The 72089-nt window shown below is 44.0% G+C and overlaps 2 protein-coding genes across 4 annotated transcripts; one reads left to right on the top strand and one right to left on the bottom strand.

The window, feature by feature from the left end:
- Positions 1-40425: 40425 nt before the first annotated feature.
- On the bottom strand, positions 40426-45729 carry LOC123099868 (uncharacterized). Of its 2 annotated transcripts, none has more exons than XM_044521915.1 (8): positions 43810-45729; positions 42932-42993; positions 42692-42778; positions 41831-42397; positions 41619-41691; positions 41412-41502; positions 41047-41264; positions 40426-40961 (listed from the first exon to the last, which is right to left on the bottom strand). In XM_044521915.1, exons 4-8 carry the CDS (start codon positions 41854-41856, stop codon positions 40839-40841), a joined length of 531 nt encoding a protein of 176 aa, XP_044377850.1. In that variant the 5' UTR covers positions 41857-42397; positions 42692-42778; positions 42932-42993; positions 43810-45729; the 3' UTR covers positions 40426-40838. The 2 variants fall into 2 exon arrangements, with proteins under 2 accessions (XP_044377850.1, XP_044377851.1); XM_044521916.1 differs by having other exon boundaries at positions 41047-41258; positions 43810-45728.
- Positions 45730-46477: 748 nt separating this feature from the next.
- Positions 46478-62377, top strand: LOC542897 (E3 ubiquitin-protein ligase RHF2A). Of its 2 annotated transcripts, none has more exons than XM_044519065.1 (9): positions 46478-46753; positions 47842-48008; positions 48094-48140; positions 49301-49363; positions 49609-49717; positions 49819-50204; positions 50276-50386; positions 50468-50835; positions 61989-62377. In XM_044519065.1, the coding sequence occupies exons 2-8, from the start codon at positions 47868-47870 to the stop codon at positions 50778-50780; spliced, it is 1170 nt and encodes a 389-aa protein (XP_044375000.1). In that variant the 5' UTR covers positions 46478-46753; positions 47842-47867; the 3' UTR covers positions 50781-50835; positions 61989-62377. The 2 variants fall into 2 exon arrangements, with proteins under 2 accessions (XP_044375000.1, XP_044375001.1); XM_044519066.1 differs by having other exon boundaries at positions 46497-46753; positions 47849-48008.
- The last annotated feature ends 9712 nt before the right edge of the window (positions 62378-72089 follow it).

Genomic DNA, 72089 nt, shown 5'->3' with positions numbered 1-72089 from the left:
GGTGTGGGCCCCCTGACGTGGATTTTTCTTCCAGTATTTTTAATATTTTCCAAAAAGATGTTCCGTGGAGTTTCAGGTCATTCCGAGAACTTTTGTTTCTGCACATAAATAACACCATGGAAAGTCTGCTGAAAACAGCGTCAGTCCAGGTTAGTTCCATTCGAATCATGCAAGTTAGAGTCCAAAACAAGGGCAAAAGTGTTTGGAAAAGTAGATACGACGGAGACGTATCAACTCCCCCAAGCTTAAACACGTAATATAATTTTTCCTTACCAAAATCCACTCACCACAAGCGCTTCACTCCCTGGCAACGGTGCCAGAAAAGAGTCTTGATGACCCACAACTATAGGGGGTCAATCATAGTCCTTTCGATAAGTTAGAGTGTCGAACCCAATGAGAAGTAGAAGGAAATGACAAGCAATTTTTAGCAAGGTAATTTCTGCAGGCACTGAAATTATCGGTAAAAGGTAGTTTGATAGCAAGATAATTTGTAACGAGCAAGTAATAGTAACGACAGCAAAAGTGCAGCAAGGTATCCCAATCCTTTTTTTAGCAAAGGACAGGCCGAAATGGTCTCTTATAATAAGCAAAGCGTTCTTGAGGACGCACGGGAATTTCATCTAGTCACTTTCATCATGTTTGTTTGATTCGCTTTGCTACTTTGATAATTTGAAATGTGGGTGGACCGGTGCATGGGTGTTGTTCTTACTTGAACAAAGCTCCCACTTATGATTAACCCCTCTCGCAAGCATCCGCAATTATGAAAAGAAGAATTAAGATAAAATCTAACCATAGCATTAAACATATGGATCCAAATCAGCCCCTTACGGAATAGCGCATAAACCAGGGTTTAACCTTCTATCACTCTAATCATGTAATAACTACTCCATAATGCATTCCCTTAGGACAAAACATCGTAAGTATCATGTAGTCGACATTCACATAACATCACGAAGGGAATCACAACATACATATCATCAAAGTATCGAACAATACCAAATTCACATGATTACTTATGACAAGACTTCTCCGATGTCCTCAAGAACAAAAGTAATTACTCACAAAACATATTCATGCTCAAGATCAGAGGGGTATTAAATAGCATAATAGATCTGAACATATAATCTTTCATCAAATAAACCAACTAGCATCAACTACAAGATGTAATCAATACTACTAGCCACCCACATGTAACAATCTGAGGTTTTGATACAAAGATTGAATACAAGAGATGAACTAGTGTTTTGAGATGAGATGGTGATGTTGAGATGTTGATGAAGATTGACCCTCCCATGAAGAGAGGGTTGTTGGTGATGACGATGGCTTCGATTTCCCCCTCCCGGAGGAAAATATCCCAGGCAGAATCGCTTCGCCAGAGAGTAAAAGTGCTCCTGCCCAAGTTCCGCCTCCATATGGCGGCGCTAAGTCCCGAAAGTCCTCTATTATTTTTTTTCTTGGGAAAATGGGCTTATATACCAGAAGATGGGCACCGAAGGCTAGCCAGATTGAATGAAAACACTATAAATGACAGTAGAAAAAACATGATGCAAAATGGACGTATCAAAATGCTTTGTACTTCAAAGTGAATGTTTATCATAAATATAATATATATGATATTTTTTTTAAAAACACCGCTGATGTGCCTGACACCATGGACCCATGCCCACCCGTGAAACGAAAACACTCGCACCGACGACCGTCTCGAACCACCTACCCTGCAACACCCACCAATGCGCAACATGAGCTGGCGAATAAGCGGTCAAGGCGTACTTAAAATGCGACCCGCTTGTCTCATTATCGAGACCTCCCGATCCCCCTTCCCACCACGGTTTTACTAGTACTCCACTATTTTGGAAAAGCACCTTGGCGCGTGGTGCCTGGTTGAACGTGTTGTCTCATCATTTAAACAAAGCACAATATTTTTGCTACATGAGATCATTTGTCAAAGTCATGGCATAAGGCAAGGCAACCACATTTACCAAATGCAAACAAAGCATGAGGAATTTTATAAGTAGAACCATTCGTCTAGAAGTTCATAGGAAATGAAAATATATACTTGTGCCAAAAACAAGCAAGGTCGATCAATCCACATCAAGTTCGATACAGATAGCGTACTTTTCATATAGCAAAAGCAAGCCACAGCGGCAATGTGAGACAAAGAACCTACATAATTCCACAGAAACATATTTTTGGATAGATCCACCTGATTGTCTTGATGTTCGATCTTTCATACGCCACAGCACATGAACCTGCCATGAGCAGTTTGTTCGGTCACTTGAAATAGATAACACTTTCCCCATTGACAACAGAGTTATGAACGTTGAACTAAACTTTTAAAAGTTCGGATTATCAACGATGGCTACATATGCGTAGTGTCGAAATCGAAGACACACAAGAGATTTCTTTCAATATTTGACTAACCTCCTTGTTATTGTCGCTCTTGCGTCCACACCTTTCATCAGATGGACTTTCCCCATGGCGCATCTGTCACCCTCCCAACATTACACAATCCCGGTAGATATTAGAGTAGACGATGTTCAATTAAAAGGATAAATTGGTTAGCAGTTCATGCAGTCCTATAACCCGTCATATAATTTACCTAAATAGTGATACTTTTGTGCTCAGTGAACAATGCAGATGACATGAACAATACATGTATTGGTTAATAACTAAAGGTGTGCTACCAACACACTTGAAAGCAGAAGACATGAACAATACTTAACATGCCTTGAAATAAATCCATTTAAGAAAAGTATGACTAAAATTCAATGGTGGGTAGCTTGTATGGAGAAGAAAAGAACGCAGGTCACATGATTTGAAGTAAGAGAACTAAAGATTTAGCAGAAAAGTATGACTAAAAATCAATGAACTGAACAAAGCAGGTCACAAGATCATATACAAAGCATAAATTAAAAGAGAAGTAAGAAAGCCTTAGCACAAGAGATGCTAGTATGGTACAGATCTGTGGCCTCAAAACAACCCATAAGATGATACTAAAAATGTTAGGATCCTCTTTTGCTTTTCTAGTTTTATCCTTACTTGAGGTGATGGTTGTACCTGTACTTGAGGATGACTGTCATTATTTAAACGAATATGTTTAAAGTCACTATCTGGTTTAGACTAAGCAGGAGAACATGGTATGAAGTTAATACTCATGATAAGGTATCATGTATGAACTTTAATGTTCTAAAGCCGAGAATATAATGTATCGTGCATGAACTTTAATGCTGGTGATATATAGAGAAAATGAACATGTGCAAGGTTACTGAATAACCTATCAAGAATTGATATTTGCACGGAAGTATGGATTGAGAAATATGAAACCTAAGCAAGAATGGTTTAACTACAAATATTTTCCATCCAAATTTGAATATATGGCAAGTCAAGAAGATATGATGGCAAGTCTTACCATCGTATCCTTTTTTGTGAGCAACAAATACTGAAAAAGGAAATGCACTTAATCCAAATCCACATGATTGATTGCCTTTGTATGATGGTAGAGCCTTAAATTCGTAAACTTAAAATACGAAAGGATGAAACAATTAGAACCAAGAATTGGCCAGCTTGTACAATGACATTTCAAAACCAAATCCTAACACAAAATCAATTAGTGCATAAAAGGGAGATAGCTTCCAAAAATCATACAAGGCAATTTGACGGTTCAGTAGAAAAGAAACACTACGAACTAAAAAGCAAGGAGCAAGCAATCGGTGCAGAAAAATACAATAACAATTAGTGCGGGGTACAAAGCAACCGGCGCAGAAAAGCAACACTACAAACTAAATAGTAAACACCAAACAACAAGCAATATGTAGCTGAAAGAAGTTCGAAATAAAAGCATTATTTACATCATTCTGGGGCTACATATGGTACCGCTTCAGGAACACATCTCATACTACCATGATACTTCTAATGATAATATTATTTCATCCACACACTACTGCAGGATGTCGCTAACGCGACACTACGATCAGAGACCCTTTGAGAAACTGTGTGGGATGCAATAATCACAAACGGTGGTGTCTGAAAACCGTCAGAAATGTATAAAACGTTTGCGATGACAGATGCATCAAACACGGTTCAGGTTTTAGTTGTGTGTGCGATGAAGGGCATACAGTTCAGTTCAATTAACTATTTGCGATGAGGAGGAACAAAAGAAACGGGCAGCCAGATGAAGGCGTGTGCGATACACAGCATACGGTTCACTCGGATGAACTGTTTGTGATTAGGCAACACAAAATAAACGGGCAGCCAGATGAAGGTGTGTGCCATATACAGCATACGGTTCACTCGGATGAACTGTTTGTGATTAGGCAACACAAAAGAAACGGTTAGCCAGATCAAGGTGTGTGCAATATACGCATGCGGTTCACTCGGCCCTTGTCGTCAGTGTGTGACCTCTGTGGCAACCGTTCGCTCCCCAGGCGCCTCTTCGTGTACCGTGGCAACCGTCCACCACCTCTTCGCCTTTCCCTCTTGATTTGGAACTGCTGTCGCACGCTCTTCCTCCCTCCATTTTCCTTCACCCTTCCTTCTGCCATTCTTCGATCATCTTCTCCATGGAGGGAACAAGCCGGAAACGACCCCGTTATTCTTGCCCCGATCTGAAAGATGACGTGGTGGAGGAACTCATTGATCGGTGCGACGTCATCGCCTCGGCTAGCATGGCAGGTTCGTTCAAGACCATTCTCGACTCAACTAATAACATCATTACAAGGAGCCCAAGGGTCCAGGAGCGGTTTGATCTCCCCTATCTTCTTCGTCGTGACCCTGCTGACTGGCGCGGGGACGAGGGAAGCCTCGCCTTGTGCAAGTTGATGCCGCTTGATAATGATACATATGATGTTAAGATGCCATCACTTGAGGGCAAGGCTTGGGAAAGTGCAAATGGAGATTGGGTTGTTTATATTGGGTACAACTGCGAGTGGGAACTTGTGAATGTGTACACTCGTCACCGGGTTCCACTTCCAAAAATCTCAGACGACTACCCAGAGGTTGAGTACACTGGTATTCTATGTGAGTTCAAATACGATCATGGTGATTGTCGTCTACAAAAGATAGCAATTTGTCGAGTTCCCAACCGCTCTTGGGATTACACGAACTATGAAATTGTTGCTATCTTCGACAAGCTTGTTGCCTTCCTTACTTCCACGCCTCGATGGATATTGCTCAAAAATCAATTTATGTACACGGATGAGTACTGTGATGCAATTCAATATGAGGGTCTTGTGTTTGCTACCACCACTCGTGGCACTATTTTTGCATGGAATCATCATGCTTTCGGTACGTTTGTCTTCCATCGTAATTATAATTGTTTCATCCACATGCATGTGGGTTAGCTAGTTTACCTTTACTAATTAATTAACCTTCTTGTGTTTCCAAGGTCCTGTGAACATTCCACTGATAACCCATAAGTATAGGGGATCGCAACAGTTTTCGAGGGTGGAGTATTCAACCCAAATTTATTGATTCAACACAAGGGGAGCCAAAGAATATTCTCAAGTATTCGCAGTTGAGTTGTCAATTCAACCACACCTAGATAACTTAGTATCTGCAGCAAAGTGTTTAGTAGCAAAGTAGTATGGAAGTAACGGTAACGGTAGCAAAAGTAATATTTTTGGGTTTTGTAGTGATTGTAACAGTAGCAACGGAAAAATAAATAAGCAGAGAACAATAAGTGAAAAGCTCGTAGGCATTGGATCGGTGATGGAGAATTATGCCGGATGCGGTTCATCATGTAACAATCATAACATAGGGTGACACAGAACTAGCTCCAATTCATCAATGTAATGTAGGCATGTATTCCGAATATAGTCATACGTGCTTATGGAAAAGAACTTGCATGACCTCTTTTGTCCTACCCTCCCGTGGCAGCGGGGTCCTAATGGAAACTAAGGGATATTAAGGCCTCCTTTTAATAGAGTACCGGACCAAAGCATTAACACATAGTGAATACATGAACTCCTCAAACTACGGTCATCACCGGGAGTGGTCCCGATTATTGTCACTTCGGGGTTGCCGGATCATAACACATAGTAGGTGACTATAGACTTGCAAGATAGGATCAAGAACTCACATATATTCATGAAAACATAATAGGTTCAGATCTGAAATCATGGCACTCGGGCCCTAGAGACAAGCATTAAGCATAGCAAAGTCATAGCAACATCAATCTCAGAACATATTGGATACTAGGGATCAAACCCTAACAAAACTAACTCGATTACATGATAGATCTCATCCAACCCATCACCGTCCAGCAAGCCTACGATGGAATTACTCACGCACGGCGGTGAGCATCATGAAATTGGTGATGGAGGATGGTTGATGATGACGACGGCGACGAATCCCCCTCTCCGGAGCCCCGAACGGACTCCAGATCAGCCCTCCCGAGAGGTTTTAGGGCTTGGCGGCGGCTCCGTATCGTAAAACGCGATGAATCCTTCTCTCTGATTTTTTTCTCCCCGAAAGTGAATATATGGAGTTGGAGTTGAGGTCGGTGCAGCGTCAGGGGGCCCACGGGGTAGGGGGCGCGCCCAGGGGGCAGGCGCGCCCCCCACCCTCGTGGACAGGGTGTGGGCCCCCTGACGTGGATTTTTCTTCCAGTATTTTTAATATTTTCCAAAAAGATGTTCCGTGGAGTTTCAGGTCATTCCGAGAACTTTTGTTTCTGCACATAAATAACACCATGGAAAGTCTGCTGAAAACAGCGTCAGTCCAGGTTAGTTCCATTCGAATCATGCAAGTTAGAGTCCAAAACAAGGGCAAAAGTGTTTGGAAAAGTAGATACGACGGAGACGTATCAACTCCCCCAAGCTTAAACACGTAATATAATTTTTCCTTACCAAAATCCACTCACCACAAGCGCTTCACTCCCTGGCAACGGTGCCAGAAAAGAGTCTTGATGACCCACAACTATAGGGGGTCAATCATAGTCCTTTCGATAAGTTAGAATGTCGAACCCAATGAGAAGTAGAAGGAAATGACAAGCAATTTTTAGCAAGGTAATTTCTGCAGGCACTGAAATTATCGGTAAAAGGTAGTTTGATAGCAAGATAATTTGTAACGAGCAAGTAATAGTAACGACAGCAAAAGTGCAGCAAGGTATCCCAATCCTTTTTTTAGCAAAGGACAGGTCGAAATGGTCTCTTACAATAAGCAAAGCGTTCTTGAGGACGCACGGGAATTTCATCTAGTCACTTTCATCATGTTTGTTTGATTCGCTTTGCTACTTTGATAATTTGAAATGTGGGTGGACCGGTGCGTGGGTGTTGTTCTTACTTGAACAAAGCTCCCACTTATGATTAACCCCTCTCACAAGCATCCGCAATTATGAAAAGCAGAATTAAGATAAAATCTAACCATAGCATTAAACATATGGATCCAAATCAGCCCCTTACGGAATAGCGCATAGACCAGGGTTTAACCTTCTGTCACTCTAATCATGTAATAACTACTCCATAATGCATTCCCTTAGGACAAAACATCGTAAGTATCATGTAGTCGACATTCACATAACATCACTAAGGGAATCACAACATACATACATCAAAGTATCGAACAATACCAAATTCACATGATTACTTATGACAAGACTTCTCCGATGTCCTCAAGAACAAAAGTAATTACTCACAAAACATATTCATGCTCAAGATCAGAGGGGTATTAAATAGCATAATAGATCTGAACATATAATCTTTCATCAAATAAACCAACTAGCATCAACTACAAGATGTAATCAATACTACTAGCCACCCACATGTAACAATCTGAGGTTTTGATACAAAGATTGAATACAAGAGATGAACTAGTGTTTTGAGATGAGATGGTGATGTTGAGATGTTGATGAAGATTGACCCTCCCATGATGAGAGGGTTGTTGGTGATGACGATGGCTTCGATTTCCCCCTCCCGGAGGAAAATATCCCAGGCGGAATCGCTTCGCCAGAGAGTAAAAGTGCTCCTGCCCAAGTTCCGCCTCCATATGGCGGCGCTAAGTCCCGAAAGTCCTCTATTATTATTTTTCTTGGGCAAATGGGCTTATATACCAGAAGATGGGCACCGAAGGCTAGCCAGATTGAATGAAAACACTATAAATGACAGTAGAAAAATTATGATGCAAAATGGACGTATCAAAATGCTTTGTACTTCAAAGTGAATGTTTATCATAAATATAATATATATGATATTTTTTTAAAAAACACCGCTAACGTGACTGACACCATGGACCCATGCCCACCCGTGAAACGAAAACACTCGCACCGACGACCGTCTCAAACCACCTACCCTGCAACGCCCACTGATGCGCAACGTGAGCTGGCGAATAAGCGGTCAAGGCGTACTTAAAATGCGACCCGCTTGTCTCATTATCGAGACCTCCCGATCCCCCTTCCCACCACGGTTTTACTAGTACTCCACTAGATCGGAAACGCGCCTTGGCGCGTGGTGCCTGGTTGAATGTGTTGTCTCATCATTTAAACAAAGCACAATATTGTTGCTACATAAGATCATTTTTCAAAGGCATGGCATAAGGCAAGGCAACCACATTTACCAAATGCAAACAAAGCATGAGGAATTTTATAAGTAGAACCATTCGTCTAGAAGTTCATAGGAAATGAAAATATATACTTGTGCCAAAAACAAGCAAGGTCGATCAATCCACATCAAGTTCGATACAGATAGCGTACTTTTCATATAGCAAAAGCAAGCCACAGCGGCAGACAAAGAACCTACATAATTCCACAGAAACATATTTTTGGATTGATCCAGCTGATTGTCTTGACGTTCGACCTTTCATACGCCACATCACATGAACCTGCCATGAGCAGTTTGTTCGGTCACTTGAAATAGATAACACTTTCCCCATTGACAACAGAGTTATGAACGTTGAACTAAACTTTTAAAGTTTGGATTATCAACGATGGCTACATATGCGTAGTGTCGAAATCCAAGACACACAAGAGATTTCTTTCAATATTTGACTAACCTCCTAGTTATTGTCGCTCTTCCGTCCACACCTTTCATCAGACGGACTTTCCCCATGGCGCATTTGTCACCCTCCCAACATTACACAATCCCGGTAGATATTAGAGTAGACGATGTTCTATTAAAAGGATAAATTGGTTAGCCGTTCATGCAGTCCTATAACCCATCATATAATTTACCTAAATAGTGATACTTTTGTGCTCAGTGAAAAATGCAGATGACATGAACAATACATGTATTGGTTAATAACTAAAGGTGTGCTACCAACACACTTGAAAGGCAGAAGACATGAACAATACTTAACATGCCTTGAAATAAATCCATTTAAGAAAAGTATGACTAAAATTCAATGGCGGGTAGCTTGTATGGAGAAGAAAAGAACGCAGGTCACATGATTTGAAGTAAGAGAACTAAAGATTTAGCAGAAAAGTGTGACTAAAAATCAATGAACTGAACAAAGCAGGTCACAAGATCATATACAAAGCATAAATTAAAAGAGAAGTAAGAAAGCCTTAGCAGAAGAGATGCTAGTATGGTACAGATTTGTGGCCTCAAAACAACCCATAAGATGATACTAAAAATGTTAGGATCCTCTTTTGCTTTTCTAGTTTTATCCTTACTTGAGGTGATGGTTGTACCTGTACTTGAGGATGACTGTCATTATTTAAACGAATATGTTTAAAGTCACTATCTGGTTTAGACTAAGCAGGAGAACATGGTATGAAGTTAATACTCATGATAAGGTATCATGTATGAACTTTAATGTTCTAAAGCCGAGAATATAATGTATCGTGCATGAACTTTAATGCTGGTGATATATAGAGAAAATGAACATGTGCAAGGTTACTGAATAACCTATCAAGAATTGATATTTGCACGGAAGTATGGATTGAGAAATATGAACCTAAGCAAGAATGGTTTAACTACAAATATTGTCCATCCAAATTTGAATATATGGCAAGTCAAGAAGATATGATGGCAAGTCTTACCATCGTATCCTTTTTTGTGAGCACTCATTAATTCAAATACTGAAAAAGGAAATGCACTTAATCCAAATCCACATGATTGATTGCCTTTGTATGATGGTAGAGCATTAAATTCGTAAACTTAAAATACGAAAGGATGAAACAATTAGAACCAAGAATTGGCCAGCTTGTACAATGACATTTTCAAAACCAAATCCTAACACAAAATCAATTAGTTCATAAAAGGGAGATAGCTTCCAAAAATCATACAAGGCAATTTGACGGTTCAGTAGAAAAGAAACACTACGAACTAAAAAGCAAGGAGCAAGCAATCGGTGCAGAAAAATACAATAACAATTAGTGCGGGGTACAAAGAAACCGGCGCAGAAAAGCAACACTACAAACTAAATAGTAAACACCAAATAACAAGCAATATGTAGCTGAAAGAAGTTCGAAATAAAAGCATTATTTGCATCATTCTGGGCTACATATGGTACCGCTTCAGGAACACATCTCATACTACCATGATACTTCTGATGATAATATTATTTCATCCACACACTACTGCAGGATGTCGCTAACGCGACACTACGATCAGAGACCCTTTGAGAAACTGTGTGGGATGCAATAATCACAAACGGTGGTGTCTGAAAACCGTCAGAAATGTATAAAACGTTTGCGATGACAGATGCATCAAACACGGTTCAGGTTTTAGTTGCGTGTGCGATGAAGGGCATACAGTTCAGTTCAATTAACTATTTGCGATGAGGAGGAACAAAAGAAACCGGCAGCCAGATGAAGGCGTGTGCGATACACAGCATACGGTTCACTCGGATGAACTGTTTGTGATTAGGCAACACAAAAGAAAGCAGCCAGATGAAGGTGTGTGCCATATACAGCATACGGTTCACTCGGATGAACTGTTTGTGATTAGGCAACACAAAAGAAACGGTCAGCCAGATCAAGGTGTGTGCAATATACGCATGCGGTTCACTCGGCCCTTGTCGTCAGTGTGTGACCTCTGTGGCAACCGTTCGCTCCCCAGGCGCCTCTTCGTGTACCGTGGCAACCGTCCACCACCTCTTCGCCTTTCCCTCTCGATTTGGAACTGCTGTCGCACGCTCTTCCTCCCTCCATTTGCCATCACCCTTCCTTCTGCCATTGTTCGATCATCTTCTCCATGGAGGGAACAAGCCGGAAACGACCCCGTTATTCTTGCCCCGATCTGAAAGATGACGTGGTGGAGGAACTCATTGATCGGTGCGACGTCATCGCCTCAGCTAGCATGGCAGGTTCGTTCAAGACCATTCTCGACTCAACTAATAACATCATTACAAGGAGCCCAAGGGTCCAGGAGCGATTTGATCTCCCCTATCTTCTTCGTCGTGACCCTGCTGACTGGCGCGGGGACGAGGGAAGCCTCGCCTTGTGCAAGTTGATGCCGCTTGATAATGATACATATGATGTTAAGATGCCATCACTTGAGGGCAAGGCTTGGGAAAGTGCAAATGGAGATTGGGTTGTTTATATTGGGTACAACTGCGAGTGGGAACTTGTGAATGTGTACACTCGTCACCGGGTTCCACTTCCAAAAATCTCAAACGACTGCCCAGAGGTTGAGTACACTGGTATTCTACGTGAGTTCAAATACGATCATGGTGATTGTCGTCTATGAAAGATAGCAATTTGTCGAGTTCCCAACCGCTCTTGGGATTACACGAACTATGAAGTTGTTGCTATCTTCGACAAGCTTGTTGCCTTCCTTACTTCCACGCCTCGATGGATATTGCTCAAAAATCAATTTATGTACACGGATGAGTACTGTGATGCAATTCAATACGAGGGTCTTGTGTTTGCTGCCACCACTCGTGGCACTATTTTTGCATGGAATCATCATGCTTTCGGTACGTTTGTCTTCCATCGTAATTATAATTGTTTCATCCACATGCATGCGGGTTAGCTAGTTTCCCTTTACTAATTAATTAACCTTCTTGTGTTTCCAAGGTCCTGTGAACATTCCACTGATAACCCATAACTATAGGGGATCGCAACAGTTTTCGAGGGTAGAGTATTCAACCCAAATTTATTGATTCGACACAAGGGGAGCCAAAGAATATTCTCAAGTATTCGCAGTTGAGTTGTCAATTCAACCACACCTAGATAACTTAGTATCTGCAGCAAAGTGTTTAGTAGCAAAGTAGTATGGAAGTAATGGTAACGGTAGCAAAAGTAATATTTTTGGGTTTTGTAGTGATTGTAACAGTAGCAACGGAAAAATAAATAAGCAGAGAACAATAAGTGAAAAGCTCGTAGGCATTGGATCGGTGATGGAGAATTATGCCGGATGCGGTTCATCATGTAACAATCATAACATAGGGTGACACAGAACTAGCTCCAATTCATCAATGTAATGTAGGCATGTATTCCGAATATAGTCATACGTGCTTATGGAAAAGAACTTGCATGACCTCTTTTGTCCTACCCTCCCGTGGCAGCGGGGTCCTAATGGAAACTAAGGGATATTAAGGCCTCCTTTTAATAGAGTACCGGACCAAAGCATTAACACATAGTGAATACATGAACTCCTCAAACTACGGTCATCACCGGGAGTGGTCCCGATTATTGTCACTTCGGGGTTGCCAGATCATAACACATAGTAGGTGACTATAGACTTGCAAGATAGGATCAAGAACTCACATATATTCATGAAAACATAATAGGTTCAGATCTGAAATCATGGCACTCGGGCCCTAGAGACAAGCATTAAGCATAGCAAAGTCATAGCAACATCAATCTCAGAACATAGTGGATACTAGGGATCAAACCCTAACAAAACTAACTCGATTACATGATAGATCTCATCCAACCCATCACCGTCCAGCAAGCCTACGATGGAATTACTCACGCACGGCGGTGAGCATCATGAAATTGGTGATTGAGGATGGTTGATAATGACGACGGCGACGAATCCCCCTCCCCGGAGCCCCGAACGGACTGCAGATCAGCCCTCCCGAGAGGTTTTAGGGCTTGGCGGCGGCTCCGTATCGTAAAACGCGATGAATCCTTCTCTCTGATTTTTTTCTCCCCGAAAGTGAATATATGGAGTTGGAGTTGAGGTCGGTGCAGTGTCAGGGGGCCCACGAGGTAGGGGGCGCGCCCAGGGGGGTAGGCGCGCCCCCCACCCTCGTGGACAGGGTGTGGGCCCCCTGACGTGGATTTTTCTTCCAGTGTTTTTTATATTTTCCAAAAAGATGTTCCGTGGAGTTTCAGGTCATTCCGAGAACTTTTGTTTCTGCACATAAATAACACCATGGAAAGTCTGCTGAAAACAGCGTCAGTCCGGGTTAGTTCCATTCAAATCATGCAAGTTAGAGTCCAAAACAAGGGCAAAAGTGTTTGGAAAAGTAGATACGATGGAGACGTATCATCCACCACCTATACTTGAAAATTTTTATAACCAAGGGCGAGATGACGATGCTGATGAACACGAGCATGAGGACGAGCAGGACCCATATACTCAGTGGCGCCTGGCAACTTATTCCGATGGATCACCTCTTCGTGTCTGTATACAAGGCACTGCTGATGTTACTAAGGAAGCAGGTGTTGTCTCGCATGGTCGCTCTCTCCGGACCTATTCCAACATCCGTTGCAGGGTATTCGGGATGGATATTAGTGTACTAGCGCCAACACCTTCTCCCTGGTTCAGTATTGAAAGTCTTGGAGGAAACTCGCTCTTCCTTGGACAAAACTATCCAATGATGGTGGAAGGCGATCCAGCTGCTGTTGACACAATGTTACTACCATTTATGAGAAGCAACTATATCTATACCTCGGACATTGCTATGCTTCCCTACTGTCCCAATATGGGTCCTGACATAGGCTGCTTCAGCCTGGATGATCAGTCCTGCGTTGGTCTCGAGATTGACAGTAGCTGGCCCTTTCCAGAGAATCACTTCTGGTTCAAAGCAAGCGTTTCCAACGTCGACGAGTGGTTGAGCTGTAGTTCATTTCAACACTTTGTTATTTGTCGTGTGAGAAAAACTTTACTAGAATGTTTTGTTGGAAATGATCTATAATCCAACGTGTATCCTCATTGTCGTTGTGGGCTGATGACTTGTTGTATGTAATCAATGGTACATTTGCATATGCGTCCATCAACTCACGCCTGCTAGTGGGGTCCATATGAACAGTGCTAGTGATTTTAGTTGCACAATCAGATACTGCTAGTGATTTTTAGCTGCATATTTTGACAAATCGCAGTGTTACACGGTTGACAAATGGCAATGTTTTACTACATAAACAAATGTCAATCTTTCCAGTTTGACAAATGGCAACATACCCAAAATGACAGATATGCAAATCTTACCCAATTGTTTGTATGTGGTTGCACACGGGTCATGCAAAACAACCGTTTGCGTTGAAGGGATGCAGAAATCCTGCTCGGCACATTTTCCCTTGGCTTCCTGGGGAAGCTGTCGGTTTGCATCCGAGTGTTCTAACTAAAACGTTTGCGATGAGTGTTTTATATTTAAAAACCATTGACATTTTTTTCAAAAGAAAATCGTTTGATAAGTCTGTACATTAAGAGAGAAAAACGCAAGTTCATTCAAACCATATCTTTCATTCAGTCACACTGCGAATTTATATTCATATGATCGACAATTCGATATACAGTATTAAACCCCAAAAAAACTATTTCCGGCGGCGGCGGAGGCGGCGTGTCGCGCCGTCGTTGTCGTTGTCGTCCTCCGGGACGCTGTTGTTGAAGTCTTCAAGGCAGCACAAAATGTTCTTCACTTGTAAATCAAACATCATGTCATCGCGCAATCGACGGGCGGGGCATGGGAGGACGGCAACTGGCGCCGCTGAGAGGTAGCGGTTGACGGCAGCGTCGCATGCCACTGAGGGGGGCGCGGGCACGGGCGCGGCGGGTGCAGCCAAACGCACGGGGGCCGATGCCACGGTGGGTGGAGGGGCGCGCACGGGCACGGGCATGGGCTCTGGCATATACACGAGCTCGCGTGGGTCTGCGGAGACCTCGCTGACGCCCGCGGCTTCCAGCTCTGTGATAGTGCTCGGCGACCAGCCCGTTAATGCTAAGGGGATGGTCACTGGCGCGGGCGCGGGGATGGGAGCTGGAACGGGAGCGGGGGCAGCAACCGCCGCGGCCAGCTCGTTCTAGGCCATGTCCATGAGGCCCCATTCCTCCTTATTTCCTATCTCCTCTGGCTCGGAGTCGACTTCACCAAACTTGAAGACTAGTGGTAGATGATCGTTCTGCGCCATGGCGTTGGTGGAGGTCTGTGGGAGGGAGGGGAATGGGAGGCGAACAGTAAGGCCACCCGTATTAAACAGCGGCTTGGGCGCCATTAATGGAGAGGAAAGCGGGCGGCCATGGAAGTCAAAGGGCTCACTTCCCAGTGAGCCTGCACAGCGTACAGCTTGCACGCTTCCCTGTGGGCTTGTCAATTGGAGGACAGCTTGCACGCCTCTCGGTCAGCCTGCGCACCGGGCTGCGCTCGCACGCCTCCCGTTCAGTCAAGATCAAGCAGCTGTCCGCATGGCACCTCCTACAGCCATTAAAACCAAGACACGTGGCGTCGCGTGAATGGTTAACAGAACGCACATGGTTTGAATTCTACAAACGTTTGAGATATTAAAGTGGCAGCTATTTTTTCAAAATGCCTTTGTGGGTTGTCATTATTCGAGTGCGCCTTCTCTCAAAATGGACACGAAAAATGCCACAGCATGGCGGGTGCCATTCCATGATAGCATGCCAAGTTTCATGAATTTCAGACGAGTTTTGGATTTACTAGAATTTAAAAACCAGGCATCTCAATGTTTTGCCAGCAATCAACGGTGCCCTGGTGTTTGAAATTCATTCCCATTTCTTGCATGGGACCTAAGCATGCACCCAAGGACACAAATTAGATTTTTCAACCAATTTATATGCACTGGAGCATGTGCATGTAGTTCAAATTTGAATTATGCACATAAATGCATTGAAAACTCAGTTAATGCATAAAAATGTCCAAATGAACCCCGAAAAATCCCAAAAATTGACACAACACTCATGTTGTTCTATCTTGACACGAGAATTTTTTGAAAGCAATAAGAGGCAATGGATATCGTTTCGTCCCCAAAGGTGGGACGTTCCATACCGAAACCATCATGCTTGTTGTGAGAAGCTCTGGTTTGTGAGAAGCATATACCCGAACCTGCCCCAAATGGGACAATTTTTTTACCACGGCATGTTCATGCCGCTCCATGATAGCATGCCAAGTTTCATGAATTTCAGACGAGTTTTGGATTTACTAGAATTTAAAAACCAGGCATCTCAACGTTTTGCCGGCAATCAACAGTGCCCTGGTGTTTGAATTTCATTCCCATCTCTTGCATGGGACCTAGAAATTCACCCAAGGACACACATGTGATTTTTCAACCAACTTTGGTGCAATGGAGCATGTGCTTGTAGTTCAAATTTGAGATATGCACACAAAATGCCTAGAAAACCCAGTTAATGTATAAAAAGGCAAACAAACCCCGAAAAATTCCAAGATTAAACACAACACTCCTATTGTTCTATGTTGACACTAGAAATTCTTTGAAAGCAATAAGAGGCAACGGATATCGTCATGTCCCCAAAGGTGGTACGTTCCCTATCGAAACCATCATGCTTGTTGTGAGAAGCTCTGGTTTGTGAGAAGCTTATACCCAAACCTGCCCCAAATGGGACAAAATTTTCACCACGGCATGTTGATGCCGCTCCATGATAGCATGCCAAGTTTCATGAATTTCAGACGAGTTTTGGATTTACCAAAATTTAAAAACCATGTATCTCAACGTTTTGCCGGCAATCAACAGTGCCCTGGTGTTTGAAATTCATTCTCGTCTCTTGCATGGGACCTAAGCATGCACCCAAGGACACACACGTGATTTTTCAAACAATTTATATGCACTGGAGCATGTGCATGTAGTTCAAATTTGAATTATGCACATAAAATGCCTAGAAAACTCAGTTAATGCATAAAAATGTCCAAACGAACCCCGAAAAATCCCAAAAATTGACACAACACTCCTGTTGTTCTATGTTGACACGAGAATTTTTTTGAAAGCAATAAGAGGCAATGGATATCGTTTCGTCCCCAAAGGTGGGGCGTACGTTCCCTACCGAAACCATCATGCTTGTTGTGAGAAGCTCTGGTTTGTGAGAAGCATATACCCAAAACTGCGCCAAATGGGACAATTTTTTACCACAGCATGTTTATGCCGCTCCATGATAGCATGCCAAGTTTCATGAATTTCAGACGAGTTTTGGATTTACTAGAATTTAAAAACCAGGCATCCAATGTTTTGCCGGCAATCAACGGTGCCCTGGTGTTTGAAATTCATTCCCATTTCTTGCATGGGACCTAAGCATGCACCCAAGGACACATATTTGATTTTTCAACCAATTTATATGCACTAGAGCATGTGCATATAGTTCAAATTTGAATTATGCACATAAATGCATTGGAAACTCAGTTAATACATAAAAATGTCCAAACGAACCCCGAAAAATCCCAAAAATTGACACAACACTCCTGTTGTTCTATGTTGACACGAGAAAAAAATTGAAAGCAATAAGAGGCAATGGATATCGTTTCATCCCCAAAGGTGGGACATTCCCTATCGAAACCATCATGCTTGTCGTGAGAAGCTCTGGTTTGTGAGAAGCTTATACCTGAACCTGCCCCAAATGGGATAAATTTTTTACCACGGCATGTAGATGCCGCTCCATGATAGCATGCCAAGTTTAATGAATTCCAGAAGAGTTTTGGATCTACTAGAATTTAAAAACCAGGCATCTCAACGTTTTGCCGGCAATCAACAGTGCCCTGGTGTTTGAATTTCATATCCATCTCTTGCATGGGACCTAGAAATTCACCCAAGGACACACATGTGTTTTTTCAACCAACTTTAGTGCATTGGAGCATGTGCTTGTAGTTCAAATTTGAATTATGCACATAAAATGCCTAGAAAACCCAGTTAATGTATAAAAAAGGCCAAACGAACCCCGAAAAATTCCAAGATTAAACACAACACTCCTGTTGTTCTATGTTGACACTAGAAAATTTTTGAAAGCAATAAGAGGCAACGGATATCGTCCCATCCCCAAAGGTGGTACGTACCCTATCGAAACCATCATGCTTGTTGTGAGAAGCTCTGGTTTTTGAGAAGCTTATACCAAAACCTGCCCCAAATGGGACAAAATTTTCACCACGGCATGTTGATGCCGCTCCATGATAGCATGCCAAGTTTCATGAATTTGAGACGAGTTTTGGATTTACTAGAATTTGAAAACCAGGTATCTCAACATTTTGACGGCAATCACCAGTGCTCTGGTGTTTGAAATTAATTCCCATCTCTTGCATGGGACCTAGAAATTCACCCAAGGACACACATGTGATTTTTCAACCAACTTTGGTGCATTGGAGCATGTGCGTGTAGTTCAAATTTGAATTATGCACATAAAATGCCTAGAAAACCGAGTTAATGTATAGAAAAGGCCAAACGAACCCCGAAAAATTCATTCCCATTTCTTGCATGGGACCTAAGCATGCACTGAAGGACACATATTTGATTTTTCAACCAATTTGTATGCACCGGAGCATGTGCATGTAGTTTAATTTTGAATTGTGCACGTGAAATGGCTAGAAAAGCAGTTTAATGTATAAAATGTCCAAACGAACCTTGAATAATTCCAATTCTTTTATGACACACATATAGTTGCATGTTCACTGCAGATAAAAGGACTAGCATTTCAAACAGCGTCCATTGCCGCTGTGACCCCATTTTGTAATTCAAATCAAATAGATCGCACACAGTTTATTATCACCAACCGTGTGAGATGTAGTACAAAATATCTTGGAGCACCGTCAGTGTATAGTACGCCTATGGCTTACGCGAGAAGGTGCATCGGCTAAAGTCCACAGCCGGCGTGTCAAGCAAACTAGCTCACTCCCCAAAAACTCCCGCCTCTGCATCCCTCGCAATCTCGAAAATATCTACCGCCTAGAAGGTTTTAATGTTTGATAGCACACGATTAGAATGTGTGGACCGTGTGCGATGTCTGTTACTCCCGCTCTGCTTCAGTCCCTTGATTCAAATTTTCAGTAGCCCCGGCATTTTACTCCCGCCTCTGCATCCCTCACAATCTCAAAAATATCTGCTCGCCCTTGATCCAAACTTTCAGTAGCCTCGCCTTGTTACTCCCGCCTAGTAAAATTTTCAGTTGCCACAGTATTTCCTCAAACACAACCTTGCCCCCCCTCCACACACACCCCCCAAAACCTCCAGTCACACAGACACACACAACCCTTGAAACCATTGGTAGGTCGCCGCCATCGCCGGCGCCTCCATCCTCAACCTCTGCCCATGTGCCGGGGACCTCGAGGAGCCAATGGCCAAAAAGAGGTTTATCGCGGCCTTTTCGCCCGGCGCTGGCAAGGTGGCCCCCGAGGTGTCCCCGTTGACGGTGTCTTGGACTAGGGGGTACTCATCACGTCGTCTCCCGATCAGTTGGATTGGGCCGAGGACCCCCACGGCCGTATACTCATGGGCCAGTTCGGACAGCTACCGCATACCAGGAAGATTCCACAAGACTTGGTGATCAAGACAAGGACTCCTCCCCACCGGCGTATTCGGCTAGGACTCTTGTTATCCTAGGCCTCTGGTGCATTATATAAACCGAGGCCAGGCTAGTCGATAGAGATATACACAATCATAATCATAGGCTAGCTTCTAGAGTTTAGCCTCTACGATCTCGTGGTAGATCAACTCTTGTAATACTCATATCATCAAGATCAATCAAGCAGGAAGTAGGGTATTACCTCCATCGAGAGGGCCCGAACCTGGGTAAACATTGTGTCCCCCGCCTCCTGTTACCATTAGCCTTAGACGCACAGTTTGGGACCCCCTACCCGAGATCCGCCAGTTTTGACACCAACATTGGTGCTTTCATTGAGAGTTCTGCTGTGTGATCAGCAAAAGGATCAATGGCTCGATTGCAGATCAACTGCGACGTCGGCTTCTTCGTCACCGGCTCGACTGGTCACCTTGGCTGGACCGAGGACTGCTCCCTACCTCTGATCATCATGTTCAGAGGAGGGCCTTCATCAACATCAACTCCGATCTCTATCAAGATCATGGAGGTATCATCCAGGGAGCCCGGGGGCTCAATGTCAACATTGCCCTCGGGCGACCGTGCTGTTTTTCTGGACAGTGAACTTGTATCCGCCGCCACCACCTCCTCAAGTGTCGTTTTAACGATTGCTTCAGTGGAATTGTGCGGAATTGAGTCTACAACAACCCTGGAAAATTTCGTCGAGTTCCGATGGAGGAATCTCTGGCAATCCACGATATACCGGAGCCCTGTCAAATCTGGACGGGACTGTGGACGAGTATAGGGCGTGGTGTCCAGCTTCTATCTCGGACGTCCTTTGGAAGATCCAACCATTGATCGGCCGTGGAATTCCTATATCTACCACCCCTCAAAATTTCAGCTTGATCCGACCGTCCAAACTCCGGGAACCTTCCGATTAGTGCATCACTTTTCGGATCTGTTTTCTGCGCGAGAACGAATCCGACCCGAATTCATCTTTTTTATGAATGGGATTTTGGACATCCTTTTTGAAGGAAGTTTTGTATGGGGTATTGTGTTTGTTCCCAAACACATCCCGCTAATTTTGAAGTCTTTTCCAATATGATCTTCATCATCGCGCTCGTGTCAAACCAGCCCGACAACGTTGCTCTACGGCTGCCGACCTGCGCTAGACACGTTGTCACTTTATTGAGCCGAGCTCAAATTCTTCGGATCACCATCTCGGCAAGCCGAACAAGAGTTCGGCATCACGAAGGATAAATCATCACCAACATCGCCGCCCCACGGATTACATGGAGCGGGCACACCGGCATCGCCGCACGGTCACTTCATCAAGCCGGCATTGACCACGTCATGACCGGCGTCGGCAGGGCCACACTGTTGCTTCTTCAAGCCGATGTCCATCACGCCGACCTACTTCGACTCATCGGCTGACATCGAGGCTTCGACATCTTGGCTGGACCGGGGGCTTCGCCATCTCTTCATCAACCTACTCCGGAGACTTCAGCGTCACTAGCCGACCAGCTTCGTCACGTTAGCTGGACCGAGGGCTTTGCCTCGGCAAGCCAACCTTTGCCAGCATCGCCATGCCGTCGCTTTATCGCCCATCAGGCAATGGGTGTGCGGATCGAGTCCCAATTTTGGGAGTCACCTTTCTTCGGATTGCTACAACAAATAAACTAGGTGCTATTAATCCTAGTTATTTTTGCTTGTTTGGGTTTATTTTCCCAAGAAATTATTACTCTGGTTTGTTCCATCATCTATACACAGGTGTATCGAATGATGGCCGCACTAACGACGGCCGCATGGTGGTTCGGTCAGGTTCCGTACATTGTCCGGCGCACGCCGCATCCGGAACTCGGACCGACCTGTGAATTCAGGCTTTGCCACGCCTTTACCGCATCACGCCGATGCCCTGCATCGACGTTCACTTCGGCGCGCAGGCCATATTTTCTTTTATTACTCACTTTGCATAAATTATTTATTATGCAACGATTTTTTTAATTATTATTATTACTATTATCTCCGGTTTGCACTATTTTTTGTGCACAAGAAAATGATCCGGGTCAGGCAGTATCGTCAACTCGGTGTACTGACATACCACGTCACCTCGGCTGGACGGGGGGCTTCGTCAACACTTCATTACCCCACGCCGGGGACTTCGGGGTCACTCCGCCAGCCTGCATTGGCCGTGCTATGTCACCACTTCGGAATGCCGAGCTCTTCGCTCCGCCACCTCGGGACCGGCTTGGGGGATGGAACCTTGTCCCGCATCAAGCTTGGACTGCGTCATCAATGCCGAACACATTAACCAGCTAAGTTGCCTTCATGCTCAAAGTTTTAAATTTTTAACTTGTGTTCGGTTCGACCTAGCATTATACCTTTTTGGCAAAAAGTTGTTTGTGAAAAAAATTCCTTGTCATAACCTTGTTTGTGACACACAAATTCAAATACCCAGTTCACTTGGGGGCTTCCTTCATGAAGCCTTTCCTCTTGCATATGATTATACTTGTATGGCTTCGTTCCTTGTTCGTGTATTACGCCACAATATGCACCATATTGACTTAAGCGATTTGCAAGCTGGGTTGCCTCGCTCCTATGTTTACCCCTACGTTCCCGATTGTTCGGCTAGGGAGTAAAGGGAGCACCTCTGCGATTGTCACGATCGGGTCATCCGAGCTCGGACCTCAGACTGGGTGAAGCCGAAAGCTAGCGCTCTTATTGTTTTCAATTATGGTCGGCACACAACGGAACTCATGAGTACAAAAAATCTATTGCACAAGTCTCATAGTAACAATGAGCAACCGAAGAAAGGTATCGGTGGGGGTACTATTTTCTTCAAAGATGCTTCTTACACTTCGTCAGTAATATAGCATAAGTTCCCTGAGCGCGCTTTGTCTGTTACAGCCTTATGGCCTGATTGTCTGGTTATCGGAAACACCGTCGATATTTTCGATAGGTGGAGTACATAACACTTTTCGGTCCTTGACCGAAGAGGGAGAAGCCGACGGTCGGTTAAGATGCGTTTAAAGTTCAGGTGAACAAAGATATGATATTAGTACTTCGGTACATACAATCATTATACATAAAATTCTTTTACCCAAGTCACTTGGGGGCTCTTAAATGAGCCGCTTTATAATAAGTGTTCTTCTTCTTAGTCGTTGCAAAGTTTTTTTTATTATTGTTATTTATCACTCCTTTCTCAACGCAAGTGTGTGGTCAATAGCCGGATAGCCTTGCTTCTCTTTAAAGCCGCTCGAACTTAGTTTGCTAAACTAGCCTCGGAGAAGCACTCCGCCTTCCGGATAAGGAGGTTGAAGCCGTAGGCTGACCCGCTTGAAGTCTTGAGATAGGATGTGTCATTGTAAAGCACGACAGCAACACAATTTTCTTTTTCTAAGACCAATTTTCGATTTGGCACCGAACACTTGATCTAGTTCGGGCGTCCAGTTTTTACTGAAGTTTTTGGTTTTCCAAGCCTATGGCACTTTTAAGCTATTTGTGTGTTTCCAGCATTAGTCTCGTAGTGCGGCACCGGACACCTTTAGGGATTCGGCAAAAACATTCTCGCACATTGATGTATATGCATCGGTTTCGAATTGCGTCTTTGGTCAATAGTTGGGTTGCCCGGCTCCTATGCTTGCCTCCTACGTTCCGCTTTGCTCGGCTAGGTGCGCAACGGGAGAACCACTGCGATTGTGCTTCCAGCTAGCATGGTTAAGCGCCTCAGTGGAAAAAGCCGAAAACTGACTGTCACAATAAGCGTAAACTGGTCAGCGATCCGATGACTGTGTTAAATGACGGACCGTTCATAGTATTGGCCGAAGTGTTTACGGCTTGACCTCGACTGTTGCCGAACACTAACTGGAGGCTAGTAACAGGCCTTCCAACTTTAAGCTCCTATGACTAAGTGAAAGTTATAAAGCCCGCATATCAGATTGCCTCATTTCTGCTAACACAACCGCCTCCGCGCACCGAGATGTCGGCTAAGGGTTGTTTTGTTAGTGCGGAAACACCCTGCATAGTATCTACCAATGGGTAGAAGCCGACGATGGGTCACTTTCAACTGATAAACGGTCGCAGTGGAGTCAAAATAAGGATGTAAAGTACTTGGACACATAGAATCATTACACATAATTTGTGATTTTATTTCGGATATCGATCCTTAATTCGGCCACCCGTGCCCACATTAAGGCTCGGGGGCTACTGGGCGTCGTGCTCATTATTTATAAATATTAAAGGGGCACATCGATCCCCTGATTTGGTGTTGCCACCCGACCAGTGTCTCGGGGGCTACTGCATTGCTTATTCAATGCAGAGAATTCAAAGTGCTCAGTGTTCGGCTTGACCGAACTATGCGCATATGCGTATTTGGACAATAATAGGTACCATATGGACCTATCCAGCATCAAGCTAGTATATTGCGGCGACTTCTCATGACCCTCTCTCAGGGGCCCGTTCGCCGATCACTATTATCTCTAATATATTACACTGCATTTTTATTCCTATGTATGCTGCCGAGCTAGGAGTTGATCCTCGGGCCGATTTCACGACCTGAGTCTCAGAAGCTACTAGGATCAGCGGTTTCATATTTTCCTTCAGGTGCATCTCGGATTTTAGACCGACACACACCTTGAGGGCTACTGGATATACTAGCTATATATCTCAGCAGAGAATAAATTGCACCAATAAAAAATATTCACAAAAAATCAGCCCGCTGTCAGGTGGTGCACCACCTCGGAAGCAGTCCGGCATAAAGCTCGAGCGCCAGTGGCTGGCTCCAAAGAGGGCATTTCCGGCATTGAGCTCGGCTAAACTCCTTCAACTTTTTAGAACCAAGGTGATCTATGACACCTCGGATACAGTCCGGCGTTGGAGCTTGGATATAGTCCGACGTTGGAGCTCGGATACAGAACGACGTTGGTACCCGGCTGCAAAAGATACCTCGAATACAGTCCGGCGTTGGGGCTTGGACGCAAGAGGACACTGCCGCCCGGGAACAACTTCAAATCCGAGGTGTGGCATAAAAATAACAAGGCATTGATAAAGGCCGGAAACTTAAAGGGGCTCCTCGGATACCCGACGTGTAAACTCATCGGATGCACTTCGGCGATCCTCAAGATCGAAGATGAGAAGATTTGTTGAACCAGTTTTCAAGATCGACAACCGAAGATGAAGAACAGTTCGGAAGAATCGAGGAGCGTCCCCAACTTGAAGACCGGTTCAGGGGGCTACTGACGGTGTCCTGGACTAGGGGGTACTCGTCACGTCGTCTCCCGATCAGTTGGATTGCGCCGAGGACACCCACGGCCGTATACTCATGGGCCAGTTCGGACAGCTGCCGCATACAAGGAAGATTCCACAAGACTTGGTGATCAAGACAAGGACTCCTCCCCACCGGCGTATTCGGCTAGGACTCTTGTTATCCTAGGCCTCTGGTGCATTATATAAACCGAGGCCAGGCTAGTCGATAGAGATATACACAATCATTATCATAGGCTAGCTTCTACAGTTTAGCCTCTACGATCTCGTGGTAGATCAACGCTTGTAATACTCATATCATCAAGATCAATCAAGCAGGAAGTAGGGTATTACCTCCATTGAGAGGCCCGCACCTGGGTAAACATTGTGTCCCCCGCCTCCTGTTACCATTAGCCTTAGACGCACAGTTCGGGGCCCCCTACCCGAGATCCGCCGGTTTTGACACCGACACCCGTCGTCCTCCGCGGGCTCGATCCGCCGTCGCCGGTCCCCCAATCCGCCCGCCACCGCACCCCTCGCCGGTTCGAGGACTTCCCCGTCCTCCCTCGGACCCGGTAGCCGACGAAGTCCTACCTCGGGGTCCGGCAGCGGCGGTGGGGGACGTGGGTCACCGAGATTACAGATCGAGAGACCCACACCCACCGGTGGCTCGGTAGCTTCCACACGGCCGAGCTCGCGGCCATGGAGTATGACCGCTAGCAGGTCCGCTACCACGGCGCGTCGGTGATACGTCTCCGTCGTATGTACTTTTCCAAACACTTTTGCCCTTATTTTGGACTCTAACTTGCATGATTTGAATGGAACTAACCCGGACTGACGCTGTTTTCAGCAGAATTGCCATGGTGTTCTCTTTGTGCAGAAACAAAAGTTCTCGGAATGACCTGAAACTTCACGGAGATTATTTTTGGAAATAATAAAAAATACTGGCGAACGAATCAAGGCCAAGGGGCCCACACCCTGTCCACGAGGATGGGAGGCGCGCCTGACCCCCAGGGCACGTCCCCCTGCCTCGTGGGCCCCTGGAGCTCCACCGACCTCAGCTCCAACTCTATATATTCGTGTTCGGGGAGAAAAAAATCAGAGAGAAGGATTCATCGCGTTTTACAATACGGAGCTGCCGCCAAGCCCTAATCTCTCTCGGGAGGGCTGATCTGGAGTCCGTTCGGGGCTTCGGAGAGGGGAATCCGTCGCCATCGTCATCACCAACCATCCTCCATCACCAATTTCATGATGCTCACCGCCGTGAGTGAGTAATTCCATCGTAGGCTTGCTGGACGGTGATGGTTTGGATGAGATTTATCATGTAATCGAGTTAGATTTGTTAGGGTTTGATCCCTAGTATCCACTATGTTCTGAGATTGATGTTGTTATGACTTTGCTATGCTTAATGCTTGTCACTAGGGCCCGACTGCCAAGATTTCAGATCTGAACCTATTATTTTTTTCATGAATATATGTGAGTTCTTGATCCTATCTTGCAAGTCTATAGTCACCTACTATGTGTTATGATCCGGCAACCTCGGAGTGACAATAATCGGGACCACTCCCGGTGATGACCGTAGTTTGAGGAGTTCATGTATTCACTATGTGTTAATGCTTTGGTCTGGTACTCTATTAAAAGGAGGCCTTAATATCCCTTAGTTTCCGCTAGGACCCCGCTGCCACGGGAGGGTAGGACAAAAGATGTCATGCAAGTTCTTTTCCATAAGCACGTATGACTATATTCGGCATACATGCCTACATTACATTGATGAATTGGAGCTAGTTCTGTGTCACCCTATGTTATGACTGTTACATGATGAACCGCATCCGGCATAATTCTCCATCACTGATCCAATGCCGACGAGCTTTTCACATATTGTTCTCCGCTTATTTACTTTTCCACTGCTACTGTTACAATCACTACAAAACCCAAAAATATTACTTTTGCTATTGCTCCCGTTACTATCATACTACTTTGCTACTAAATAGTTTGTTGCAGATATTAAGTTATCCAGGTGTGGTTGAATTGACAACTCAACTGCTAATACTTGAGAATATTCTTTGGCTCCCCTTGTGTCGAATCAATAAATTTGGGTTGAATACTCTACCCTCGAAAACTGTTGCGATCCCCTATACTTGTGGGTTATCAAGACTATTTTCTGGCGCCGTTATCGGGGAGCATAGCTCTATTCTTTGAGTCACTTGGGATTTATATCTGCTGGTCACTATGAAGAACTTGAAAGACGAGAAAACAAAAATTTATCCCTCAACTACGAGGGGAGGTAAGGAACTGCCATCTAGCTCTGCACCTGATTCTCCTTCTGTTTTGAGTAAACTTGCGACACCTAAACATGCTTCTGCTATTAATTCTTATATGTCGCATGTTATTGATGATGCCACTTCTGCTATGCATGATACTTATGATGAAACTACTTCTATGCTTGATACTACTGTGCCACTTGGTGAATTTCTTGATGAACAACTTGCTAGGGCTAGAGAGAATGAAATTATTGAAACTGATAATATTGATGAAAGTGATGATGAAGATTCTCCCCTTAGATATGAATTGCCTGTTGTGCCTGAGGGTTATGTTATGGATGAAGAAACTGCTAGAGACTTTCCTGCTTGCAATGATAGAAGTGATCTTAAGAAATTATTAGTTAAGCTGAAAGAAAAATCTCTGAATGCTAGAATGAAATATGACCCTACTTATGCTACTTCACCTATCTTTGTTACTGATAAGGATTATGAATTCTCTGTCGACCCTGATATAATTACTTTGGTTGAATCTGATCCTTTCTATGGCTATGAATCTGAAACTGTTGTGGCACATCTGACTAAATTAGATGATATAGCCACCCTGTTCACTAATGATGAGAAAACTTGCTACTATTATATCCTTAAATTATTTCCATTCTCATTAAAGGGTGATGCTAAGATATGGTTTAATTCTCTTGATCCTAGTTGTGTGCGTAGTCCCCAGGATATGATTTATTACTTCTCCGCTAAATATTTCCCTGCTCATAAGAAACAAGCTGCTTTAAGGGAAATATATATTTTTGTGCAAATTGAAGAAGAGAGTCTCCCACAAGCTTGGGGGAGGCTCCTCCAATTACTTAATGCTTTGCCTGATCATCCTCTCAAGAAAAATGAAATACTTGATATCTTTTATAATGGACTAACCGATGCTTCCAGAGACCACCTGGATAGTTGTGCTGGTTGTGTTTTCAGGGAAAGAACTGTTGATCAAGCTGAAATTCTATTGAATAATATGTTGACCAATGAAAATAATTGGACACTTCCTGAACCAACTCCTAAGCCAACTCCGAAGAAAAGGGGTGTTCTATTTCTCAGTCCTGAAGATATGCAAGAGGCAAAGAAATCTATGAAGGAAAAAGGTATAAAAGCTGAAGATGTTAAGAATTTGCCTCCTGTTGAAGAAATACATGGTCTTAATTTATCTGCCTGTTGAAGAAACACATGGTCTTGATAACCCGACACAGGTAGTAAAGGTAAATTCTCTCTATAGATTTGATGAAGGTGATATTCCTCTTTATAAGTCTGCTAGCCAATGCTTAGATGAGTTTGATAATTTTATTGTCAAACAAGAAAACTTCAATGCTTATGTTGGTAGAGAATTAAAACGTAATGCTTATATGATTGAACACTTGGGTGATTATATGTCTAGAGTTAAAGGTGAACTTAAACTCATTAGTAAACATGCTTCTATGGTTACCACTCAAGTAGAACAAGTACTTAAAGCTCAGAATGATTTGCTCATGAATTGAATAGTAAGAATAATGACTTTGCTGTTAGAGTTGCAACTAGAGGGGTAAAGTGACTCACGAACCTTTGTATCCTGAAGGTCACCCTAAGAGAGTTGAGCAGGATTCTCAGAGAAATAATATTGATGCACCTAGTCCTTCTAAGAAGAAGAAAAAGAAAAATGATAGGACTTTGCATGCTTCTAGTGAACCTGTTGTAGACACACCTGAGAATCCCAATGATATTTCTATTTTTGATGTTGAAACACAATCTGGTGATGAACATGAACCTAGTGATAATGTTAATGATAATGTTCATGTTGATGTTCAACCTAGCAATGATAATGATGTAGAGATTGAACCTGCTGTTGATCTTGATAACCCACAATCAAAGAATCAGCGTTATGATAAGAGAGACTTTGTTGCTAGGAAGCATGGTAAAGAAAGAGAACCATGGGTTCAGAAACCCATGCCTTTTCCTCCCAAACCATCTAAGAAAAAGGATGATGAGGATTTTGAGCGCTTTGCTGAAATGATTAGACCTATCTTTTTGCGTATGCGTTTAACTGATATGCTCAAAATGAATCCTTATGCTAAGTATATGAAAGATATTGTTACAAATAAAAGAAAGATACCGGAAGCTGAAATTTCCACCATGCTTGCTAATTATACTTTTAAGGGTGGAATACCAAAGAAGTAGGAGATTCAGGAGTACCCACTATACCATGCTCCATTAAAAGGAATTATGTTAGAACTGCTTTATGTGATCTTGGAGCTGGTGTTAGTGTTATGCCTCTCTCTTTATATCGTAGACTTGATTTGAATAAGTTGACACCTACTGAAATATCTCTGCAAATGGCTGATAAATCAACTGCTATACCTGTCGGCATTTGTGAGGATGTGCCTGTTGTGGTTGCAAATGTTACTATTTTAACTGACTTTGTTATTCTTGATATTCCCGAGGATGATAGTATGTCTATTATTCTTGGAAGACCCTTTTTGAATACTGCAGGGGCTGTTATTGATTGCAACAAAGGCAATGTCACTTTTCATGTTGATGGTAATGAGCATACGGTACACTTTCCGAGGAAACACCTCAAGTCCACAATATCAATTCTATTGGAAAAAATTCCATCGATTATTTTTGGAGGTTTTGAATTTCCTCTTCCTACTGTCAAGAAGAAATATGATATTCTTATTATTGGGGACGTGCATATCCCCGTTGAGGTAACATAGTGTTATTCGAAATTTCTCCGGTTCCATGTTATTCGGAATGAGTTTGTTAACAAGACTTGATCAACCTTGTTAGTGGATTCCTTTTGATGAGCATGAGATGGATGAAGTTAGAAAGCACAACCTTCTGTACCCTCCTTTTAATTCTGTTATTTAGTTGAAATAAAGCAAAAATAGTATTTTCTGAATTATCCGTATATAAAAAATACCCCAAAAATAAAAGTTCTCCAACTGCCCCGAAATTGAAATATGATTTTTCTGGAATATTTGAGAATATCTGGCACTGAGAACATAGCAGGGGGAGCAAGCACCTGGCCACGAGGGTCCAGGGCGTGCCCCCCTGCCTCGTGGGCCCATGGTGGCTCCCCTCCACTTATTCCAGCAACCACACACTCCTTCTTCCTCCCAAAAAAATCACCAACTAGCTCAAGCACGAGTTCTAGCTCATTTTGCTGCGATTTTTGATCTCCTTGCTCAAAGCTCCACTCACAAAACTGCTTTGGGGGATTGTTCCTTGGTATGTGACTCCTCCAATGGTCCAATTAGTTTTTGTTCTAGTGCTTTATTCATTGCAAATTTTTGCTGCCTAGGTGACCCTGTTCTTGAGCTTGCATGCCAAATTTATATGGTCCCAAGTAGTTCTAATGCATGATATAGTATCTAGGCACTTGTGGGAGTAGTTGCTATCAATTTTGTTGAGTTTGGTTCATTTTCATTTGAAGTTACTAAATTTTTTTTCCAGAAATTTTTCAGAGGAAGAAATATGTTTAGGAAAATGTACCAAGGTGGTCCTTCAAGGAAGCAAGGGCCCAGGCCCGCAATACACGATGCGGACGATGAACCACCGAGGGAAGCTCAAGTGCGGGCTTGTGAATGGCCTTCAGAGGACTTCATGGACCGAGCAGGAATAATCAAGGAAGAATTTAACGCATATGTGCGTAACGCTGATCTGGTGAGCTTCGAGGCAGATAAGTTTCGTCAGTACCACTATCTCACTGATTCCTTTGTGAGAAGGTTTGAATTTTCATCTTCACGCAATTCTCAAACTGTCTTGTTGATCTTTATGGAAATTCTTATACTATGGATTTAGAGGATTTTAATACTGCTTGCAAACTTCCACAATGGGGTAGCACTAGTGAGCCTCGCAAGTCTGAGTTTAGAGATTTTCTTGCTAGTATAACTGTGGGGGAGTCTAGAGATATAACACAAGCTACCATATGGAGCATTCATTTTCCTGCTATACATTATTTTGCTCTCTTCATAGGTAGGTGCATAAATGGTAAGGATGAAGCATGCCACATGTGTGTCCCTGACCTCAGTTTTCTCAGGAGTGCTGTATTAGGAGATAAACATTATAATTTGGGAGCCATTGTGGCACGTTGGTTGCATAACAATAGAATTAATGGAGATTTCTTTGGCGGAATTTATGCAACCCGTCTAGCTAATTTTCTTGATATACCTATTCGAGATTATGATTTGGAATTGCCTCCTTCTTATCTAGATTTTAATGCCATGGTTCACCATCAGTTTGTTGAGAGGAATGAACCGCCTCTCCAGTACCGACTAATCTTTGACAGGCGTCACACCGTCAATATTGTCCTCCCTGCTCCTACTCTCTTTGATTTTCAGGCAAAGGGGAGATATGTCATAACCAGGGAGGAGGCAAATGAGTACGAGAGGAGGACGAGGGCAGCTCGCCTCCAAGCTGCAGCCCCCGATGCAATAGCTGCTGCATCTCAGTACGACCCCAGTTACAACTTCGGATATCCGCCAGGCTAGCCGTGGCAGTAGACCAACTTAGGCCAAAAGCCTAAGCTTGGGGGAGTACGTATTTCTCACCGACATTACATTTATGTTCACACACTCATGCTAGTTCTCGGTGCTCATACTTTTTCACTGTAATATCCATGCTAGTTTATTTTCCTTTTTATGCTTTCTTCTTGTGTGTTTGAAAAACTTTAAGAAAAACTAAAAAAATAGTAGTAGCTTCTAGCTAGTTTACTTTCTTGCTGTAGTAGTAATTAAAAGAAAACCCAAAAAGATTTCTTGTTCTTCTTTTGCTTGTTGGGAGCTTTCCCGTGTAAATAGTTTTATTTCTTTTCTTTTCTTTGGGGTCGATAGGAGAAGACCATGATGAAATTGTTAAAGTGGCTCTTATTTGCATTATTGTTGATTTAACCAAGAGCCCATATTGCCTTGTCTTCTCCTGTTTATTGAATGCTCTCAGATTCCAGCTTAGTCCAATGCACGTGCACTATTATTATTATTCTCATCGTTCGGTCATGAAAGTGAAAGGCAATTATGACGATATACGATGGACTGATTGAGATGAGAGAAGCTAGTATGAACTCGACCTCTCTTGTTTTTGTAAATATGATTAGTTCATCGTTCCTGATTCAGCCTATTATGAATAAACATGTTTGCAATGACAATTAGAGATTATAGTTGCTTATGCCATGCTTAATTAGCTAGGAGTTTATAATGGTTTACCTTGCGTGCCAACATGCTATTAAAATGGTTGTGATGTGGTATGATAGGGTGGTATCCTCCTTTGAATGATTCAACTGACTTGACTTGGCACATGTTCACACATGTCGTTGAAACAAATCAACATAGCCTTCACGATATTTATGTTCATGGTGGATTATATCCTACTCATGCTTGCACTCAATGTTCATTAATTTTAATGCATGTTCATGACTGTTGTCGATCTCTAGTTGGTCGCTTCCTGTCTTTTGCTAGCCTTCACTTGTACTAAGCGGGAATACTGCTTGTGCATCTAATCCCTTAAACCCTAAAGTTATTCCATATGAGTCCACTAAACCTTCCTATATGCGGTATCTACCTGCCATTCCAAGTAAATTTGTATGTGCCAAACTCTAAACCTTCAAATGAAATTCTGTTTTGTATGCTCGAATAGCTCATGTATCAACTAGGGCTGTCTGTATCTTCCATACTAGGCGGTTATTCTCAAGAGAAGTGGACTCCGCTCCTCACTCACGAGAAAATGGCTGGTCACCGGGATGCCCAGTCCCATGCTTTATGCAAACAAAATAAAAATAATTGCAAACAAAACTCCCCCGGGACTCTTGTTAGTTGGAGGCACTCGTTGTTTCGAGCAAGCCATGGATTGATGCTTGTTGGTGGAGGGGGAGTATAAACTTTACCATTCTGTTTGGGAACCGCCTATAATGTGTGTAGCATGGAAGATATCGCCATCTCTCGGCTGTTATGTTGACAATGAAAGTATGCCGCTCAAAATATTATTTATCTTTATTTCAAAATCGAGCTCTGGCACCTCTACAAATCCCTGCTTCCCTCTGCGAAGGGCCTATCTACTTACTTTTATGTTGAGTCATCACCCTCTTATTAAAAAGCACCAGCTGGAGAGCACCGCTGTCATTTGCAATTCATATTGGGTATGACTGGATCTCTTTTACCATGAATTACAATGTTTAGTCAGTCCTTGATCTTTAAAGGTGCTCTGCATTTATGTTTTGTGGTCTCAGAAAGGGCTAGCGAGATACCATCTTGTTATATCATATTATGATTGTTTTGAGAAAGTGTTGTCATCCGAGATTTATTATTATTGCTCGCTAGTTGATTATGCCATTGACATGAGTAAACATGAGACCTAAGTGTTATTGTGAATATGGTTAGTTCATAATCTTTGCTGAAAACTTGAATGCTGGCTTTACATATTTACAACAACAAGAGCAAACAGAGTTTGTAAAAGTTTTTCTTTATCACTTTCAGTTTATCAACTGAATTGCTTGAGGACAAGCAAAGGTTTAAGCTTGGGGGAGTTGATACGTCTCCGTCGTATCTACTTTTCCAAACACTTTTGCCCTTGTTTTGGACTCTAACTTGCATGATTTGAATGGAACTAACCCGGACTGACGCTGTTTTCAGCAGAATTGCCATGGTGTTATCTTTGTGCAGAAACAAAAGTTCTCGGAATGACCTGAAACTTCATGGAGATTATTTTTTGAAATAATAAAAAATACTGGCGAAAGAATCAAGGCCAGGGGGCCCACACCCTGTCCACGAGGGTGGGAGGCGCGCCTGCCCCCCCCCCCCAGGGCGCGCCCCCCTGCCTCGTGGGCCGCCTGGAGCTCCACCGACCTCAACTCCAACTCTATATATTCGTGTTTGGGGAGAAAAAAATCAGAGAGAAGGATTCATCGCGTTTTACGATATGGAGCCGCCGTCAAGCCCTAATCTCTTTCGGGAGGGCTGATCTGGAGTCCATTCAGGGCTCCGGAGAGGGGAATCCATCGCCATCGTTGTAGCGACCAGACCTCAAATGGTCTGTGCTGCTGTGCACCAGTGTCATCCCTGGATCAGTAATGCTGACACGCACAGTACAAATGGAGGATTTATAACAGAGTAGCAATCACACACTTATTACATCGAATATCTCCAAAGAGAATAAGTATGATAAACATGGCTTAAGGCCATCTAAAAATGATAACAGAGGAAGACTTGGAAGATAAGTGAGTCCATCAACTCCAGCGGCATCACTGAGTATAAGACCACGACCTAAGGCACCTTACTTGTCGTCTGAAAAGTCTGCAACATGAAACGTTGCAGCCCGAAAACGGGTCAGCACATAGAATATGCTGGCAAAGTAACACACAGAGAATAATGAACATAATAATGCTATACTACATGCATATATGGCTGGTGGAAAGCTCTATGGTTACAGTTTTGCGAAAAGCCAATTTTTCCCTACTTCAAAGGAATAAATTTTATTTAACTATCATGGTGGTTGTGAAACATTGAGATGGGTGACAGCATCTCAATCCCAATTAAGAATCATTATTAACCCAACAAAATTAATTAAAAGTAACATGGTGATGAGATTCACATGATAATCCAAGTACTAGATACTCAAGTTGTCCATAACCGGGGACACGGCTAACCATGATTAGTTTGTACACTCTGCAGAGGTTTGTGCACTTTTCCCCACAAGACTCGATCTCCTTCGTTGGATTACTCACACTACATGGTGTTTGAGTAACGGATGACCGAGACACAGTCTTTCAGAAGTGTTTGCACCTTACGTATGGGTAGACAGTTACACCTACTTTCCCCTACATCTGCTAGTCTACCACTGTAAGAGTTCACACAACTTAGTCAACTATGCTAGAGCCCATAATAGCTTGCGGCTGCACACGGAAGTTTCTAGCATGAATAATCTCATGATCCCTTTGAACCTGGGTGGCGGTCCAAAAGAAAAACAGGCAATCCTGGAATACCCAGGTACCTCAATCCACCCAGATGTGAGTTTTAGTTGCCACCTTAAGTAAACCATTAATTAACAATCTCACATCTGTCATGGAAAATCTCTCAAACCCAATCCACGTCTACGAGCATAGCATGGCAATATAATAGCAACGTAGAAGTAACTCCCAAGGGTTTGATAAACAAAACAGGTAATAGGTACTACCTCAACAACTTCCCAATACCCACAATTTATTTAGATCCTAATCATGCAATGTTTGAGGAATAGATCTAATGCAATAAAAACTGGGTATGGAAGGTATATGATCAAAGTGTTACTTGCCTTGCTGATGATCCGCGAAACCTAGCGATTCGAAGTAACAAGCGGCACACTCCGGGTACTCTATCACAAACAAACAAGCAGACAATCAGTACTCATCTAATGCACAGGTAAAACTCGAATGAAAGATCCAACCAGAAAGTTCAACTTAAGAACTCCGGTTTGCAAAAAGAATCAACTCGAAGAAGCAACGAAAGTCAAACGGTGAAAGAAACAAGCTTCGTTTACTAATCTGGATCTAGGTCAAATTTTACAGTAGCAAAAACTTGTTTGAGTAGGTTAAACGGAAAGAGAATTTTGAGACGAAACTCTAGGCGCTTGAATCGCCTGATTCCGATAAACGAGCGAAAAGTTAAACAAAAACGAAGATTCGATCAGAAATCGAATCTGAGATAATCGCGGAAAAATCCGACGAAAAAGAAAAACGGACGAACGGTTAAAGAACGGACGTTCGTTAACAGAGAAAAACCGACGAACGCGTTCGTCAAAACGAACGAGTCGGTGAACGCTCACAAAATAACAAAAACGAAAAAAAAAACGATCTAGGTTTTTTTTTAAACGAACGGTTTTTTTTAAACAAAACCGGCAACGAGGCGAGGTGCGGCTACCTCGTCGGGGGCGTGCTCCGGCGGCGGCTCGGCGAGCGGCGGCGGCGCGGGCTTCGGTGCGGGCGGCGGCGGGTGCGATGCGGCGGCGGCGGGGTGAGGTGAGAGGAGGGGGGCTATATATATAGGAGGGGGGTCCGGCGACTTGGGGGAGGGGCAAGCCGGGCGGGGGGGGGGGGCGGCTCCCGTGTCCGCCATGGACACGGCGCGGCGGCGGGGCGTCGTGCGAGGAGAGGAAACGACGGGCGTGGGCCGGCGGCCTGGCTCGGCCCAGTCGGGCGCAGCGCAGTTTTTTTTTAATGTTCCGCGGAAAATAATTCATAGAAAAATAAATAAAAGTCCAAAAAAGATAAAACAAATTTTCCCCGTCTAGTTAGAAAATCTAGAATAGGGTGAACATTTTTTTGACACAAAATAAATTTTGAAAACATGCAATATTTTTTTAATGCAAATAAAATTGCAAATAAAATCCGAATAAAATCCAATAAATGATTTTAACACTTTTCCTCCAGTATTTCAATTATTTTGGAGAAGTCATATTTTCTCCTCTCGTTTATTTTTTTTAAATGAAATATTTTTCCGGAGAGAAAATAATTAAAACCAAAATCCTCGTTTTATAATTTGATGAAAATCAAATATGAAAATTCGAGAAAATCCCTAACTCTCTCCGAGGGTCCTTGAGTTGCTTAGGATTTATCGAGGATTTGTCAAAATGCAATAAAATATGATATGCAATGATGATTTATGTATAACATACCAAATTGAAAATTTGGGATGTTCCAATCGTCATCACCAACCATCCTCCATCACCAATTTCATGATGCTCACCGCCGTGCATGAGTAATTCCATCGTAGGCTTGCTGGACGGTGATGGGTTGGATGAGATTTATCATGTAATCGAGTTAGATTTGTTAGGGTTTGATCCCTAGTATCCACTATGTTCTGAGATTGATGTTGCTATGACTTTGCTATGCTTAATGCTTGTCACTAGGGCCCGAGTGCCATGATTTCAGATCTGAACCTATTATGTTTTCATGAATATATGTGAGTTCTTGATCCTATCATGCAAGTCTATAGTCACCTACTATGTGTTATGATCCGGCAACCCCGAAGTGACAATAATCGGGACCACTCCCGGTGATGACCGTAGTTTGAGGAGTTCATGTATTCACTATGTGTTAATGCTTTGGTCCAGTACTCTATTAAAAGGAGGCCTTAATATCCCTTAGTTTCCGCTAGGACCCCGCTGCCACGGGAGGGTAGGACAAAAGATGTCATGCAAGTTCTTTTCCATAAGCACGTATGACTATATTCGGTATACATGCCTACATTACATTGATGAATTGGAGCTAGTTCTGTGTCACCCTATGTTATGACTGTTACATGATGAACCGCATCCGGCATAATTCTCCATCACTGATCCAATGCCTATGAGCTTTTCACATATTGTTCTCCGCTTATTTACTTTTCCGTTGCTACTGTTACAATCACTACAAAACCCAAAAAAATTACTTTTGCTACTGTTCCCGTTACTATCATACTACTTTGCTACTAAATACTTTGCTGCAGATATTAAGTTATCCAGGTGTGGTTGAATTGACAACTCAACTGCTAATACTTGAGAATATTATTTGGCTCCCCTTGTGTCGAATCAATAAATTTGGGTTGAATACTCTACCCTCGAAAACTGTTGCGACCCCCTATACTTGTGGGTTATTAGTCAGCTAGGCTCAATTTCCCCTTCGGCACACGTCCGGTCCACCTCGTTCCGCCGGAGCGAGGGGTGGTGAGCTCGACTATGGCGCAGGAGGACTGCGAGGCATGGGAGCGCCTCGAGGCCGAGGCCGCCGATGAGGCCTACATGCAAGAGCTCCGCCGGCAGCACCCGGAGCTCGTGGAGGCGGAGCGGGCGATCTTTGTCGGCGCGGAGGGCGGCGAGGTTATTGCGCTCTCCTCCGATGACGAGGTCGAAGGCGGCGAGGATGGTGGCGCGGAGGGCGGCGAGGTTATCGCGCTCTCCTCTAATGACGAGGTCGAAGGCGGCGGCGATGGTGGTGCGGAGGGCGTTGAGGTGGGCCCCGAGGACGAGGAGATGGACGTCGACGAGTGGAGGAGTGCCTTCCCCAACAACCCCGACGACGGTACTGGCCCGGACCCGGCTCGCGGCACACCGTACATGACGAGGAAGGATTGGCTCGACCTCTACTTCGACCAAAAGTAGTTTAGCTTAGTTTAAATTTATGTTTTATGTTCGATTATGCAAAACTATCTATGTTTATGTTTGAATGCATGCTACTTTGGGTTGAACTTGATCAAATTAAAGTTTACAACCTTAAGTTTAGGGGATCGACTAGAAAAGGCCAAAAATTGCTGGAGTATATATATATATCCACTAAGGGTTTTAGTCCTTTAACTTCTTAAGGATTGCCTAGAGATGTCCTTGTGACTTGTTTATTTCAGTTCTTCACAATGTGATGCTCTATATGTGCAACTATTTGCCGTGCAGTTCAATTTCATCAATAACAGTTTCAACAATACCACTATGAATTACGATATTTGGTTGCTGTTAAGGATATTGCAGTTAACATGCCTTTTGTTTTTCAATTGTTGTTTAGCAACATGCATTGTACTGAATGACTAAATATGCAATCCCAGGCTACATAGCAACAAGGAAGAGTGTTACCTTAATGTTCTGATGATGTCTAGATATACATGTAATAAAATCTTATATAATGGATGGATGGAGTGTTGTACTACATCATTTTTAATTGTTGTTTAGCTTCTAATATTAACTTGGTGCTTTTAGGTACATATATCATTGCCAAAGATCCACACTTCGACCCTTTCTGCGTATGGGGCAATGAGATATTCATGAACCAGCATCAAGTGAGGAAACTGATAAAGATTGTTATTAAAATGGGTCAAAAGATGTCAATCGAACTATTTGTTTACACTTTATGCAAGACAACAGTGAACTGCAGGATGGTAAGTAAGAACCCTGAAACAGTTTACTCAAGATTACCTATCAAACTACATGATTGGCGGCCGGCCATCACAAGGGGTTGGACTAGAGTCCTGCATGCCTTCTGCATCCAGGAGAGCACAATAGGGCCATTCCGCTTCACCTTGTTCAGCAACTGGAATGTCTGTCGCCTCTTTCTTTACCATCTGTAATAGTACAAGTATAGAACCCTGGTACATCATTATTTATTTGGTGCTTATGTAATTCTTAAACATATGTAACTGTGAATCGAATAATGCATTGGTTGTTTGAACCTGATGGATATGAATAAAGCTATAGCCTACTTTCAAGTTTAAATTAGGTACAATTTTAAATAGCAGCAATTAAATTAGGGCGAAATTACGTTGTGCAGGTCATTACGGCACACACGGTTGGTAAAACACAAACGTTTGCGATATACACCATAATCCGAGACGGTTCACAGAGAGGAAACGTGTGCAAGCATGCACACAGTTGCCGTTTGCAAAGCGTGTGTGATGTCAGACACTATCACATACGGTGCGGGAAAACTAAATGTGTGTGATTGTCTACCCATCGTACACGGTTTATAATCATGAACTGTTTGTGATATGCCAAGCATCGTAAAACTCCCGTGCCTAGAATCTGCCTGGAAAACTCCCGTGTCTGGAATCTGCCTGGTTTTAGGCAGGACCACAAAACTCCGACTGCGATGGCAATGCAAGCACAAACGAGTAGCAAGGATGAAGCGTTTGGGATATTTGAGATATCGGAAACGGTTATATAGGGACAACTGTATGCATCAAGGCTCCCTATCCCCGACGGTTTCTGGGTCGTGTGGGAAGGACCCCCTATCGCCCACACTCACTTGGCGACGGTTCCAAATGCCGTCGCGGAAAGGGGTTAAAACCCGTTTGTTTAGGACCGACACGTACTAGTGACATATGCAATGGAATGGATCACTCTCCAAACTATGCATCTGCAGGAGCGGTATTATTTAGGAAGAAAAAAAATACAAAATCTAATCATGTTAATAGAGCACCAACAGAAACTCCTATATCATTTGGAGACTAAAAGTAATAAGAATAAAGGACATAGGAAATGAGTGATTTAACTCTACATGTTTGATGTAGAGTGGGCATATATAACATCCGCCGCCTCGAATTACCTCCTAACGGGAGGCAGACGCACTCGCGTCGTGGCTCTGGCCTCTTACGTTTTGAGCTATAGTGGAACAAAGGTGCTCTTGAGTGAACTGAGAGAGATCCGGCCTCCAGTAGATACAAAAGATGTGGTCAATCTCAAGCTGACACCTCTTTGCAATCATGTCATTTAATGTTTTCCAGATTAGGTACAATATGAGTCCACGCATACAAAAAATGAATTACTCTCCATTATTTGACACTGGGTAGAATTATAAGTGCATAAACATTACGCTCATTATAAAAAGGAATCCAGGTACATGCATTAAGCATACAGAGACCTATTTCCTGGAAGTGACACTACTCCCACTTGAGAAATAGGAATGGAGAGAGATGGTTGCAGTCAAAAGAAAGTCAATAACATGGCAGTCAAACTTATAAGCTCAGTTTATTTTTCACAGTCAACCTTATAGGCTCAACCTATTTGTCAGGCATCAAACTACTTCGTATGGTTAAGGCAGGATCTAAAATGAGAAAGAAAGTAAGGCAAAACCACATGATTTCCACTACTCAATAATCTAAGCACTTGGGTGATTACACTAAGCAAAACGGCCGGATTGTGCTGAGCTCTGTGAGCGTCCGAGGGCTCCCGTGAATCTTATTTCTGGATAGCTTTTTCTCCAAATGGTAGCTGTGGATGGAGAATGGTAACATCAAGAGGTGTAGGGAGTAGCAGCAACACACCTTGCTGCTCCGAGATTCTGTGGACAGAGGAGCATCAGCCTAAAAAAGCTTGAAGACGCCATGACCTCATCCAGCTCCGCGACGGCGGCAACCTGCAAGCCAAGACAATGAAAGAGTAGGGGTTAGAGAGAGAGAGAGAGAGAGAGAGAGAGAGAGATGGGTTAACCTGGACCGAACCTCCAGCAGCGAGTCTTGGTCAGAATCCTTGTCCGCGGGGTTCAGCATGGATGATAATTTATCTGGGGCTAACATGAACAGGTTGAGTGATGTTGCTGCTGCTCCGGTGGCATTGCCAGTTTTCGGCAAAAATACGCTTCTTCTCAACTGACAAGAAGAAGCCACAGCCCTGGATCTCGAAGGAGCTATTCTCATGGCTCCTCCTCTCACTTCTGCATCTTCACAAAAAGAACAAAATCACAAGACATCTCCATGTTACTTGCAAATAAGCCAAGTGCAGAAATTGCAAAAACTAAATGAAAATCAAGTGCAGAATCTACAAAATGTATGTGCAGTGTAGAAACAGAGGAACCAAGAGTGCTGACCTATGAAGCTTTGTGGCTGGCTTTCATAAGGTCTTTTCAGAGACCACATGTTGGACTTGATAAGGCCTCCAACTTCCTTACTGTAATTTTCCTAAAAAAAGAGATAGATACATAACCACTCAGTAAGGGAAGAGAAAACCACTCAAAGGCTGATGTACACATGTAGCAAGGTGAACTCAAAAGGCATTCGTAGGTCAGATAGGGTACCTCTAAAGCTACCAAAACAAAAGCTGAATGTGCGCTCTCCAAGATATGCTTGTTCGAGTAATGAAGCTCATCCCTGTAAAAAGACATAAAAATTAATTACATTGATTCGCACCATAATAGTTTCTCTGAATTAGTATTGAATGTGGGACCGTGGACAAAGGGCAGCAACCAATGCTCGGTACAAACATTTCAGGCTAACAAGTGTAAAATACCTTTTAGCACCATCATTTGTCTGCATTAGTGACCACTTTAACTTCTCAGATACAGTATTTGGGTTGCTCGCTACTTTGATTTCACTATGCGCAATGAATGAGCCACAACCTGAATAGGATTCACTTGTAATGTATCAGTTGGTATCTGCAGGAACATAGTTCGCTTCTGATTCTTCCTCTGATTTTGTGTTTGGATGTCGAAGGAGCACGCTTCCATAGACAATCTCAAAGGATCCAGCAGGAGTTTCGCTATGATAAAGTAGGTCTTCCTGTGTTGATCCTGCTGAAAGGCAATATAACCGCTCTTCGTGCATTATGGAGTTGAGATCATCAACAAGCGCCGGTCAGACCATGGTTCATCCTTCACTATGCTTCGGTTTGGTAATTTCTTCGGACGTTTTTGTCCCTTGAGCTTTAGCTTGTCAGGTCCAGCTTCGCCAGCGTCAGTATCTTCCCGATTATGCGCCGGTGTTTAATTCACGGACGCACCCTTTATCCTCCATCTTGACCCACATGCATTGCAGAGAACTGGCTTATCTGGTGGCCCATTACGCTAAAGAGGAGTACCTGTATCAGCAGCATTTGCCATGAGCAATAAGAAATAGAGTACAAAACTGGTACCCGAGAATGTGTGTAAAATGGAGGTACATAGTTCATCGGTAGTGGGTCCATCAATCAGGAGTTTGCTTGCATAATATATTTACAAGAATTATGCCTGGCAGTGATACTACAAGAGATGTTGGCTGGTGTCCAAAAAAGATGGTGGTGCTAATCGAGGAAGCAAACATAAAGCAACAGTCAGGAAGAAAACATCTTCAAGGCAATAAATAAATAATCTGTCATAGATACACATAGTCATACTTCATTTTCCAGGTACTGTTTTTGATGGTTAGTACATACAATCCTGTAATGCTCCATGTGCTATCCTACAGAATAAATATTGATGACCTGTAAGAAAAGAATGAAGGAAATCAAATACCAAAAGTGGATTATTGACCAGTAAAAAAACTAGAGGCAATCAAATAACACAACTGGAGTAGATTTTGATAATGGCACTAAATAAAGAACTACTGAATTAAAAGAACAAAAGGCAGCAATTACCGGTAGCAGCAGTCTTATGTTGTAATGATTGGCTGCTTCAAGAAACCTTCTCAGTGTGCCCTCTGCACAAAATAAAGAACACCACATACATCAAACAATTATTCTACAATGTTTAACCATGCCCAAGCACATGCTCTAGGGCTAAATTTCCAAGTAACACATACATGGCAGCAAGATTCAAGAAAAGGAAAAAAGGTTCGCATCAGTGAAGTGATACCTTAGCATATTCTCTTTGTATCATAAGATGCTAGACTGTATCCATGGATTGAACAATAACCTTCTATGAGCAGTCAACCCTTAACCTTATCATAAGACTGCATAAATGAACAATAACCTTCTGAACTACCATTTGCCAATAAGCATCACTTGATAATTGGCTTCTATATTCCCAATGTAACCAAAACCTTATAACTGACTCAAAAATATTGTCTATATCATGAGGTTGTTTGGTTGCTGCCATGTTCGCCTCGCCAATCGCGGGCCGACCAATTAAGGTTTGTTTAAGTAGTGAACCACTAATTAGTTTTAGCATCCCGGTTTGTTTAATTAGCTCCATTGTAGACAGTTTTAGCATCCTGGGTTGTTAAATTAGGGGGCCACAAATTATCTCTAGCATCCATGCTTGTTTAATTAGTGAGCCACTAATTATTCTGCCAACTGAGAAGTAGATACACACAATCGGTGATGTATATGCAACACTAACACAACCATTACTTGCGTTGCTCTCATCATGGCACACATCGCCTGCTTGTCAACAACTATCATGTCAACTACAATGAGAAGAGGTCGTTGACCAGATGACAATGCTAAGATTCTGTCAAGCATGCAATACCAAGCCCATAATTTTGTAGAAGTTCACATGCAGAAGATAAATATACCTGAATAGGTACTGCCGGAGAACATCAACGGCGGCATCGTCAGCCTCTTACACTGCAAGTTGCCAGTGTCATCTTCCTCCCTAAGCTACTGCCGTCCTCTTCTTCACCAAGATGCCGCCGCCAATGCCGTGCCATGGTACCGAAGATGGAAACATTCAGATTCAGTACCAGGCATGGCTCAAGATAATGAACAATCCCAAGAAATCAATGAAACCTAGGTGTCACTTAGTCAGATCAAAACAACCAGAACCAAATGCACAAAAACCTGAAGTAGATAATAATATAGTTAATCTGCCAGGACCTAACACCAGAGCCTGACAATCTTGATATGCCACATGTTTGGACACCTTCATATCATCTAGTATAATATGCAGTCCATAAGAGCTTCAGTTTGGAACAACAAAAATCAGCACTGTGCGGTGAACTAAAGATCTAAACGAATATAAAGAAAGACGCAACCATGTCAATACTGACACTGGTACATCCACCTAATTAATTAGAGACATAATATAAGCACACACACATACACGAAGAAAAAGCTTTCAAACAAGGTAGGGAAAACTGCTAGATTCCTAGATGGAGCAGCTTGCATTCAACAAGGCAGCACAGGAGGAATACAACTGAATATATTTTAGCCTTCATCCCTCGGAATATCCATTTATTCATCCAAAAATACCAATCAAAAGGGGCACAACTGAAGCGGCAAAGCATCTCCTAACTATCATATTACAGAAACATCTCCAAGACAATTGAATCCATTCTAGTCCTCGGCTATCATCTGATCCATATAGTAAATCTGTAGGCTTCATCTCCCACAAGATCCATCTATTCATCCAAAAAATATGAATCCATCTAATTAGCGTATGACCCACCTGTGAGGCCTGAACCCCACCTCAACAACAAAGACATACTTTATTAAAAAAATGTAGCTAGATCCAATGCCCCCCGGACAACATGGTACCAACAAAACAAGACAGATCCAAAACTCCATTCCCTCTATATTTGCCTTAGTCTCTCAGCAGGTCCATTCATTTATCCAGAAACACCAAACAAAAAGGGCACACCAAAACAGTAAAGCATCTCATGGCATACTCCTCATTATCATACAACCCCGACAAACTTGCAGGCCTAAACCTCTCCACAACAACAATGGCATGTTTCATTAAGAACGTACCTAGATCCAGCAGATTAAGGCATAGCCTAGTGGTGGGAAGGGGCTGATGCCTTCCCACCCACCCAGGTTCAAGGCATGGTACTTGCAATTTTGGTTTGTTGCACCAATTATACTGTAGGGGGTTCCCATATAGTCTTTCTCTAAAAAAAACGTACCTAGATCCAATGCTCCCCTGGACAAGAAGCTAATAAGAAAACAAGACAGATCCAAAAAGGCCCTTCCTTGGAGCCTAGCTAGACTGAAAGCAACAAAAACACCAACACTCCACCAACAGATGATCACACGCCTTACAAGGATGCAGACAAATAATAAAATACATAAATCTCTGCTCCACCAATAACAAGTCGTAGCACTTTTGGCTTTTACCAAAGACAAGAAAAAACAAAATAAGGCCCTCACTTCCCAGCCTACACACCACCACGCGCGACAACAGAATATAGCGAACCTAAAAAACCACATGGTCATACCAGCATACACCTAGCCCTAAAGGAAGATTGAAAAGTATGTGGAGAAGAGGGATTGACCTGCAGATGACCCAAAGATCCACGATCGAAGCCCGCGTAGGGGAGGAGGAGGCCGACCCCCTGGGGCACGCCGCCCGTGCCGCGTCCCATACGCCACCGCCTTTGCCTCGCCTCGCCATTCCTCCTTCCCTCCTGTGGGAGCCGAGGCCGGGGCGGGGCGTTAGGGTTTGGGCGGCGCCAGATCGGAGGGGTGGAAGGAGGAGGCCGTGAGGGGAGGAGGCCGGGCGGCGGTGGGGAAGGGGAGAGGGAGGCGCGGGTAGGGAGGAGGCCGGGCGTTGGCGGGGAAGGAGGAGAGGGAGGCCCGGGTGGGGAGGAGGCCGGGCGGCGGCGGGGAAGGGGGAGAGGGAGGCGTGGGTGGGGAGGAGGCCGGGCGGCGGCGGGGAAGGGGGAGAGGGAGGCGTGGGTGGGGAGGAGGCCGGGCGGCGGCGGGGAAGGAGGAGAGGGAGGCCCGGGTGGGGAGGAGGCCGGGCAGCGGCGGGGAAGGAGGAGAGGGAGGCGCTGGTGCGAGAGGAGGAGCGAGGCGTGGGTGCGAGAGGAGGAGCGAGACGCGTGTGCGGGAGGAGGACGAGGCTGCTAGGTCATCTCCACGCGAGCCGCCCTTTTATACCCCTAGTGCGTGAAATGAAGAAAATGCCCCCGGCGGGGCAGACTATTTACGCGCGGTGGCACGACCGGACGCACACGGTTCATTGCGACGGCCTCAGTTTTGATCCGACGGTCGAGATCGTCCCGAAGCGAGATCGGGCGGTCCAAATCGCATCAAGCTCTCGATTCGACAGCCGAGAATGCGTAAGCTCTGAGGAGCGCCCGTGAGACGTTCCTTTCTTATCTCTGGATAACACTTGACTTACCCCACGCGTTAGTGGTTTACGGTGAGGTCATGCGCGTGAGAGGGCGCGTGAACCCCGAAGTGAGGTGGTCAGAGGAGCGGGGCCCATTGGTAAGGCGGGGGCCGAGTGGAAATGAAGCACGCGTTTGTTGGCAATAGCTTTCTCCTCCCTTCCTCCCCTTTCCCCCACTGTCTCGCTCACACAGAGACGAGAGAGAAAGCGAGAGGGAGACAGAGGGTTCCGTGCTCATCCACGCATCGAATCGGGTCGACCCTCAGGCGTCTCGTCGGCGCCCTGCCCTGCCCAGTAAGATCAGGAGGACCCTCGCCGAGCTAGCCCGCGCTCCCCACCTTTTTTGTTCGTCGCGATCGTGATCGGACGGCGAGCCATCCCCGATTCGGGGTTGTGAACAGTCGGTAAACATCTTGGCTGCTAGGCTTTGCTTCTACGGTGTTCAGCACGGGGTTTGGATGTGGGGAAATTCCAGGCGATGTGCTAGGTAGCTGGTGTTTTTGAGTATAGTTGGGTTTTTGGTTCGAACTGTGAATCGGGGTTCGATTAGCGGATAATTGGCGCTTTCTCTCTACGATATGTAGCGTATTTTGTTTGGCAATTTGGCAATTTCTATTTTAACCTAGTGTTCCGCTTCGAGTTGATAGGGTATCTTGGATCATGATTCGAGACGTTTGAGCTCACTAAGTGCTTAATGCGATGCAAATTTTGTCGGTTGTGTTTTTGCTTTACATTTGATTTTATCTCAGTGAGGGGCTATAAATAAATTTGCGACAAGTGCAGCTGATTGAGCCACTACTTACTAAATAGCGGTCCTCTTCCTCTTGCCGGTGTGTGATCACTGATGACATAATGTTAAGTAATGACTTATGTGGTCCTTCTGTTTTGCTAATTGGATGAGTTAGACTATTCCAATAAATGGTGCCAATTTTAGATGAGGTTCTTTAGCATTTTGTAACAGAATTATTTATGCAATGTCTCAGTACATGGACAACATAATTTTCTGTACTTCTTTCACCTTTTGGATGCTTGATGGTTCAGCTCGTTTTGAATGCTTTACTGTAAGCTGGTAATCCTAGCATAAACTTGTTACTTTCTTTGCCTATTTGGCTTTCTAGTATAACCAGGGACAACATAGTTTTATCTAAAACTTGTTCAATTCTTATTATGTAACTAAATATAGCCCGTTTAACTTGAAATGGAACATGGTGGCCTGTGAATTGGATGTTGTTATGCGGATTTAGATTGGTTTTTTGACTGGTATAACATTTAATGTAGTGTTCTACTTTACACAGTCTCATTAAAAATATTGGCACCATTTGCTTTTGGATTCGGTTTGTATATCACCACTTTTTTTTCTGTTGTTGCTAAATCAGTTATGAACTGGTTTCTTGTGTCAGAGTGAACATGTTCACTCTCATCTCTATGTTATTAGTGCTAGGATGTTTTGAAGTGTTAATTTTGTGCCTTTATTTTTACATCCATTTTCTAGATACCAGGGCTGTTTTTTCCTTTGCAATGGCATCTGGAACTGATGAGAAAGCCAAGATGGAGAGTTTGACATCGCCTGCAGCCTTTGTAGAGGGTGGGGTCCAGGATGCATGTGATGATGCATGTAGCATTTGTCTTGAGGCTTTCTGTGAGAGTGATCCTTCCACAGTAAGTTGTCATTTCTTCAATTCGGTTATTTTGTTTGCTCAGAGGTCAGCTTCTAACCGTTTTGTTACGATTTCTTATTTTCCAGTTGACAGGTTGCAAACATGAGTTCCATCTCCAATGCATTCTTGAATGGTATGATACTGACTTTAATATGCAGCTCATGACTTGTGGCCACCTTATATATTTTTGTTGTGCGCTCTGTACCTATTTCCATCTGGAACTCATATGGCTCCTGAATCTAATGGTTAATAGAACTATGAAATCTGCTCGTCTTCTGTTAAATTGAAGTTTTGATTTAAAATAGACTTTACTCTTCCCTTCGTAAAAAAGGTTTTATGTGAACCATACATATATCTCTAAATTGACCTAGTAGGTTACCATTTTTTCGACATGCATGCTAGATGAGCTAGATAGACTGTTACTGTTTTCTTCTGGTACGCTTTAGGTCAGTTGTTCGGTTTGCAGTTGCTGGATTGGCCAGCTTGAGTCTGATTAATTGTTCTTTTCCTGCCCCTAAAAATCTTGTTTTTTACTTAGTAGCGTTCTGCTGATGGCTTGTTCCAGTACTGTTTTCCTGGGTGCAAATCCTATATGATTTGCTTGTGTATTGGCAATAGTACTTCATCGAATTATTGAGATGTCCGCCTGTACATGTCTTCACTGTTTTCAAGGACATATATTTTTGTGATCGATTTTGGACGTTGTATGTTAACAATCTTAAAGATACATTGTTGTAGTATTTTTTGACTACCAATCTACTGATATTTCTTTTCATGTGGCTAATTTTTATACCGTACTTAACTTTTTTGCGGTCGAAAATGAACAACATAACTACATGCATACTATAACTCCATAACTGCTTGTTTTCATTAATGGATGATTACACAACTGTAACTTAGCTTTCACATATTTTGTACTGTATGTATCATAAGTATGAGGTGTACATGCCTACAAGGTTTGCAACACTTCTGCTGATCTTGCAATATGCCAAATATAATTTGATACTATAGCTAGTGAAATTTTATACTCCCTCCGTAACTTAATATAAGATGTTTTTTTGATACTGTCATAGTGTCAAAAAATGTCTTACATTAAGTTACAGAGGTGGTACTTCACTGGAAGCTACTGGGGAATTTACTGGAAAACTATTTCACTTGGAAAGTACCCTTGGGATGTTCTACAGTTTAATTGAGCGTGTATAGAACTGCTTTGATATGGCCATTGCTTGGACTGTTTTTTCCCTATTCAAATATTTGTGCATTATACATTAATGATTGGTAGTATTTTTGTAGGTGTCAAAGAAGTTCTCAGTGCCCTATGTGCTGGCAGCCTGTCAGTATGAAGGATCCTACCAGGCAAGTGCTGGAAATATATATTGATATTAATTGGATATTCAAATGCCAAACATGTTGTTCAACATGTACTCCCTCCGTCCCATATTAATTGACGCTCAAATGGATGTATCTAGCACTATATTAATTGATGCTCAAACGGATGTATCTAGCACTGAAATAGTGCTAGATACATCCATTTGAGCGTCACTTAATACGGGACGGAGGGAGTAGAATTTTTTCTAACTATGGCTGTACTAATATCTCAGTCAAGAGCTTCTTGAGGCAGTAGAGCGGGAGAGGAATATAAGAACCAATCAAACTCGAAATACGACTATATTTCATCATCCTGCTCTTGGTGATTTCGAAGTGCAGCATGTATGTATTCTGGAACTAATTGTTGTGACATATTTCTTCTGCTTTGACCAGTGAAGTGCTTTTCCTTATGTTATCCTAATTCAAATGGTGATCGTGTGCAGTTACCTGTTGTTGGTAATGATGCTGAACTTGAAGAGCGTATACTGCAACACCTAGCTGCTGCTGCAGCAATGGGAAGGTCACACCAACATGGCAGAAGAGAGGGGCAGAGGAACCGATCTGGCTCTCATGGCAGCCCACAGTTCTTGGTTTTCTCTGCACATCCAAATACTCCTGCTGGCTCTGTTTCATCATCTTCCGCTCAAGGGGAAGGTGCTGACGACTTGAGGATTCTTGTTCCCAGAGTTGGTGACTTACCACCACATGCTAATCCCATTGAAGAAGCAGGCAACCAAAGTCCGGGGGTCCTTACCTATGATGCTGAACAAGATGCTGTTGTTTCATCTGGAAATAGTACCCCCGTATCCAGTCCTAGGTTTTTCAACAGGTAAACTGAGCTATACAGCCTATGCTAATATTTTTGGTGATCAAATTATGTGATGATTCTGCTGTTATCAGGAGACATTCCTCTGGACAATCAACTCCAGTAGGTAATGACAGGGCTGGGCCATCAGATGTTCAGTCTTTCTCAGATTCTCTAAAGTTGCGCTTAAATGCTGTCTCCTCGAAGTACGTAAATTTATTTGGACGTATTCCTTATAATTTAATAAATATTTTTCTTAAAGCGGCTTAACCTTTTATGCAATTCAGGTACAAAGAATCTATTACAAAAAGTACTCGAGGGTGGAAGGAGAGGCTTTTTTCACGTAACTCATCTGTGTCTGATCTTGGTTCTGAAGTGAGACGCGAAGTTAATAATGGAATTGCATCTGTATCGAGGATGATGGAGCGTTTGGAAACTAGAGGAAGTGGTAGACCAAGCTATAGCCCAACAACATCTACTTCTGAAGTTTGTCTCACTACAGAACCAAGCAATGAGAGGGTTAACGAAAGTAACTCTAATACTACTACGAGTACTAGCAACACTTCTACCCCTTGTGTGACCACGTCTGGTTCAAATTAGTGCATGCTACTGTTTCTGAAGAAGGCCTGCATGTGCCCATTCTTCATCTTCAAAGGTATTACATCTTTCTACCGAAAAAATGTTGGCTGTGAACTTGTGATCTATGTTGCTAGACCTGTGAATTATTTTGATTATGCTATTTATCTTAAGGTAGTAGAAGATAACAACAATATATCCAACTGACTGTCTTGCGTTAGATTATACTATTTATCTTAAGGTAGTAGAAGATAACAACAATATAGCCAACTGATTGTCTTGCCTTACTAATGCGGTAGTTTAGTGCTAACTTAGGTTATGAAGCCTGAGCGCAAAAGCGCTAATTCTATGCTCTAGTTAGACATCATGCGCACAACCAACCAACCTCTTGCCACCTTATGGTAAAAGCTTTGCTAATTGTAGTAAAAAAAATCTCAGAGTTAGTTACCACTAATGAATGGAGAAACTCCCAATGGTAAAAGGACGCGATTTTCCGGTGAAACAAAGGGGGGCACGTTATGATTGTGCCCCCCTTTGTTTTTATAAGTACCTTAAGATAATCGCGCCCTTTTACCAGTGAAACAAAAGGGGGCACGTTATGATTGTGAAAAAAAGTACATAACGTGCCTCCCTTTGTTTTTAGAAATACCTTAAGATAATTGCGTCCAGTGAAACAAAGTCCCTTTGTTTTTATTTTTACAGAAAACCCCCTACAATTCCTGGTAATGAACCTGCAATTCACTAAAGTGACAAACAAATCGTTTTTTTTGCATTTTTATAGGAAACACCATGCCTTTTGCGGTAATTAACCCGCAATCCATCGAGAACAAATGCTTTTTTAAAACATTCATATCTTTTAAACCCTAACTCTAATTTTAACATGCTATATATGAAATTTGATTAGAAAAATATGTGCAATTCGAATATGATTTTATTTTATCTCTTAACCATTTTAAATGCTATTTAGAGCGAAACCTTGATCAATAGTGCACGATCCGTCTTTCTTTCGTACCAGTGCCGATCTGAATTGCAAATGAACACCTCGACAAATAAAATTGGAGATGGAAGAAACCATCGATAACCACGCATGCACACCTTGCCAAAACCTAGCAAGGGAAAAATATTCTCATCTTATGCCGAGAGAGAGAGACGACTTAGGATTGACCACTTTCAAACACGATGTGGTTCTGTAAGCACTAAGATCATTGTAGGCAAGAATGAGATGGGGAACAAACGGCAAAACAGATCGATGTTATGTTGAAATAAATAACATGGACCTATTGGGGTCTTGACATAATAAGGGAGAGAAATTGTTGACCGGTATGGGGGCCTAGCCCATCCCACTGTTGGCATAGGGCCCAAGCCCATGTGTATCTGACATAGATGAGAGCACCAGACACCTGTCTGGAGAGGTGCGTGAGTCATACATGAGAGAAGCCTCAGCCGCCACTCACACATACGCACAGGTATTCTCCCGATTCAACATGGTATCGAGCCAGGTTGCGGCGGCGGCGGTGTAGTCGCTCGCCGGCGAGGCGGTGGGGCCCGGTGGGGTCAGGCGGGAGGAGCCTGCTCGCGCTGCTGTGGCAGGGTAGTTGCTCGCGCGGCTGCGCATGGGACGTGCGAGCGCGGCGGGGCTGTGTGGAGCGCACGGAGGGGCGCTGAAGCTAGTAGAGCTGGAGAGGAGAGGCGGCTGCACGGGGGACTCGCGCGGCGGAGCCTGAGAAGAAGCTGCGGGCAGGTCAAGTTTCCCTGCTGCGGGCAAGACGAGATCCTCTACTGTTCTGCCGTGCTGCTGCTGCTGAATTTGCCGCCGAAGCTGCTGAACTGCTGTTTCCGCTGGTTGAAGAGAAGAGGAGTGTTGTACTGGTGCTTGCTGCTGCTTGCTGTTGGTTGTGCTTCTGCTGAGGGCTGCTGCTGGGACTGGTACTATTGGAGGCCAAGGTCCTTTGCTCGTCTGCAGCTGCTGACCTGCGGGTGCTGCTACTGCTGTGGTTGATTTTTTTTTCTCTGCTGCTGGTTGAAGAAGAAGAGAGGAGGCCATCATGGGGCTGAACTCACTGCCGCCCTAGAGAAACTCGCGCAGCTCATGAGTGCGAAAGCTGCCGAGGGGTTACCTCCTGCAAGTGGCACCATCGTTGTGCCCCACGCGGATCAGGTGTTCAAGCTTGAGCTCATGCCAAATGATGTCAAGCTGAATGGTGTGAGCAGCTACCTGAGTTGGTCGAGGCGGGCCTTGTTGATCTTGAAGACAAAGGGCCTGACAGAGTATGTTCTTGGAACGGTTGAAGAACCGGCTGACAAGGCGAGCCCAGAGAATGGAAGAAGTGGAGTGTTACCGACTCACTGATTTTGGCATGGATGTTGAACTCCTTGATTCCAGCCATTGCAATGTCTGTTGAGGCATTGCCAACTGCTTCTGTCGTGTGGAGCATGCTGTCCACGTGGTATTCCGGTAAGGGAAACCCGATGCTCATGTCTCAAACTGAAGACAAGATTCATGCTGTTCGTCAAGGTGACAAAAGCGTGCTGGTGTATGTGAATGAGCTGCAACACCTTTGGGTAGATCTGGATCAGTGTGATCCCCTTGAGATTCCACATGCAGAGTCCATGGAAATTGCCAGGAAGTGGGTTGAGCGCAGGCGTGTGGTATGTGTGTGTCTTTATTAGGTATAATACTTCATGTGTGTGTATATTTTTGTTAGTCATATCATCAACACGTATATATGTTTATTAGGTATAATACCCAACTAGTGTCTATGTATTATAATAACTAGTATCGCGGTCTAATAATATGTACATGTGTGTATGATTAATTTGGATTTTCATGCGTGGGAGTTGCCTCCAAATAGAGCAGGCAAGTAAATTTGAAAATAAATTATAATGCTTCAAGGATGCGAATGTAACAGGAAACAAATCAATACTAATGCACGTTGTTTCTCATTTAATGCATTAACGGGTTGGACCCGAACAAGGTGCCCAGGCACCTAGGTGTCCTACATAATTTACTAAAAGTAAACTAAGTGTAAGTGTAGAATGTAGAATAGCTTATTCTACACCCCAATAACGGTAGGTACAAAATATAGTAACACACTATGTAAAATATAGTAATTTTCATAAAAATGTAGTAAATTACAAACTTGGGTAGTAAAATAAATATTTTCCGAATACTACATTTTATACACCGATTTACTAGATTTTGTATATGGCGTTAATAGGGGTGTAAAATAAGCTATTCTACACTTACGTTTAGAATAGCATTAGTGTAGAATAAGCTAGTATATACGGTGGTGCTAAAGTGTGCGTGAGTGCAGAATCTAATTCTACGCTCCGGCCGATAAACGCTCGCTGCGCATGCCCCTCGGCCAATCAAGTGGGTCGTATAGCTAATGCTAGTAAAATCACGGGCAGAAGAAGTAAAATAATTAAATCTGTTACTACCTCCACGCCCAACACCTCCGCCCTGTGAAGACTTAAAAGCACCTAGTAGTAAAATTTCTTTGCTAATGTAGTAATGTAGTAATTGGGTTACCAACGACCACACACCAGTAAAAGAACTAGGCAATGATAGTAATGCAATTTTTTTCTTTGGGAAATGATAGTAATGCAATTAACTGCATTACTTCCTTCGTCACATCATTCTGTCTCGCACATAATTAAATCCACTCCAGTAAAACTGTTGGGGAAACGTGGTAACGAAGTTAATTTGGTTACCCGCTGCCACACACCCCTTCACCTCGCACAAAATGAAATCCTCCCCAGTAAAATTGTTTGGCATATGTAGTAATGGAAGTACTTGGGTTACGGGCTGCCACACACCACTCCACCATGCACATGCATGATTAAACTGCACCCTCGTTAGGCTAGGCTAATTAGGAGCAGGAGGGTCCGATACTTCATTAATAGTTGTGAAAAAACAAAGCACAAACTAATGGATTAAACCGCACCCTGGTTAGGATAGGCTAATTAGGAATATTAGTTGTTTATACGGAGGAATGACAATGACGTGCGTTGTGGTAATTTCCTTTTCTTTTAAAGGCAAACATACTTTCATGGTAAGTTCTAGTAAGGACTATTCCTTTCGTTACTACTTTCCCTTCATCAGTTACGATGGTTTCACCAACAGGGCCACTTCGATGGTGTTTTTCTCATTACTAGTTCCAACCACTTAATTACGATGCTTTCTTACCACACAAACAATGGGATGGGTGGGCGCGTGCGACTGTGCTAGGCCGGAGCATGCGCTCTGGCTTAGTTTTGCTAAACTAAGCTAGAGCGCACTATAAGGAAGCGTGCTTAGAATAGCGTGTATTCTAAAAATATTTGTTTTACCATACAAGTTCATAATTTACTATATTTTCTATACCGCGTTACTAGGGTGTAGGATAAGCTATTTTACACTCACGTTTAGAATAGCGTGTATATATATATATATATATATATATATATTCTACACCCCCTAATAATGCTATATACAAAATCTAGTAAAACAGTGTATAAAATGTAGTAAATCCAGAAAATATTTTTTTTGCTACCCAAGTTTGTAATTTAGTACATTTTTACGAAAATTACTATATATTGCTTAGTGTGTTACTATATTTTGTATGTACCGTTACTGGGGTGTAGAATAAGCTATTCTACACTCACGCTTAGTTTAGTGTTATATATATATATATATATATATATATATATATAGGGAAAATCCATCCTACCACCCGGTGGTAGTTACCCCACATGTCTCATATACTATCATGTGGTACTATATATACTATTTTATTATTTTAAATATGTTCATATACTATATCTAAGATATTTCAAAGCAAGTTACATGAACAAATTGCATATGAGCCCATAGTTATTGTTATATTTGTGAAATACGTACATATTTGTACGTAAAAAAGAGCATACTCAAAAAATGGTACATACTACCTAAAAATTAGTATATATATACTATCTAATCATTGTTATATACTACATACTACACGTACATACTCTCGGGTTCGACAGATACTACATACAACATACAAAACGCAAGTAGTGGTAACTACCACTGCTTGTAGGAAACATTTGTCATATATATATATATATATATATATATATATATATATATATATATATATATATATATTATGATAACACCCCTTAGGCCTTGTTTGGTGGAGGAGGTTTGGGGAGGTTTGGAGGGGAATATCCTCGCAGGGTTCAAAATCCCTAGAAATCCTTGTCAGCCCATTTGACACGTAGGGATTGAGCAGGCCAATCCTCTCCGTTCCCCACGAACCCCCCTCAATCCATGTGGTACAGAAAACCCCCCAAGGCACCCATGGAACTGGACCCTTGCTTTGCTGCTGCTGTTGTAGGAGGTTTAACCAAATAGAGGGGTTTATGAGGAGGGGAGGGATTAGTGGGGAATTGAGGGGATTGGGTGGAAGAGAGGGATTAACCAAATCCCCTCAGATCCCCCTCCACTCTGGGACTGCAAAACCTCCCCTGTCAAACGAGGTCTTAAGAGTCTTATTCTGCACATCAGTTTCTTATTCTGCTAACACCACCACTTGCCCCCACACCCCACGATTTCTTCCCACCAACCCCCACCTGCCTCCTTCCTCCGGCGCACCCCACCTCCATCTGCCATGATTCCCCTTCCCCGATCCACTTTCTGCCCCACCGGCACCGTCCTCCATCGATCCACCTTCTTCCCCCGCCGGCGCCGCCCTCCCCCCATCCACCTTCCCCGCCTGCGCCGCCCTCCCCCAATCCACTTCTTCCCCCGCCGGCCCTGACCTTACCCGATCCACCTTCTTCCCCCGTCGGCGCCGCCCCACCCGTATCCGGCTTCTTCCCCCGCCGGCGCCGCAGTTGGCCGCACCTCCCAGTGCCCTCAGCCTGGTCTCGTGTCGCCCTTGCCCGGCGTCACTCATCCCCCATGCCCGGATCCGCAGCTCGTCCTCGATCTGGATCAAGTCGGCGCCGCCGGACCACTTCTTCTGGCCTACCTCCCCTTTGCTTCTACCACGGGACGGCGACCGGCCGTAGCGACGACGGGCTCTGCCTATCTAGCTTGCCATCTGCAGCCGAGGCGCACCTCCTCCCCTGCGCAGCCGAGGTGCTCCCTTCCTCCGCCCTGCTTCATCGTTGCTGCAAAATTGACAAAGCGCCATGTAGCCGTGGAGTTTTCATCTTTGTTGAATTCCTTCCCAATTCCTTTCTTGCAGTGCAGTCGTTCTGCCCCTGTTTCCATCCCCTCGCATGGCGTGCATTTCACTGGTGGTTTCCCCACCTTGACGCTGAGGTGCTTCAGGACCGTTCCTATTGCAGTTTAGTAGCCACTCTCTGTACTTGGCCATGCTCTCGTTTGCAGTTCGTGGAGGGACAGAGGAGGTGCTCTCGTGGGGGGAAGCCGGCGCCGTGACCAGGCCGTCCAAAGGCCTCCGCACTGCAATCCCACATCTTCGACACACACAAATGAAAAAATGAACTCCATTGTGTCTTGTTGCCCAAAAAATCCAGGGACCCAAAATTATTTTCAGTTTTTGTTTGATGTGCACTCAGTAACGAAGTTTTATTGTTTGAAAAGAATGTAGAGAGGAAATGAGAGTAGAAAATGGATGTGGATGAATGCTTGTGTGTAATGTGCAAACAAAAAATGCACTGCACTTGCCTCGTCCTCGCAGTGCATATTTCATTATTAACCAAAAAAATATACACAATGCACTATGGGAATACCAAAAACTCCATAGAGAAAAAAGAAAGAGAGAAAAATGTAGTGCACTCCGGTCTTATAAAAATCCGCTCTGAAGGACTTTGAAGTACACTTCATTTGGAGAAAAAATGTATTTACAAAAGTTTATATTGTGTTCGTTGAAGACGTTTAAAATAGTAGAGAAACTAATGCGGTTCACTTTCGAGAGTGCTTGCGGTTCACTTTCAAAAGTGTTGTGGTTCACGTAGACCCAAAATTGAAATCGTAAAGAAAAATAGGGAAATAAGAAAAAGTAATGCAGTTCACCTTTGGTAGTGTTGCGGTTCATTTACGTCCAATGTGAAGTACGAAAAAATGTTAGGAAAACGACAAAAGAGTAATGCGGTTCACTTCTCGATAGTGTTGCGGTTCACTTACGCTCGATGTGAAGCGCACTTTGCTTCCTCGTTTGAGAAAAATTAAGTTTGACAAAAGAAATGATGCAGTGTACTTTCCTGTCTGATGCAGTGCGGTGTTTAGTCTGAAGCAGTGCAGTTTTCTGTCTGATGCGGTTCACTCGTCGATTTTGGTGTCACGAAAAACAGAGTGTCCGCATTTCGGTAATTTTAAAACTGCTCTTAAACCGTAAGGAATTAGAGTGTTCTACATGAAAAAGTCGCGTTTCGTTGATATCTTTCCAACGCCGTATCACTTGAATCATTCCGACCAGCGATTTGTAAAAATTTCATGAAAAAACAGCCGCTGCCACTCGTCGTCCGCCACACGATTTTCAAAATTAACTCAAAACCGTAAGGAATCTCAAAAGCATTTGTACATATGAAAGTTGCGCCTCGTCCATAGCTTTCCAATGGCGTATTACACACATCGTTTCGACAAACGGTTAAAAAACTGGACTGAAAACAGTACCGAATTTTATTTTATTTTTGGAAAACACAATTCCGCGATTTAGTAAATTTGAAACTGCTCTTAAACCGTAACGAATTAGAGAAAATAATAGATATGAAAAAGATGCGCCTCAACGATATCTTTCCAACCGTGTATCATTTGCTTCGTTCCGACAAGCGGTTTAGAAAAAAAGTGAAAAAACGCTCGCTGCCACTCGTCGTGAGCTGCACTCTTTTCGAAACTGCTCTTAAACCGGGATGAATCTTGAAAAAATTTCAACATGGCGAAGTTGCGCCTAATCCATAGCTTTTCAACAGTATATTATACGCCTCGTTCCGACAAACGGTTTAAAAACTGGAGCGAAAATAGTACCGAGAAAACACCGCGTGCAGTTTTTTGCGACGGGAAATTCACTAGTCTCTGTATTGCAGTACCTTTGCTATTGAAAGTGCAGTGCCCTCGCGTTGAGCATGCAGTGCGGAAGTGTTGTCAGAATAACTATTCTGCTAATATTAGCATAATAGACCGGTTGTATATATATATACATATATATAAATAAATATACACGATGAATTGTGGTTTCAGTACTACTAGGCACGAGGATGAGGAGGTTAGCCTTGATGGACAGGTGGTGCCTCAGAAGGACACCTTTCAATATTTGAGGTCAATGCTTTAGAAGGATGGGGATATCGATGAAGATGTGAACCATCGAATCAAAGCTGGATGGATGAAGTGGCGCCAAGCTTGTGGCTTCTCTGTAACAAGAGAGTGCCACAAAAACTAAAAGGCAAGTTTTATAGGATGGCGATTGGACCCGCAATGTTGTATGGCGCTGAGTGTTGGCTGACTAAAAGGCGACATGTTCAACAGTTAAGTGTGACGGAGATGCGCATGTTGAGATGGATGTGTGGCCACACAAGGAAGGACCGGGTCCGGAATGATGATATATGAGATAGAGTTGGGGTAGCACTGATATAAGAGAAGTTTGCCCAACATCGTCTGAGATGGTTTGGGCATATTTAGCTCAGGCCTCCAAAAGCTCCAGTGCATAGCGGACGGCTAAAGCGTGCTGATAATTTCAAGAGAGGTTGGGGTAGACCGAACTTGACATTGGAAGAGTCCGTAAAGAGAGATCTGAAGGACTGGAGTATCACCAAAGAACTAGCCATCGTCAGGGGTGCGTGGAAGCTTGCTATCCAGGTGCCAGAACCATGAGTTGGTTGCGTGATCTTAAGGGTTTCACCTCTAGCCTACCCCAAATTTTTTGGGGCTAAAGGCTTTGTTGTTGTTGTTGTACACTCTCACATTCAATATACCTCTTAGACAAATGTCTTTATCATTTCCAATATACCTTATTAATTATTCACTCTCACATAAAAAATATGGTCAGAGCCCTTAGTCTATGCAGTATACCGTTTTTATGTACAAAAGTAGTTTATGTGTAAGTAATGTAATGGAATTTTTCATGGAGGTCACTTTGGGGCACTTTAGAGCATCTCCAACAGGTGATGAAAAATGTGGTGATGTAAAAACTCATGTAGGGTAGGGGAGAAAATTTTACATCACCAAGATGGTTGTTGCTTTAACGGTGATGTCAAAGTGGCGCCCTAAAAATGATCACTTGAACATGCATTCCACATTTTGAAATTTCAAACTCTGGTTCAACATTGAACATTTCAAACAATATAATTCAACAACACTAGGATCGACCGGAACTACTACCTCCATACTACTACAGTAGACCATCAGAAATCATTACGCCTGGTACTTGATGAGTTCTTCGTTGTCCTCCTCGTTGTCAAGGTCAATCACCCCTTGTGGTCCGTCAGAGAGGCCTGCCTTCGGTCATTGCCATTTGATGGCTTGACCTCCTCATCGGGGACATAGTACCCCACCATCTTGAGCTCTTTGAACATCCCATCGATGTTGTTGGTGATTTTGTGATCCATCTCCTCGTCTTCCTTGACCTTCTTCTTGGGGAAGAAATGAAGCTCTGCCTCCACAAGGTACGGATTTGTCTTCGCAAACTCCATGACACCCTACCCCTTTCCTCGGCAATTCGATGTGCCTCGCTATGGCGATGTGCCTTTCTCCTTGCGGGAAACAATCCGCATCTCGGGGGCGAGGAAGTGCGCCCCCTCGGCTTTTGCAGCGCCGGGGAAGTTCAGGTTGGCCTGGCTCTGGCTGAGCCACATACGCCGCCTTCCGCATGTGATTTCAGGGGCGTAGTGCCTCGACTGCCGCAGCCGAATGCTACGGTACAGGGTGGCGTTCATGGCCGGGCGGTGGCGCGGCAGCGGCGTGCGCAACGGCATCTTGATTGCTGGCCCTTAGCTGCTGCAGCTGAGCCCTGCGGCGGCAGCCGGTCCCTAGTGGCAACTTGAGCAGCGGCGGCGTAGATCGGCGGAGGTGGATGGCGTGGCTCCCATGTTCCCCTCTTGCTAGATCTGGTCGTAGCTCCAATGTTCCCCTTTTGCTAGATCTATTTCTCGAGTGGATGGTGTGGTTTGCCTTGGACAATTCCAGACTTAATGTCATGCTCCTCTTGTCCATCTCACGTTCTTCTTGTTCATTAATTTTATTGAAGCAAGCTTCTTTGTTTTTACATCCAATGAAGTCTTGTTTGCTGTACTTGTATTCATCAATGTGTGAGCCAACATTGGGAGAGAGAACACTTTGATGATGTTTTTACTAGGCAAAGAAGACTTCTTCTAGGCAAGAACACTTTGATGTGTAGTATAATTTTTAGATTTGCAAACAAGCATGGGTACAAAAAGTGGAGATGGCCATTTACAAGTTTGTGTTCTTGATGACAGATTCAGAAGTTCACTGGGATATTTCTATCTCAGTACCGTGCAGACAATCATAGAGCAGATTTTTTTTTCTGAAAAAAAAACCTTAGAGCAGATTTTGACTCTTGTTTTCTGTATTTCCTAATATTTTTTACATGAACAGAAATATTTGTTTCATGCATTCCGCAATGTAATAAGCTGAGCTCAGGGGTCTGAATGCATAATGTGTCATCCAAACCCACCTTCATCCATTTGTACCTTAAGATTACCATCCGATCGCCCGAATGTCCTGATCTCATGATCGCATCTGAAGCCCTGATCTCATTCTAGTCTCCCTGGTGGTATGAGGAGCAGGAGCGGGAGTATGTACTCAGAGGAGTATATATGCATGCCATTTTGCATACAAGGAAATTAGATAGTATGAGTTGGCTGAGGTAACAAGTATGAGCAGTATGTGGTTAAGCAGAAATAATAAGTTAATAACCTTTTGCGTCTCCTTTAGGGATGCCAAGCCCAAATAAAGTATATCCAAAGTCAATCCTATGTTAATCTCAAATTAAAATCACACTACATTGAGCTTTATGCTGCGTTTGGCACTGCGGTGGATTATCATAATCCCATTTGCTCAAACCTGCCTTTGCCTATTGTAGTGTTCGGTTGACTCGCTTTTGCTTACTTTGGTGGCTAATTTTCCACAACAGATTATAGAATAAGCACAACAAAATAAGTACGCATGGGGAGTTTTTGTGGGCGCCTGCTTGCATCCGTTGTTTTCCTTAGTTCAACTGGTTACTCATGTAGAATTCAGTCTTTTATCTCGACTAACAAATGGAAGGATTGTGGCATTCCCAGGTATGGGCAGGTGGCATAGCTGAAACTCCAACGACATGATGATGCCATCTCAATTGTTGCATAAATCACCTCCAGAAAATCTGAATTTGATGTATTGGTTTGATGAAAGGGCAGTGGGCCTGAGGTATTGCCTAGGAAGTCAATTTAATTTCCTGTTTCATCTCTGTAATTAAAAAAAATCCTTCCGAGACTTCTGTTTACTGGTATAAATATTGGATGTGGTAGTTTACATAGCAGGCCTAATCCTGACAAATACGACTCGTACAGCTAAGAGTTTGATGCTGTTGCACGGCTATTATATTAAAAATTGTATGCATGTTCGATGCATTGACATTGATGTCTCGGTAAACAAACTGATGCAAGAAGACACACTGAGTTTTGTTATCTCAGGATGAGTTTGTTATCTTATGGCGTGTTTGGTTATTTGCATCAAATTTGGCCGCTTTGCATCTTGTTTTGCATCATGTTTTGTTGCATGCAATCGATTGCTTGCATCAGGGTAGCAGCTTCTCCATCGGTGTTTGGTTGCCTGCCTTTCATGATTTTTGGCTGGGTTGATGCATTAGGTTGTGTTTGGTAGCACACACTTGGCCTGATGTGGTGAGCTTACCGGCTACCATCCTAATCAGTGTTTGCATGTTTACAACGATCACACGATAACAACACAACAATAATAATGAACACACAATCATTGATCACACGATAACATCAAGACCACAATACTAATAAACACAATAATAATAAACTGGATGTAGAACTGCAACCTTGGGTATTTCATGATTGCTCTTCTCTTTGAATACCAATTTAGAGTAATCATCTTTCATTTCTCTAATCTTAGGTCCTTCGTAATAGTAGTTTTTCTAACCATTCACTTGTTCATGGCATTGTAGACTCATGGAACCATCCTTGTGCACCACATACCACTCATCTACTAGGGTAGAACAAGATTTCAACAAACAGGACAAGCAACATAAGTTGAGAAGAACATAATGAACATAAGCATGCACGATTCATATGCCTAAAGGCATCGCAAGTTCATCTCACCTACTATGGTGTCATCCTACCATTACATCAAAAAGAGGGTGTAACCCTACCACCGTAAGTTTACCATCATCATGAGGTATACCACCTCATCAAAAATATAAAAGCCCTACCTACCGGAAAATATACATCATCATCATGCATGCCACCACCACCAGACCTCTGCACTAGTACTAGTGCTTGCACAACGAGAGTGCCCTATGCCGCGCTTCCATCCCAACAAAGCCAAGACACTGTGACTTGTTGTCCAGGAGATGACTAAGAGCCACCATGTAACAGCCCGAGACTGACGCTTCAGTTGCCTTTCATGTTTGTCGTGATAATTGCGTTAATTATTTGTTTGTTGTATTCATCATCGCATCATTCGCATTGCATCGGCACTCCGCTGTCGTCATTTTACAAAACTTGCATCCATTCTTAGTTGCCGGTTCCCGTCGTTGACCGTTCTGAGACCATCCACACTTGCACACGCCTGCTGCATCACTGAAGTAATAATTTTTTAAGTAGGAATAAAGCGTTCTCGGAATGGATTGAAAGTTGGCGCCCGGTCTTGTCATATTGTAGGTAGACAGCCTGCTAAATTTTGTCGCATTCGCATGTCGTTTGATACCCCAGCGGATAAACTATAGCGCCACGATAGCCGGTTAAATTGCAAACGTTTTCCTAAATAAAATTGTTGCCGGGCTGCTTGATAACCCGCAAGTATAGGGGATCGTTTGTAGCCTTCTTCGATAAATAAGAGTGTCGAACCCAACGAGGAGCTAAAGGTAGAACAAATATTTCCTCAAGTTCTATCGACCACCGATACAACTCTATGCACACTTGACGTTTGCTTTACCTAGAACAAGTATGAAACTATTTTGCAAAAATAAAACTACGAGTACTTTGCGAGAATAAAACTAGGAATAAATTGCAAGGTAATAAAAGTGGATAACTTTTGTCAACAAGAAAGTCATTTGTCCCTAGGCAATCGATAACAAGTACCGGTAATCATTCTTGTAATTTTATATGAGGGAGAGGCATGAGCTAACATACTTTCTCTACTTGAATCATATGCACTTATAATTGGACCCCTAGCAAGCATCCGCAACTACTAAAGTTCATTAAGGTCGTGAAACCCAACCATAGCATTAAGTATCAAGTCCTCTTTATCCCATACGCAACAACCCACTTACTCGGGTTTAAACTTCTGTCACTCTCGCAACCCACCATAAGCGAATCATGAACATATTGCAACACCCTACAGCGGGGCCCCCTCACATTTGTGCGAGACGGAGGGCACCGTAGGATAGCACCATAAATAAAATATACAATCATACCAACTAAGATCACGATTAACCCACAGGACAAAACAGATCTACTCAAACATCATAGGATAGCCAAATATCATTGGGAAACAATATATGGAGTTGAGCACGATGTTTAAGTAGAGATTAGAGCGGGAAGAAGGGAGGTTACACCGCTACATAGAGGGGGAGAGAGTTGGTGTTGACGGTAGCAATATTGTTGATGTAGATCGCCGTCACGATCCTAGCCCCGGCGGCGTTCCGGCGCCACCGGGAGAGAGGGGGAGAGAGCCCCCTCCTTCTTCTCTTCTTCTTCCTTGGCCTGCTCCCTAGATGGGAGGAGAGTTCCCCCTCTGGTCCATGGCCTCCATGGCGGCGGAGAGGCGGGAGCCCCTCCGAGATTGGATCTCCCTCTCTGTTCTCTTCTGTTTCGCGCTCCCCAGATCTGGCCCTTCACGGTTTCTTAAATTTCCGGAGATCCATAACTCCAATTGCGCTGAAATTTTTACACGATTTTTTCCATAAATTATCTTTCTTGCGCCATAAGAAGGGCCCCAACCGACCTTCGAGGAGGGCACAAGATACCTGGGCGCGCCGGGCACCCCCTGGCGCGCCCTGGTGGGTTGTGGTCACTGTGGGCCCCCGTTTGCGTTGATTCCAAGTCCCAAAAATCACATATATTCCAAAATAATTCTCCGTAAATTTTTATCGCGTTTGGACTTTGTTTGATATTGATTTTCTACGAAACAAAAACATGCAACAAACAGGAACTAGCACTGGGCACTGGACCAATAGGTTAGTCCAAATAAATCATATAAAATGTTGCCAAAAGTATGTGAAAGTTGCATAATATTGGCATGAAACAATCAAAAATTATAGATACGACGGAGACGTATCATTGCTCTTCTTCCCTCTCTTCTCAGCCACACCCTCCTACACAGCCCACCTAGCCCACCTACACTACCCCCCTCGAACGGCCCGAAACCCCCTCAAAACCCCAACCCTAGCTACCCCTGCTATAAAAGGAAGCCCTACCCTTTCTAATTATGGAACCCTAGTCCTCCTCCTCGTTTTTCGCGCTGCCCCACTCTCCATCGCCACTTGGCAGCGCCAGCCGCAGCCTCCACCCACCTGTAGCCGCGCGGGCCCGCAGAGTGCAGATTCAGGCCTGCCCAGGACCGGACTGAACCGCCGCCGTAGCCACGAGCCTGAGGCTCGACCCCCCCCCAATCTGCACCCCATGGCGATCTCATCCCCGAGCGCCTCGTCGCCCTCAGCCGCCGGCCATGGAGACCATCCCGACCAAGCCAGGCCGCGCCCTTACCTCTCCTTCCTTCTCCCCATCTCTCTCTTCTTCCTCTCTCTCACCCCGCAGCCATGGATAGGGCTGCAAGAAAAGCTCGAGGCTCGTGAGCCGCTCGAGATCGACTCGTTTTTTGACTCGACTCGAGACCGACTCGAAAAGAAACGAGCTGAGTTTGAACACTTTATGTAGCTCGACCAAGAAACGAGCCGATCCTGAGCCAATGTTGGCTCGCTCGATTTTAGCTCGATAGCTCGACAAAATATCATTATGTTAAATAATCATGCCTTATATTAATTGGAAATACGATAATTTATTACCATCCATGTTGTCCATAATTTTTCTCCATTTTATTTACCAACGAACATGGAAACTTAACTAAGTGCAGAGAAGATTTAGGCCTCATTATGGCACGTGGTCAACTATGTGTTAAATAACCTATATGTTTGGCAAAGTTTCCAGCATATTCACCTTAATTTTTTAGTTTTTCATCCATAGATTCATATTTTTTTACCATCTCATTTAGCTCGAAACTAGCTCGAGATCGTTACAAGTTGAGCACGAGTCATGTTCTACAGCTCGATCATGAGCTTGACTCAGTTTGAGCTCGCTCGAATTTTCATATGAGTTGAGCTGAGCCAACTCCAACTCGCTCGAGCTCGACTCGTTTGCAGCCCTAGCCATGGACGCACGCAGGTACACATCAGTGCCTCCCCGAGCTTCGTTCGCGGTCGCCGTTGCCCGGTTCCAGCGTTGGCTGACCGGATCGCCCATTTTGCCGCCCCCAAGCCGCACCCGCACCGACCTTCTCGCTGGAGCCAAGCTGCCGCCGCCCTATAACTCCTGTCGGCGTGGGCCTCGTCCCTCTCTAGGTTGAGCGAGCGGCCGCCAGCGTTGACCAATCAGGTTGCACACGTGGGATGCAATCGTGCGTGGACCTCAGCGCCAAGGCCCAACGCGTTCCTAGCCCAACGCGGTCGTGCCCACCGGCCTGCTGCTACCTCCTCCACCGACCGGGCCAAGGCCCCAAGGTGAGCAACCCGATATGCCACTATGTTGCACTATGTGCGCCGCGTAGTTATTCGTTGCCCATGCCTGTGCATCCCAGCTCGTCCCTGTTTCGGCCCAATATGTTTTTCCCATTCTGCGATTTTAGTAAATATTCCAGACATGCATATTTACAGGAGTGCACTGATTTGAAATGCTCATAATTAAATAACCGTGCATCGGATTAAATGATTTATATATGAAACATGCATAGAATTTCATGTTGTTCACAATATCCAACTTTCATCCATGATAAACATGTTTAAAATTGTTGTTTGCATTAATTTTGCATAAAAGCCATGCTAAAACGGTTTATTCATAACTAATTAGCCGTAGCTCCGAATTAAATAAAATTTATATGTAAATGGGGGTAGAAAAATGTTTAGATTAACATGGCACACATACTTTGCATGATTAACAACATTAAAATTGTGTTTTAGGCAGAACAGTAGCAAATTTGAAAATAACATATGGGGATTTTCTGGAATTGTTGTTTGTTGTTTTCGGCCTCATTTAAATTGCCTAGTTAGTATACTTTACTTATGCTTCACCTCTTGTCATGTTTAACAAAATTTAATCTTGGCATGTACATAAACGGGAGTGAACTGGATAATTGAATGTGGTGTTTCGTCAGTATGCAACTCGTTGGAAATTGAGCTTCACATAATGTGCAGTATTGAGTGTTGCATCTTGAGATGCCATGAATCATTAAACCAGACATGCATCAAACTTGGTCGTGCATCATGCCATGATTATGTGATGTTTGTTTACCATTTTGTTTGCTTCTTTCTGGTTGTGCTTCTTCTCGTTAGCGCATGGTTACATTGTGAAGTATGAGGATTCGTTCGACTACTCTTGGTCATCTACTTCATGGATTCGATGTTCTTCCAAGCGGGATTTCAGGCAAGATACCATTACCTTGGATATCACTACTATCTTTGCTTGCTAGTTGTCTTGATGCTATCACTATTACCTACCACTTGTTTGCCAGCCTCCCAATTTGCCATGATAAGCCTCTAATCCCCACCTTCTTAGCAAACCGTTGTTTGGCTATGTTATCGCCTTGCTCAACCCCTGTTATAACGTTGCTAGTTGTATGTGCAGTTTCAGGGTGTTCCATGTTGTGACATGGATATCATGGGATATCACAATATCTCTTCTTTAAATAATGCATCTATATACTTGGTTGTGTGCGAAAGGCTCGGCCTTTTGCCGGGTGTTTTGTTCCACTCATGCCGCCCTAGTTTCCGTCATACCGGTGTTATATTCCTTGATTAGCATTCCTAACACAGTTGGGGTTTATGGTCCCCCTTGATAGTTCGCTTTGAATAAAACTCTTCCAGTAAGACCCAACTTTGGTTTTAAAATTTGCCAACATAATAATGCTAATAAATTTATTAACGCACATGGAGCTAGCGCTACATGCGAATTAATTCAAAATAATACAGGGGGCCAATGCTGATGGTGCTGGTCCAAACTAGAGCACTGTGCGGGGCCACCACGGGGAAACTCGAGGTCTGGTTTTACTCGTAGGCGTCATTCATCCGCCATGTTCTGAGAACGAGATATGCGGATCCTACCGGGATCGTTGACACACCGAGAGGTCTTGCTAGTTTTGTTTTACCATTTGTTGAAATATCTTGTTACCGGGATTCTGGCTATCTCAAGGTTGAGGTCTTTCCAACGCTGATCGTGAGAGTTTGTGATGGGCTAAGTTGGGACACCCCTGCAGGGTTAAATCTTTTGGAAAACCGTGCCCGCGGTTATGTGGCGACTTGAAAATTTATAGTATCCGGTTGTACAGAACTTGACACTAAACTTCAAATAAAATACATGAACCTTGTGCGTAACCATGATAGTCTCTTTTCGAGGAAGTTTAGGAAGAGAACACAATGGGGTTATGTAGGACTTGTAAGTAGGTGTTTAGGATCACTTCTTGATCATTACTAGTTGACGACTGTTTATGCATAGATCACTCTTCTTATTCTTTTACTTGTAAGTTAGCCACATACAATTGCTTAGTGCTTGCTGCAACCTCACCACTTAACCATTCCATACCCATTAAGCTTTGGTAGTTTTGATACCCATTGAGATTGTTGAGTCCCCGTGGCTCACAGATTACTACGGTAAAGCGACTCTTCTTCGTCTTCTTCTTCTTCGAAGCCAATGTTGTCCATGACAATGCTTTAGAAGGAAAGCTGGATGTCACCGTTCTTGCTCTCCTTGAGGTCGGATGCCACCTCCTTGACGACATCACTCATGCTACTAAAGACAGTCATCTCCTCCTCCATCAAGGAATCATTTTTCTGTTGGGAAACGTTGCATGGAAAACAAAAAAATTTCTACGCACACGCAAGATCTACCCATGGAGATGCATAGCAACGAAAAGGGGAGAGTGTGTCTACGTACCCTCGTAGACCGTAAGCGGAAGCGTTTGTTAACACAGTTGATGTATTCGAACTTCTTCGCGATCCAACCGATCGAGTATTGAACGTACGACACCTCTGCGTTCAGCACACGTTCAGCTTGATGACGTCCTCGCCTTCTTGATGCAGCAAGACGATGAAGTAGTGGATGAGTTCGGGCAGCACGACGGCGTGGTGACAGTGATGGTGAAGCTATCTCCGCAGGGCTTCACCTAAGCACTACAAAAATATGACCGAGGGTGTAAACGGTGGAGGGGGCGCCACACACGGCTAAGCAATTGTCGTGGTTATGTGTGGAACCCCCTTCCCACATATATATAGGTGTGGGGGGAGAGGGGAGAGGCCAAGGGGCGCCCCAATTAGGGCCGAATCCTACTTGGGCTCCTGCCCTTGGCCGCGCCCCGCTTCCATATTTGTGGGAGGGGAAAAGGGAAAGGGGGGAGAGGGAAGGAAGGGGGAGGCCGAATCCCCCCTTTCCTTTCTCCCACTTGGTCAGATGCCATAGGGGGTGAGCCAGCCCCTTGTGGGCTGGTGTGCTCCCCTCTAATGGCCCAATAGGCCCATTACCCTCCCGGGGGTGTCCGGTACCCCCCTCCGATATTCCGATGACTACCCGGTACACTCCAAAACACTTCCGGTGTCCGAATACCATCGTCCTATATATCTATCTTTACCTCCGGACCATTCCAGAGCTCCTCATCATGTCTGTGATCTCATCCGGGACTTCGAACAACATTCGTTCACCAAATCATATGACTCATATAACACTATATCGTGAACGAACGTTAAGCGTGCGGACCCTACGGGTTCGAGAACTATGTAGACATGACCGAGACACCTCTCCGGTCAATAACCAATAGCGGAACCTGATGAAGATCTTTATCGGTCGAACCTTATGACAAAATGCGTAATTCCCTTTGTCCATCGGTATGTTACTTGCCCGAGATTTGATCGTCGGTATCTTCATAACTAGTTCAATCTCGTTACCGGAAAGTCTCTTTACTCATTCCGTAATACATAATCTTGTACATTAGTCACTTTGCTTGCAAGGCTTCTTATGATGCGTATTACCGGGAGGGCCTAGAGATACCTCTTCGATACTCGGAGTGACAAATCCTAATCTCGATCTATGCCAACTCAACAAACACCTTCGGAGATACCTGTAGAGCATCTTTATGGTCTCCCAGTAACGTTGTGATGTTTGATAGCACACAAGGTGTCGGGGATATACCCCGCGGTATAAACCGCCGGATGTATGACCCGACTGGAGTTTGGCGATTCACTGGCGACCCGCTTGGACCTGGCGGTTTACGATTCGTTGGTAATCCGGTAGGCGGGTCAGAGGAGCGACAAGACCCGGTGGCCCAACGGGCGGTTCATGAAAGGCCGGCTCATGTTATGGTGGGCCGGTTTAAGAGGAAGACCTAAGGAATATTCTCCTACAAAGGAAGCAAGACTAGGACTCCACTTGTAATAGAGTAATCCTAATCCAACTAGGACTAGTCATGTAACCCGCCCCTTCAATATATATAAGGAGGGGCAGGGCACCCCAAAGAGGGACAAGCAAGAAGAAACAATCACTAGGGCTAGACACAAAGAGCCGGCTTACCGGCGACTCCCTCATGATCATAATGAGACCTAGCCACAAACAGCATGTAGGGTTGTTACCGGATGATGTTTCCCGGGGCCCGAAGCTATCTAAACCCATGTCTTGTATTGCTTCTCTCGATTCCGCTCAACCCCTCTCAAGCTACCACATAGATGCGTTGGCCTCACGACTAAGTCCTCACACTAGGACATCTGCCGTGACAATTCCACGACAGTTGGCGCCCACCATGGGGCCTGCGCACGGTGGTGTTGAGTTCTTGAAGTGATCTCTCACAAGGGATCGAGAAGTTCGCGATAGATCAGATGAAGAAAAGATTGTTTTGTGATCAGAATCATGATTAACTTTGGAGTTTACAACATGAAGTTTGAGATCAAAAGGTTAGGGTTCCTTCGTCTACGCCGCCAGACGTGACAAGGTGATTCGTTGAAACCGCTTCTACGCCAAATCCAAGGTCGACAAGGAGTTGATATACTGCACGTATGGTACAAATCATTCCAAAGTTACGGCCGGATCCGCCGAGTTCCGTAAAACAGCTGCTGCTGGGTTACAGGCTAAAATCCCGTGGAGATCAACTACCAAGTACGACTAGTACTTTGCAAAACCAATCAGTAAGCAGTACGAGCTAGATCGGAGAAAATACTCAAAGAAAGGAAAGTCCTGGGCAAACGATTCATCAATAAAAAATCAAAGCAACCACGACCCGGATTGGATGGGGTCGAGGGCGTGGACTCGTTCCACCGCCGCTGCGGCAATCGCTGCACTTCGAACCCGCTTCTGAACCGCCCTCTGCCGGCGCTGTGGCTAGGCTGCACCCCATACCAGATGCGCCTGGCCGGCCTGCCTCTACCGCAAACCTCCTCCGCTGGTCTCGCTCTACCACCGCGGGTCTACAGCAGCAGCCGCTTCGCTCTGCCTCTGCTGCCTTCTCTGTCGGTCGCGCCTCGCCTCTTCTGCCGCTATAGCCAAGCCGCCAACGGCCGAGTCGCCGTTCAAGAGCCGCCCTCGCGCCGCACCAGCCGCTACAGCCTCGCCTTCATCACTATGAGTCGCCGTTGGTCTCCGGGTCACCCGACTCCGACTCCGCCTCGCCACCGCATTTCCGAGCCGCCTCCAAGGTCTGGTTTGATCCGCCACCGCTGAGCCATCCGCCTGCCTCTGCTCTGAGGCCTCATGCCGAGTCGGCCGCCGTCGAGCTGCGCCTGCAAGCCACCCTCGCCGTGGCCATGGCTCACCTCCACGCCCGCAGTTGTACAACACCGCCTCGGCGCTTGGACGCATGCCCGTGCCGCCTCCGCGGTCGCGCCCGCCTGCCGGTTCACTACTGCAAGTCGCCGCTTTTCTACACCGTTACCGCGCCCTGCCGGTTTGCTGCTCGCACGCCTCCGGCCC

The sequence above is a fragment of the Triticum aestivum genome, chromosome 4D (assembly GCF_018294505.1).
Source record: "Triticum aestivum cultivar Chinese Spring chromosome 4D, IWGSC CS RefSeq v2.1, whole genome shotgun sequence".
In the NCBI taxonomy this organism is placed as follows: Eukaryota; Viridiplantae; Streptophyta; class Magnoliopsida; order Poales; family Poaceae; genus Triticum; species Triticum aestivum.
This window is presented reverse-complemented; position numbering and strand designations above follow the sequence as displayed.

Coding starts and splice junctions, on each gene's coding strand:
- LOC542897 (XM_044519065.1), top strand. CDS start 47,868: ATGGCATCTGGAACTGATGAGAAAGCCAAGATGGAGAGTTTGACATCG. Junction 49,718..49,818: donor GTGATTTCGAAGTGCAGCAT/GTATGTATTCTG, acceptor GATCGTGTGCAG/TTACCTGTTGTTGGTAATGA. Junction 50,205..50,275: donor AGTCCTAGGTTTTTCAACAG/GTAAACTGAGCT, acceptor TGCTGTTATCAG/GAGACATTCCTCTGGACAAT.
- LOC123099868 (XM_044521915.1), bottom strand. CDS start 41,856: ATGCAGACAAATGATGGTGCTAAAAG. Junction 41,692..41,830: donor ACAAATGATGGTGCTAAAAG/GTATTTTACACT, acceptor GTCTTTTTACAG/GGATGAGCTTCATTACTCGA. Junction 41,503..41,618: donor TTGTTTTGGTAGCTTTAGAG/GTACCCTATCTG, acceptor CTCTTTTTTTAG/GAAAATTACAGTAAGGAAGT.